A 72,089-nucleotide genomic window follows, 5' to 3' on the forward strand; every position below is an offset into this window, starting at 1 on the left:
GAGTTTAGAATATTAACGTTTTTCGTTTTTAAAAATTTATGTTATTATTCAACATTAAGAGTTCAGCATTAGAGTTAAAATTAACCATTAAAAAATTATTAAGATTATTTTTATTTCATAACTTTACCAATTGGTAACATAAATAATGAAATCTGTATAAAAAAATATCTGTTGAGAAACGCCTTTGGTATATTATCCAAGATTTGTTTTAAGTACTCATACATAACAGCACTTATTCATGGAAATTAGTATGCTCTTTGTAACTGAGAATACAATACATATATTTTGTTTACTATATGTGATAAGGCAATTTAAAATTTGATCACAGTATTTTTAAAATTTTTGATACACATATAAAACAAGTCATCAACTAAATACTATTCATTTAATATAACCCAATAAAGAGACCAATAAATCCTAACTAATAAAAACTAATTGCAAATCTGCAATTAGTTTTTATTAATTGGGATTTAATTAAAAAATTTAAATAATTGCTTGAATCAATTATAAGCACTCTTACCTAACAATAAAAGGCAGTCTATTCAACTTCAGAAACAGGCAATAATTGTATCCTGATCTTCAATCACTCCAGGATGTTTTAAAACAAGCCAACAAATTTCTGCTAGAGTGTATGGCAATTTTTTATTACACCATCACAAAAGCATAAATTACCAAGCTTGTAAGCATTTCACTTCCTAATTTCTGTAAAGTTTACATCCATAAACAGCAGTTATGTCTGTAATAAAATAAGTTCACACAGCCAATATTTTTTGGGAGGTTTTCGGATCGTAATTTATTGCCAAGTCTCGGCAATTTCTGGGCAGCGGCCCACGAGAAACAAAAACATCACAAAAAGTATAACTCGTAGCCACCCTCGGGCAAACATCTACATGTTTTTTTTCTTACAAAAATTTGCACGTTTAAAAGCTATTTGGGACCTTAGCAATTGTAGTTGGCATGACAAATCATGATACAGAAATAATCCCATATTTTTAATGAACATATAAGTTTAAAAAATCAGTAATTGTATTTCTAAAATTGTTAAACATGTTTTATGATAGGATTTCAATAAATATATCTTTATACAAAACCAACTTTTCTACAAAAATAAATAGTTTAAAAAAAACAATGAAAAAAGTTATTCTTAGTTTAAAAGGTAAAAATTTAGTGCATTTTGTAGTATTAAATGTTAGCAACAGTTAAATCTAAAAAGATAAAGAGTTAAAAGTTATTAACAATTAAAATGAATAATAATTATTATAAACCAAGAATCATTGAGGGGTTTAAAGTTTTATAAACCTAAGAACTCAAATAGATTATCCGTAAGCATATCAATAAAAAATAAGCATAATTTATAACTGTACAATAATAAAGATAACAAAATGTGTATCGATACAATTTTAACTAAATTTCGTAAGATTACTCGCTTTGTAACCAAATAAATTACTTACGTATGAAACGTGTACTTTAAAGAAAAATTTATATTCGATAATAGCTTTAGTTCAAAACATACAGCAAACAACTTTGATGAAGATATAAAAAATAGTCAAATAAAATTTATTACAAAAGAGTTTAATATGCACACATTAAACAATAGAACTCTTACGTTTTACTTCAGTTCAGGAAAAATAAAATTAAACATACTTTTTTGTTTACAGGAATAAGAGTAAAAATAAGGTGTCAGGTTCGTATTTATTTATCTTTTTAAAACAAATATTCTAGACATTATTACTAATAACAAGTGCAGACTGATAAATGAGAAGGATTAAATCAATAATATTTAAGAATTAACAAGTAAGTTTTGTTTCATGATCACCAACGGATCATCATAACAAAACAACACAAACGCCATATTGGATTAGAGCGTCTTAAGTCAGTCGAACCACCCGTCTTAAGACCGATTTGTCATTTTCAACGTAAGTGTTTCAGTTGAATTGAAACTTACGAGATTTCCCATCATGCATTGCGAAAGTTACGATTTCACCCGTCTTAAGACAGTCGATGTTGCAGTTGAATTCCACCCTAAACTTAAAACTAACTTCAAAGTAGCAAGTGCAGCAACTGATATATCATATAATATTTCTAAGACGAATAAGTTTTGGCTTAATCATTGGAGTTTTGCATAATAAGATAGTATGACAGGTCACCATATAATGTGTTAATTATTTAGGAATAAATTATTTTTAAAACGCATAAAAATTAATTTTCTGAATACATTTTCTGACCATCTGTGCCTTCTTAACCTTAAAATCTAATTTAAATTCAGAACTAGTCTATCTTTAAACCTAAGAACTGGAATTATTTCTTAGAAAGCATACCAAGCGTTATTGCGTTATTATATAACATTAAATAATTAATTTACCTATTTACAGCAATGTAGCATGCAATATTGTTGCGTTGATGTAACAACTGATAAGAGAATTTAGTTATACAAATATGTAACTAAGCGCTTTATTTGAAAGCATATTTCCCCGAAAGATAAGTTCTGTATATAACTGGATTTAAAATAACCAAATATACCATTACTTTTAACAGCTGCAAATCTTTCAAATGAAATAACATGCATAGTATTTTTCCTTTATGGCCTTCAGATATAGGTTTTCAGTTTATATTGAAATAATTTTTTTTTCTGAATGGCAGGCACTGAACAACATTCTTCGTCTTAGAAGATGCCGGAAACGTTACTCATTTCACGTTACCCAGTGGGCACCTGTGAACCAAAGTCAACACATAGAGAGAAACATCCATGCCCAGAGCGGGATTCGAACTTGCAGCTATCGGATTATTGCGTAATGTACCGGAAAAATTAAACTTCCTGGAGCCAATTTTGATTTTTTTAAAAAACAAGCAATGCATTGATGTTTTTAAAATTCTAAAGGTATTAATTTAAATAAATGGATAGCATTAATTTGAACAGAAGAAATGCTTATAAAGAAAATTAAAATCCTTCAAAAGAATAATGGTCCTTGCTACTTTTTATTAAGGCATGCATCAATGTAGATAAAGCCCCTGTGGCTCGGTAACATGCTGATAATGAAAAGGCATTATTAAATGGTGGTATATAAGATGTTAGTGCTGCTGTGTGTGTAAAAAAAGAATTAAAGTTTATGGTGATGAGATAGAAAATCATTAATGAACGAAAAGAAAATCATTAAATAAAACTTAATTAAATTAGCCGTATAATAGAATTAGATAAAATATTGGATACAATCATCCTAATTAACCTAGCCATTAACTGATTAAATTTACTGCCACACGTGGTGGATAACTTAACATTTTAGTGGTAGTATAAAGCTAAAAGGAGTCTCTGGAAAATAAATAAAAAAATTTTGATATAAGTAGATTAAGCTGAAATAAAAAAAGAAACATAAACCTAAGAAAACGACAAAAGATTACTTACACAGATTTATTCCATCACATCATAATGAGGTCACACTTAAATAAAAAAATGCATATTTCAAATTTTTCTAACACTCATGTAGAAATCAAAAATTAATTTTGATCATTGTTTTCCACTACAAACTTTACAGATCAACATGGATCCTGAGAGATTATCACAATTTCATTATTGAGAATCAGACGCTGCTCTCCGTTCTTGGAGAGAACAACGGCAGGCCGAAGCCTCCGCTCCTCACCAACTCATATCATAGACTGAGGTATCAAATTACTTCCAAAGGGACGCTTCATTATTGTTGCCACCATTCCAATACTTCCTTCCCAAAATCTGGATGTAGGTGTCTCTGCCCTCGAGTTGGAATTTGGCTCTGTCTGCTCCTAGAATCCTGAACCATAGTCATAGGAAACTGGAGACTTGTCAAAAAAATATTATTAGAATAAACCGTCGAGTGTGAAAAGTTCCGTGGAGTGTGAAAAGTTCTCATCAATGAAGAGTGTGAAGAATTCAAAGTAGAATAAACCTTGGAGTGTGAAAAGTTCTTATCAATAAAGAGTGTGAAGCATTCAAAGTCTATTTAGTGCCTCAAAAATTATTGTTACAATGTGTAACATTATCCTTCCTTAAAAGGAAAAAAAAATGAATAAAAAAAAATTTTATATGTACCAAAATTTTTTTTTTTGTGATGTGACCTCTGAAGAACATGTAAAAGAAAAAAAAATATCACAAATAAACACATATCAAAAAATTCCTGAATATATAATACATAAATCACAACCATTATTGTCGTTTCCTTTGGGAAATTAATGTATCTCACTCTCTCTCTCAAAACACAAACAGATTCTCTACAAGCGTAGAGTAAGAAATTATCATACTATATACAATTCAAACTTACATACCTTAACACTACTGTCTTTAGTATAAATGATAAGTTTGAATACATAAATATATACTACATATGTTTATAACCAGAGTTTGCATATTTTTTTTTAACATCTATGTAGCTACATCTTTTTTATAATCCTACTCTGGTACTAAATTTTACAAAAAAAAAACAAATTTTATTTTCTCAATTCTCTTTCAAATCATTTTATTCTTATGTTACTTTATTTTATTTTATAACTTTTATTTACCAATGTGATTTAGCTTAATTTATATATATTCTCCTCTTCTCACATTATGTGATTTCTAAATCGAATTCATGTATTTGTCTGACAACATGATGAGTTCAACATCAAAAAGTAAAAATTTTAAATAAATGGTCAAAAAATATATATATGGTAATACAAATAATTTGCTAACTTTGAACAGGATTTTTCTTATTCAATGAAATCTGGACCAGCCATAACACATTGAATCAAATTTTGGCCTAAATTTGGAAAAATGCAATTCAAAAAATAGAAATGTAAAAACAAAATAATATTCATCAACTTAAACCATTTGTATTTTCACCAGAAAATTAAACTCATTATCATTATTTTCAAACACAACAATTCAAATCTTTAATTAGATTTAGTATAATCTTACTCATTAGTATTCTATACTCAAATCATGTTCCTTGACCATCTCATTCTCTAATTCCTTTCTTAAAATTCTTTTCTTAAAAAGTTTACTAACATGAAATTTTTTGTATAGGTCTCTTTGCTTATCTTTAATGTGTATTAGGTAATTATTATTCCTAAATTTTTTTGTTATTTCAAATGGACCTTCATATTTGGGATTTAGAGAATTTACATCAGTATTTATCTTTAAGTAAACAAGATCTTTACAATCATAATTAGGAGTTGGTCTACCTTTTATATATTTTCTATGCATTTCAAAATATTTGTTTTCATTTCGACTTACTATTTCTCTAGTCTCTGCAATTTGTTGTCTTAATTTTTTGATATAGTCTGATGGGTTTTCTTCACTGTTGGTATTAACACTTGTATTTAAAGGGAGATTTAAATTACGACCAAAAAATAGTTCAGCAGGAGTATAACCTGTTACCACGTTGATAGAAGAATTATAGTGTAATTTGAAAAATAAAAGCTTTTTAGTCCATTCCCAACTATTGTTACACATTGAAGCTATAGATTCTTTTAGAATTCTGTGAGATCTCTCAATTAAACCATTAGATAAAGGATAGTAAAATGAAGTTTTACGATGTTCAATGTTTAAAGCCTTAATAAAATCTTGAAACTCCTCAGAGGTAAAGTTGGTACCATTGTCAGAAATAATGGATTGAGGCAAACCAAATTTTGAAAAATGTTCATTTAAATTATTTATAATTGTTGAAGATTTAATGTTAGTTAAAGGTATCGCCTCTAAATACCTTGAATAATTGTCAATAATAGTTAAAATAAAAAATTTATTATCAATTGATCTGGGTAGTTTCCCAACAATATCTATAGATAAAATTTGTCCTACACTTAAATCACCTTTTTCAATGAATTTAGTCTCAGTTACTTTAGATTTTGGCTTATTTGCCAAACATGCATCACAAGATTCAACAAAATTTTGGGTGTCTGCCAACATCCCATACCATGCATAATTTCTTTTTAATAAATTATAGGTCTTAAAAATGCCAAAATGTGCAGCATGTGCTGCCTTTAAAATTTCACCTCTTAATGAGATGGGTATAAAAATTCTATTTAAAGTCTTATATGGATGTTTAGGTGGTCTCACCTTCATCATCAAAATACCATCATTATTGACAAAAAATTTTTTAGAAATTAGTTTATCATTATCATTTAGTTTTTTAAAGATTTCCTTAGTTTGTGTACAATTTTGTTGAGAATTTTTTATATTCTCTATTTTAAGCTTATCATTAACTTCAAAAATATTTGCATTATTTACAACAGCATTATCATTAGTTACTCTAGATAGGTAATCGGCTGGATTCTTAAAACCAGGAATATGTTGAATTGTATAATTAAATTCCTGCATATACATTAACCATCTGCCTACTATCTCAGGTTGTTTTTGTAAGTTGATGTGAAAAGTTAAAGCCTTAGCATCCGTAAAAATAACAAAATTTTTTCCATAAAGATGTTGATGGAAATGTTTAATTGAATCTACAATTGCTAAAAGTTCCCTACGGATAGATGGGTATTTAGATTCAGAATGGGTTAACTGCCTAGAATAAAATTCTATAGGGTCAAAATTGTCCTTATTCTTTTGCATTAATATTCCACAAAGAGCACTGCTAGAAGCATCAGTTACCAAATAAAATTTTTGTTCCTCATTTATATTCTTTAAAGTTGGTTTAAGTAGTAGTTGTTCAGATATATTTTCAAAAGCATCCTGACAATCTTTATTCCAATTAAAAATAACATTTTTTTTTTGTTAAGTTTACAATGGGTTTGATGATCTCTGCAAAGTTGTAGATTAAATGTCTAAAATAACCAATCATACCTAAAAAAGTTTGAATTTGTTTAACATCTTTTGGAACAGGAAATTTTAAAATTTTGTCTATATTATCAGAAGCGGGTGAAAAACCATTAGAATTTACATCAAAACCTAAGTATTTAATGTTAGATTTACAGATTTGTATCTTAGCTGGATCTAGAGTTAAATTAAATTTCTTTAATCTATCAAAAACCTTAACAAGTAATTGTGACATTTCCTCAATGGAATCTGCAGCAACAACAATGTCATCAAGAAAATACTGCACGTTAGGACCTTTAATGTCATCTAAACATTTAGAAATTAAGTTATGGAAAAAAGCAGTACTGTTGCGAGAACCAAAAGGAAGACGAGTAGGTTGGAAATTTCCTATCTCACAACAAAATGCTAATTTGGATTTGTCCTTTTCTTTTAATTTTATTTGGAAAAATGCACTTTTGAGATCTAAAACACTATAATATGACTTTCCAGAAATGTTATGCAAGATATCATTAATTTTTAGAAGACAAATTTTGAAAGTTTCAGTAACTGAGTTAAGTAACCTATAATCTATAACCATTCTGAATTTTTGCAATTCAGGATCATCAACATAAGGCTTTTTTTTGACAAAAATTACAGGAAAACAATAATTGGAAGAAGATGGTTCAATTATTCCTGCATTTAATAGATCTTTAATCTCTTTTTTGGCAAAATTTTTTGCAATATTAGGAATCGGATATGGTTTGATTTGGATAGAAAAGTTATGCAATAAATTAAATTCAGGTACTACTGCATCCGTAGATCCTAAAGTTGTATAAGATTGAGAGAAAACTTGATAATTGTTTAACAAAACTTGAAGTATCTTATCCGCATCTACCTTATTTAAATGACTCAAATCAAAATCAGAGGCATTAAGCTCTTTTTTTCTCAGTTGATGAATTTCATTTAGATTTAAATTGTTAATTTGGTAATTAGTATTTTCTTTAGGTTTAATTATATCATCATCTTTAATACTAATGACATTTCCTAATTTTGTACCTTTATTAATCACAATCTTATTATCTGTGTTATTTTCGATTAAAGTACAGAATTTTTTATCCTTAAATTCATTAACAGATTCATAGATATTATAATTTAGTTTGTTTTTGTTTGGAGAAAAAAGCATTTGTTTACTATCTTTTATATCCTCAGATATACCTAATTGAATTAATATTTGAGAATGGGGTTCTAACACAATCTTTTTTTTTGCAAAAGCAAAATTATTTACAATCTTTACATCACTTAAAACATTATTTACAATACGAGGAGTATCCTCGAGAAAATCAAAAGAATCATGGTTCACTATAAGTTTTTTGTTGGGTATATCTAAAACAATTTTATTCTGTTGAATGAAATCATACCCTAAAATTATTTTATATTTATAAGCCCAAGAATTCTTAGTTACAAAAAATATCCCTTGAAACCATTTAGTGTCAATTTTGAATTTAGAAGAAATTGCAGACATATAAGGAACAGTATTGTTGTCGATAGTATGAATTCTTACAGATCTAGATAAATAACTTATTTTAGTGTTTTCTTTAATTTCATTAAGAGTGATAGGATCAATTAAACTAAGATTTGCACCAGTATCTAGTAAAGCCGGAATGGTTAAGTTACCAAATCTTAACAAAATAATAGGTAGAGATTCTGAATCGTTACTGTTATTACAGGTCATTACATGTTTATTTACTTTTTCTACTCCTTCATTTGTATCTTTTATTTTACTATTTTTTTTTGTTATATCCTCTTCAGTTACCCAATTACTATTCTTATTGTTATTAGAAATTTTTGAATTATATTCCTTAACCTTATCATAATCTGAATTAAAATTTTTATCTTTAAAATTACTATTGACATAAATTTTAGTTTTATATATTTTGTTCTTATCATTCGGAAATCTATCTTTTTTGCCAATATTTCTCTTTTTTAACCCTAAGTTACCAGTTAATTTTTGATCATTTGAATTTCTACTGGTTCTTGTAAGCTTTGTATTTTTCCACTTGTCACAAGAACCATTAACTAGTTTAAATTATTTTGTCTTCTGTCCGTACTGTTGTTACCCCTCTTTCTAAAATTTCTATTGAATCCTCTTCTGAAAGAGCTGCGGCTTCTTTCATAAGGCTTAAATTTGTTGTTTACATTGTAGTTTTTAGGATAATACCAACATTCTGTGGTGATATGATTTCTACTACATATATGACAAGTTATCTTTGGTTGATTCAATTTGTTCGATTGTGAGATGTTGTTGACCGATTTAGTTTTAGTTAAATCATTTATTTTTTGAGTCAATTCCTCAATTTTTTTGTTGCTTTCTATCTGGCTTCTTAATAAGATTTCAATTTCTGATGATTTTGTTACATTATTCAGATGGGCTTCATTCATTGAAATCGCATTTTCAATATCTATAGCAATTTTGCCTATTTCATTGAAATTTGATGCTCCCCTTTTCATAACCTCGATTCTAATATCCGGACGCATGCTGTCAAGCAGCTTTTGTGATTTCATTTTCCTAGCTAGACTTAAAGTTTGCTCATTACTATCTCCATTGATTTCTAGATACTCATCAGTAGCCTTTTCTACCTCTTCAATTAAATTTCTTATGCTTTGATTTGGTTTTTGAATCAATGAGTTAAACTTACTCTGTAATTCTGCGTAACTTAATTTCCTGGAAAATTTATCTTTTAATAATTTAACTATGCATTCGTATTCCATGTCAACATTTGTTTTGGCCTCACTAACTACTTTCAATGCTTCTCCTGCAAGATTTAACTTTAATATCAGACTTTTTTTTTTGTTGTCCCATTTTTCTAACTGAGCGATTTGCTCTAAATTATTCAGAAAAAAATTTAAATTTTCCTCTTTGCTACCCTTAAAAGTTTGCAGCGAATTCGCTAAGGAATATGCAGATTTAGCCATAGTGTAATATTAATTCATAGAAAAATTTACCTAATTAATATCTACCTTAAATTATCACTAAAATGTATATTAACAATCAATAAATAGCATTCAAACCCCAAAAACAATATTCATACAATACATACAATACTCCATATCAAAATAATATATAAAATGTAGTTTAAAAAATATTATCAAAAAATGTTGTCAAATATATTTTTATATTAATAAAATCAATAATCTTATTGAAATACTATAGAAATTAGTATCATCACTGAAATCTTGCCCTATTAAAACAACATAAACACTGAAATCAATCAATGTATTTACCACAATTACCAAATAAATTCTCTATGTACTTATTTAAATTTAATATCATACACATAGAAATAATTAATATATTCAAAAAATATATCATGATCTGAATTAAAATGCTAATTAACAATCATTCCAACTCAATTAAAATATCAACCAAATTTTTTAAAATTTAAAAAAAAACCTATTTTCAATTATATATTGAATTATATATAAAATTTTAATGTTCAAAATGTAATATTTATATTCAAATACTTCATATTCAAAAGTATATTATGATATAGCGATTCACATATAAATCAAAAGTATATTTCTTGTGACAACATATATATCAATATTAAAATCCAATTTGATACATTATTACTTATTGTTTAAATGTCAACAATAAAAAATTTTTATTTGTGAGAGAGAGCGAGATAAATATTTAAAACAAATCAATTATTTGATCATATTTTTTGTGCACAAGGCACTTAGTATTTAAAATTTAATAATATTTCAGCCATAAATTAATTTAAAAGCCAAAGTTTCCAGAGATTCTCCTAAAAAAATTATTTATTCTTAACACCAGATTCGAAACCACGCGACGGCACCATATATTAAATGGTGGTATATAAGATGTTAGTGCTGCTGTGTGTGTAAAAAAAGAATTAAAGTTTATGGTGATGAGATAGAAAATCATTAATGAACGAAAAGAAAATCATTAAATAAAACTTAATTAAATTAGCCGTATAATAGAATTAGATAAAATATTGGATACAATCATCCTAATTAACCTAGCCATTAACTGATTAAATTTACTGCCACACGTGGTGGATAACTTAACATTTTAGTGGTAGTATAAAGCTAAAAGGAGTCTCTGGAAAATAAATAAAAAAATTTTGATATAAGTAGATTAAGCTGAAATAAAAAAAGAAACATAAACCTAAGAAAACGACAAAAGATTACTTACACAGATTTATTCCATCACATCATAATGAGGTCACACTTAAATAAAAAAATGCATATTTCAAATTTTTCTAACACTCATGTAGAAATCAAAAATTAATTTTGATCATTGTTTTCCACTACAAACTTTACAGATCAACATGGATCCTGAGAGATTATCACAATTTCATTATTGAGAATCAGACGCTGCTCTCCGTTCTTGGAGAGAACAACGGCAGGCCGAAGCCTCCGCTCCTCACCAACTCATATCATAGACTGAGGTATCAAATTACTTCCAAAGGGACGCTTCATTATTGTTGCCACCATTCCAATACTTCCTTCCCAAAATCTGGATGTAGGTGTCTCTGCCCTCGAGTTGGAATTTGGCTCTGTCTGCTCCTAGAATCCTGAACCATAGTCATAGGAAACTGGAGACTTGTCAAAAAAATATTATTAGAATAAACCGTCGAGTGTGAAAAGTTCCGTGGAGTGTGAAAAGTTCTCATCAATGAAGAGTGTGAAGAATTCAAAGTAGAATAAACCTTGGAGTGTGAAAAGTTCTTATCAATAAAGAGTGTGAAGCATTCAAAGTCTATTTAGTGCCTCAAAAATTATTGTTACAATGTGTAACATTATCCTTCCTTAAAAGGAAAAAAAAATGAATAAAAAAAAATTTTATATGTACCAAAATTTTTTTTTTTGTGATGTGACCTCTGAAGAACATGTAAAAGAAAAAAAAATATCACAAATAAACACATATCAAAAAATTCCTGAATATATAATACATAAATCACAACCATTATTGTCGTTTCCTTTGGGAAATTAATGTATCTCACTCTCTCTCTCAAAACACAAACAGATTCTCTACAAGCGTAGAGTAAGAAATTATCATACTATATACAATTCAAACTTACATACCTTAACACTACTGTCTTTAGTATAAATGATAAGTTTGAATACATAAATATATACTACATATGTTTATAACCAGAGTTTGCATATTTTTTTTTAACATCTATGTAGCTACATCTTTTTTATAATCCTACTCTGGTACTAAATTTTACAAAAAAAAAACAAATTTTATTTTCTCAATTCTCTTTCAAATCATTTTATTCTTATGTTACTTTATTTTATTTTATAACTTTTATTTACCAATGTGATTTAGCTTAATTTATATATATTCTCCTCTTCTCACATTATGTGATTTCTAAATCGAATTCATGTATTTGTCTGACAACATGATGAGTTCAACATCAAAAAGTAAAAATTTTAAATAAATGGTCAAAAAATATATATATGGTAATACAAATAATTTGCTAACTTTGAACAGGATTTTTCTTATTCAATGAAATCTGGACCAGCCATAACACATTGAATCAAATTTTGGCCTAAATTTGGAAAAATGCAATTCAAAAAATAGAAATGTAAAAACAAAATAATATTCATCAACTTAAACCATTTGTATTTTCACCAGAAAATTAAACTCATTATCATTATTTTCAAACACAACAATTCAAATCTTTAATTAGATTTAGTATAATCTTACTCATTAGTATTCTATACTCAAATCATGTTCCTTGACCATCTCATTCTCTAATTCCTTTCTTAAAATTCTTTTCTTAAAAAGTTTACTAACATGAAATTTTTTGTATAGGTCTCTTTGCTTATCTTTAATGTGTATTAGGTAATTATTATTCCTAAATTTTTTTGTTATTTCAAATGGACCTTCATATTTGGGATTTAGAGAATTTACATCAGTATTTATCTTTAAGTAAACAAGATCTTTACAATCATAATTAGGAGTTGGTCTACCTTTTATATATTTTCTATGCATTTCAAAATATTTGTTTTCATTTCGACTTACTATTTCTCTAGTCTCTGCAATTTGTTGTCTTAATTTTTTGATATAGTCTGATGGGTTTTCTTCACTGTTGGTATTAACACTTGTATTTAAAGGGAGATTTAAATTACGACCAAAAAATAGTTCAGCAGGAGTATAACCTGTTACCACGTTGATAGAAGAATTATAGTGTAATTTGAAAAATAAAAGCTTTTTAGTCCATTCCCAACTATTGTTACACATTGAAGCTATAGATTCTTTTAGAATTCTGTGAGATCTCTCAATTAAACCATTAGATAAAGGATAGTAAAATGAAGTTTTACGATGTTCAATGTTTAAAGCCTTAATAAAATCTTGAAACTCCTCAGAGGTAAAGTTGGTACCATTGTCAGAAATAATGGATTGAGGCAAACCAAATTTTGAAAAATGTTCATTTAAATTATTTATAATTGTTGAAGATTTAATGTTAGTTAAAGGTATCGCCTCTAAATACCTTGAATAATTGTCAATAATAGTTAAAATAAAAAATTTATTATCAATTGATCTGGGTAGTTTCCCAACAATATCTATAGATAAAATTTGTCCTACACTTAAATCACCTTTTTCAATGAATTTAGTCTCAGTTACTTTAGATTTTGGCTTATTTGCCAAACATGCATCACAAGATTCAACAAAATTTTGGGTGTCTGCCAACATCCCATACCATGCATAATTTCTTTTTAATAAATTATAGGTCTTAAAAATGCCAAAATGTGCAGCATGTGCTGCCTTTAAAATTTCACCTCTTAATGAGATGGGTATAAAAATTCTATTTAAAGTCTTATATGGATGTTTAGGTGGTCTCACCTTCATCATCAAAATACCATCATTATTGACAAAAAATTTTTTAGAAATTAGTTTATCATTATCATTTAGTTTTTTAAAGATTTCCTTAGTTTGTGTACAATTTTGTTGAGAATTTTTTATATTCTCTATTTTAAGCTTATCATTAACTTCAAAAATATTTGCATTATTTACAACAGCATTATCATTAGTTACTCTAGATAGGTAATCGGCTGGATTCTTAAAACCAGGAATATGTTGAATTGTATAATTAAATTCCTGCATATACATTAACCATCTGCCTACTATCTCAGGTTGTTTTTGTAAGTTGATGTGAAAAGTTAAAGCCTTAGCATCCGTAAAAATAACAAAATTTTTTCCATAAAGATGTTGATGGAAATGTTTAATTGAATCTACAATTGCTAAAAGTTCCCTACGGATAGATGGGTATTTAGATTCAGAATGGGTTAACTGCCTAGAATAAAATTCTATAGGGTCAAAATTGTCCTTATTCTTTTGCATTAATATTCCACAAAGAGCACTGCTAGAAGCATCAGTTACCAAATAAAATTTTTGTTCCTCATTTATATTCTTTAAAGTTGGTTTAAGTAGTAGTTGTTCAGATATATTTTCAAAAGCATCCTGACAATCTTTATTCCAATTAAAAATAACATTTTTTTTTTGTTAAGTTTACAATGGGTTTGATGATCTCTGCAAAGTTGTAGATTAAATGTCTAAAATAACCAATCATACCTAAAAAAGTTTGAATTTGTTTAACATCTTTTGGAACAGGAAATTTTAAAATTTTGTCTATATTATCAGAAGCGGGTGAAAAACCATTAGAATTTACATCAAAACCTAAGTATTTAATGTTAGATTTACAGATTTGTATCTTAGCTGGATCTAGAGTTAAATTAAATTTCTTTAATCTATCAAAAACCTTAACAAGTAATTGTGACATTTCCTCAATGGAATCTGCAGCAACAACAATGTCATCAAGAAAATACTGCACGTTAGGACCTTTAATGTCATCTAAACATTTAGAAATTAAGTTATGGAAAAAAGCAGTACTGTTGCGAGAACCAAAAGGAAGACGAGTAGGTTGGAAATTTCCTATCTCACAACAAAATGCTAATTTGGATTTGTCCTTTTCTTTTAATTTTATTTGGAAAAATGCACTTTTGAGATCTAAAACACTATAATATGACTTTCCAGAAATGTTATGCAAGATATCATTAATTTTTAGAAGACAAATTTTGAAAGTTTCAGTAACTGAGTTAAGTAACCTATAATCTATAACCATTCTGAATTTTTGCAATTCAGGATCATCAACATAAGGCTTTTTTTTGACAAAAATTACAGGAAAACAATAATTGGAAGAAGATGGTTCAATTATTCCTGCATTTAATAGATCTTTAATCTCTTTTTTGGCAAAATTTTTTGCAATATTAGGAATCGGATATGGTTTGATTTGGATAGAAAAGTTATGCAATAAATTAAATTCAGGTACTACTGCATCCGTAGATCCTAAAGTTGTATAAGATTGAGAGAAAACTTGATAATTGTTTAACAAAACTTGAAGTATCTTATCCGCATCTACCTTATTTAAATGACTCAAATCAAAATCAGAGGCATTAAGCTCTTTTTTTCTCAGTTGATGAATTTCATTTAGATTTAAATTGTTAATTTGGTAATTAGTATTTTCTTTAGGTTTAATTATATCATCATCTTTAATACTAATGACATTTCCTAATTTTGTACCTTTATTAATCACAATCTTATTATCTGTGTTATTTTCGATTAAAGTACAGAATTTTTTATCCTTAAATTCATTAACAGATTCATAGATATTATAATTTAGTTTGTTTTTGTTTGGAGAAAAAAGCATTTGTTTACTATCTTTTATATCCTCAGATATACCTAATTGAATTAATATTTGAGAATGGGGTTCTAACACAATCTTTTTTTTTGCAAAAGCAAAATTATTTACAATCTTTACATCACTTAAAACATTATTTACAATACGAGGAGTATCCTCGAGAAAATCAAAAGAATCATGGTTCACTATAAGTTTTTTGTTGGGTATATCTAAAACAATTTTATTCTGTTGAATGAAATCATACCCTAAAATTATTTTATATTTATAAGCCCAAGAATTCTTAGTTACAAAAAATATCCCTTGAAACCATTTAGTGTCAATTTTGAATTTAGAAGAAATTGCAGACATATAAGGAACAGTATTGTTGTCGATAGTATGAATTCTTACAGATCTAGATAAATAACTTATTTTAGTGTTTTCTTTAATTTCATTAAGAGTGATAGGATCAATTAAACTAAGATTTGCACCAGTATCTAGTAAAGCCGGAATGGTTAAGTTACCAAATCTTAACAAAATAATAGGTAGAGATTCTGAATCGTTACTGTTATTACAGGTCATTACATGTTTATTTACTTTTTCTACTCCTTCATTTGTATCTTTTATTTTACTATTTTTTTTTGTTATATCCTCTTCAGTTACCCAATTACTATTCTTATTGTTATTAGAAATTTTTGAATTATATTCCTTAACCTTATCATAATCTGAATTAAAATTTTTATCTTTAAAATTACTATTGACATAAATTTTAGTTTTATATATTTTGTTCTTATCATTCGGAAATCTATCTTTTTTGCCAATATTTCTCTTTTTTAACCCTAAGTTACCAGTTAATTTTTGATCATTTGAATTTCTACTGGTTCTTGTAAGCTTTGTATTTTTCCACTTGTCACAAGAACCATTAACTAGTTTAAATTATTTTGTCTTCTGTCCGTACTGTTGTTACCCCTCTTTCTAAAATTTCTATTGAATCCTCTTCTGAAAGAGCTGCGGCTTCTTTCATAAGGCTTAAATTTGTTGTTTACATTGTAGTTTTTAGGATAATACCAACATTCTGTGGTGATATGATTTCTACTACATATATGACAAGTTATCTTTGGTTGATTCAATTTGTTCGATTGTGAGATGTTGTTGACCGATTTAGTTTTAGTTAAATCATTTATTTTTTGAGTCAATTCCTCAATTTTTTTGTTGCTTTCTATCTGGCTTCTTAATAAGATTTCAATTTCTGATGATTTTGTTACATTATTCAGATGGGCTTCATTCATTGAAATCGCATTTTCAATATCTATAGCAATTTTGCCTATTTCATTGAAATTTGATGCTCCCCTTTTCATAACCTCGATTCTAATATCCGGACGCATGCTGTCAAGCAGCTTTTGTGATTTCATTTTCCTAGCTAGACTTAAAGTTTGCTCATTACTATCTCCATTGATTTCTAGATACTCATCAGTAGCCTTTTCTACCTCTTCAATTAAATTTCTTATGCTTTGATTTGGTTTTTGAATCAATGAGTTAAACTTACTCTGTAATTCTGCGTAACTTAATTTCCTGGAAAATTTATCTTTTAATAATTTAACTATGCATTCGTATTCCATGTCAACATTTGTTTTGGCCTCACTAACTACTTTCAATGCTTCTCCTGCAAGATTTAACTTTAATATCAGACTTTTTTTTTTGTTGTCCCATTTTTCTAACTGAGCGATTTGCTCTAAATTATTCAGAAAAAAATTTAAATTTTCCTCTTTGCTACCCTTAAAAGTTTGCAGCGAATTCGCTAAGGAATATGCAGATTTAGCCATAGTGTAATATTAATTCATAGAAAAATTTACCTAATTAATATCTACCTTAAATTATCACTAAAATGTATATTAACAATCAATAAATAGCATTCAAACCCCAAAAACAATATTCATACAATACATACAATACTCCATATCAAAATAATATATAAAATGTAGTTTAAAAAATATTATCAAAAAATGTTGTCAAATATATTTTTATATTAATAAAATCAATAATCTTATTGAAATACTATAGAAATTAGTATCATCACTGAAATCTTGCCCTATTAAAACAACATAAACACTGAAATCAATCAATGTATTTACCACAATTACCAAATAAATTCTCTATGTACTTATTTAAATTTAATATCATACACATAGAAATAATTAATATATTCAAAAAATATATCATGATCTGAATTAAAATGCTAATTAACAATCATTCCAACTCAATTAAAATATCAACCAAATTTTTTAAAATTTAAAAAAAAACCTATTTTCAATTATATATTGAATTATATATAAAATTTTAATGTTCAAAATGTAATATTTATATTCAAATACTTCATATTCAAAAGTATATTATGATATAGCGATTCACATATAAATCAAAAGTATATTTCTTGTGACAACATATATATCAATATTAAAATCCAATTTGATACATTATTACTTATTGTTTAAATGTCAACAATAAAAAATTTTTATTTGTGAGAGAGAGCGAGATAAATATTTAAAACAAATCAATTATTTGATCATATTTTTTGTGCACAAGGCACTTAGTATTTAAAATTTAATAATATTTCAGCCATAAATTAATTTAAAAGCCAAAGTTTCCAGAGATTCTCCTAAAAAAATTATTTATTCTTAACACCAGATTCGAAACCACGCGACGGCACCATATATTAAATGGTGGTATATAAGATGTTAGTGCTGCTGTGTGTGTAAAAAAAGAATTAAAGTTTATGGTGATGAGATAGAAAATCATTAATGAACGAAAAGAAAATCATTAAATAAAACTTAATTAAATTAGCCGTATAATAGAATTAGATAAAATATTGGATACAATCATCCTAATTAACCTAGCCATTAACTGATTAAATTTACTGCCACACGTGGTGGATAACTTAACATTTTAGTGGTAGTATAAAGCTAAAAGGAGTCTCTGGAAAATAAATAAAAAAATTTTGATATAAGTAGATTAAGCTGAAATAAAAAAAGAAACATAAACCTAAGAAAACGACAAAAGATTACTTACACAGATTTATTCCATCACATCATAATGAGGTCACACTTAAATAAAAAAATGCATATTTCAAATTTTTCTAACACTCATGTAGAAATCAAAAATTAATTTTGATCATTGTTTTCCACTACAAACTTTACAGATCAACATGGATCCTGAGAGATTATCACAATTTCATTATTGAGAATCAGACGCTGCTCTCCGTTCTTGGAGAGAACAACGGCAGGCCGAAGCCTCCGCTCCTCACCAACTCATATCATAGACTGAGGTATCAAATTACTTCCAAAGGGACGCTTCATTATTGTTGCCACCATTCCAATACTTCCTTCCCAAAATCTGGATGTAGGTGTCTCTGCCCTCGAGTTGGAATTTGGCTCTGTCTGCTCCTAGAATCCTGAACCATAGTCATAGGAAACTGGAGACTTGTCAAAAAAATATTATTAGAATAAACCGTCGAGTGTGAAAAGTTCCGTGGAGTGTGAAAAGTTCTCATCAATGAAGAGTGTGAAGAATTCAAAGTAGAATAAACCTTGGAGTGTGAAAAGTTCTTATCAATAAAGAGTGTGAAGCATTCAAAGTCTATTTAGTGCCTCAAAAATTATTGTTACAATGTGTAACAGGCATCTGTCTTCTTCGTCTCGGGGTTCCGATTAGGCAAACAATCGTGGTAGAAATAATTAACTACACTAACAGACAAGCTTTCACTATTTCTATTTCTCCTAAATACTTGGAACTAGGACCAAATGGGAAAAAAATTACTCTTGCGTAACTATTATTGTCTCTAGTCTTCGAAAAAGAAAATTAATTAAAAAGATTTTTTTTCCGAAGATTTAACTAAATTAGTGAAAAATATTTTAACGAAAAAAATGTTTTTTTAAGTTTAAGGAAGAGATTATTAAGATAAAAAGGCTTAATAATTGAAACTATGCCCTTACCCCCTAAATAGAACAAGAATAATAAATAATGAACAATCACCGAGATTAACTATTTTTATGTTATTTTTCTAAATTATGATGAAATCTCTTAACATTTTTTATGCTCGATTGTAGAAAAACTACAGTAGCTTTAAAAAGTATGAAATTAGGAAATCCACATGCTTTAATCGTTTGAAATAGATTACACATTATCAAGAATGAAAAAGGCACGAATTATGAAAACAAAACAGAAGTGAAAAATAACTCTTAAAAGAAGGAAATAATAATAGTTTCGATGTTATCGAAGCTAAATTAATGCTTAAAGTTTTAAGAAAGTGCAGTAATAAAGAATTTATAATTCTAGATGCCTTTACTTAATCAAAATTTTAAAGCACGCCTGGCTAACCCTATGAATCTAAGATTCCAAGATATATAGTAAATGCACCAGCGATTACCAATAAAGGTAGAATATTTACGGGACATAAATTTAATGTTGTTAACATATCTGAAAATAACATTAACATGAAGCAGAATTTTAGCCATTATTCTGCAAAAGTAGGAGAAAAACTGTATAGTAATAAGTTCACTGTAAGGATTAGAAGGTGGTCTAGTAAAATCTAGAAAACTTACCAGAGCTGAATCAGCAATGAAAAGTTTAAGTATGGAGCGAAAGAATGAAATCCCCGATTTAATGATTAAGAGTCAAAACAGATCAGAACAGTTATCCAAAATCTAACTTCGACAAAATTTAACTTCGATAACACCGATTTGTCATATCAAGTCATCTTGATGATCTGGAAAGTTGTTTCATTCCTCTGTATGCCAGTTTTCTTGTTGTTGCCAGTTATCAGTTCGTCAAAGCTCTCTTTCCCCGTCTGGAAATGTAACCCATCTTAATTTTCTTCTCTCGGTTACCGTTTAACCCCTCAGCAACTGGTGTCTTTATTATTATTATTATTATTTTCATAACTTTTTCATTGGAAATGTTGCTTTTTTCATTTCTGTTTTGTTTACATTAATTCTGTGTTGGTTGGTCGTGATAAACGTCCATTTTGAGCACACGAAACATGTCAACTTTCATAGCCTTCTTGGATTTTTGAAGCTGATGAAGTTGTTCCATTCCATATATATATATATATATATATAATATTATTCATAATTTCCTCCGGAGTATCGAAGCGTTATAGTAAAAAACGAAGACGAATATGGCGAAAAAGAACATATGAAATTATTCCGAAAGTATTCAAGTTTTAATTTAAGCAGTTGCAGGTAGATGGCAGTAACATATACCACTGAAGCCAGTTATAGTAAAGAAAAATGGCGCTTACAGGTGGAGGGAATTATGAATAACCCTGTATATATAAACGAGGATAACTTACATTCGAAAGATTTAAGCACCGGAAAAGATATTACGTTTCTGCAAAATCGTGTGTGTATTTTTTTAATTCCTATAAGGTCTTAATATGAAGTTTGATTGCTGTTTACTTTATGCCGTAATTTTCACATTAGTCTCTATTTTCTATTTTAAACCTTTAATGGTAATGAAATTGGAGGATTAATTTTGCTATTCGCTTTAATAAAAAGTTCGATAGTAAATTCATTACAAAAGTATTTATTAAATTTACTATTTACACTATTGAAGAGCTAGATTTAAACAATCAAATTCAATACGTAAGATATATTTTATACATTAATAACTATCATAATTAATAGGATACATAATTAATAAAGTATTTTAAAATGAGATCGGTTTATTACTTAAACTCCGTATGCACGAAATGGTTAAAGGCGAAAATGACAGATGATGCTTCACTGTTTATTGATTTTAAACATGGAATAGGTGGAGTAAGAATGCTTATAAGCAATGTAAATTCGTTTCAAAATGAATTTAGCACAGATATTATTCAGGCATTAAATGAAATTAAATTATTATCTAACATTGGATAGAGAAAATTGCAAAAATTCTAGTATTTTATCTATTATGAGAATTTGTCTTAGTATATACTATTCCAGCATTATTTTTAAGCAATAATATAATAAATAAATATAACTTGCCTCTCATATCAAGCGTAAAAGTACATTTTATCACAGTGTCATAACACATGCTATTATAAAACAGTTATTATGTCACTTGAGAGACGATTGAAAAGGGATCTTTCTTATTGGATCAAACCTCACCATTGATATAAATTAAACTACAGACGATTTTGATTTTCCAAATATTTTATTGATTACATCAGTGATTGTAATTGGCTTATAGCTCTAATTACTTAAAAAAACGAAGTCTTTTGCAAGGTCTTTAATATTTATTTATTTTTATTCGTTTTATCAGATACACTCAAGGATCAGAGTGGAAGTGATAGTATAAGCGGACTACGTCAGCAAATTATCATTCTGAAGCTATCTGAAATCACGTATTTCTTTTATTTATAGATAGGTTTTTAAAGATTTGCTTCTGACGTAACTTGCAGATAGCCAATTAAAGCTTGTTTTATAACGACAATATATTGTGGATACACAAATGCATGATTTCAAAATGTTAATATTTATTTTTTAAAACAGAAATCACGTGCATGATTATTTGCAATCAATCTGTGAAATTTGTATTTAGAAAAATGAATGAAACTGTTCAAGCATAATTTTTGAAAGTTTGTTCAGTGTATGTCACCAAAAGCCAATTGATTAGATGCATCTTCTTCTAGAGACATCAGCTGATCAGGGTCCGAAATGAGCAATTAATCCAGAAATAAATTTGATTGCAAATAATCTTGGCTACCGTATTTCATTCTTTTCAAATCTATTCTCGTCTTCACAAATTCAGTCTTCTAGATCTAGGGAGTTGCTTGCAGGGGAGATAAGGCATGAAATATGGATTTTTAACTGGTAAATTATCTATCCTTAGCCGCTTTCAGTAGCTCATTTGCTCGCTGACATTTTTTGAGGGAAAAAAAATTATGGTTCATGTCGCAAACAAAGGCACAAAGTGTGCCAAATAAGAAACGCTGTAGACGTACTTTCTGTTTGGTGAATTTTTAATTTATGAAAACATAAATTTAGAACTCTTAAAATTATTTTATATTTTAGTTTAAAATAGTTATCTCCTTAAAAAAAACCATTAAATCCTATACACTCAGCAGAAAGAGCACAAAAAGGAAGCTTAAATTAGGCTTAACATAAATACGAACGTCTTCGTCAAAAAGTATTCAGAAAGTGAGTGGTAAACTGCACACGTATCCCAGGTTGGAAAAGGATAATCGATAAGTTAAAAAGACTTAAAAAGCCATCATGATTGAAATGCAATAAACTAATTAATCTCAATTAATAAAATGCAAAAAGTTAAAGTTAGGACCATATACCAAAAAAACTCAACTAAATTACTAAATTTGGAATTGCTGGCTTACAAATGATGTAGTAACATCACAAAAGACGTCCTTCTTTTTTGTTGAAAGTACGACTATATCAATCAATTCTTTGAACCTATATATATTTTCGGAACTTGTCTATTTTTTGAAGTAGTATCTGAAAGAAGAAGTAATATCTGAAAGAATAAGGAAATGGTCGGCCGTCCGTGGATGATACTATCCTCTAACAAAACGTGAATCCGGATGCAACTCAGTAATGGAAGAGAGCTTTCATTCCGTATATATATTCCTTTTTGCACAAAAAAGAAAACTATATATAAGAAAAATATATTTCTTGCATGAGCAAAGAAATTGCTCAATATTACCTTTGTATATAATCTTTTCTTGAAGATAAATTGTTATGGATGCAGCTCAATGATTTAGATCAAGTAATATGTTCTTTACAAATTGTTCAATTCTTTTCTAACATATTTTGCTTCATAAACAAAGAAGTTGATTGATAAATTATTTAGCTTCAATTATCTATTGCATGAAAAAATTATTATTACTGAAGCTTTTTGTTAAGTAAACTTGTGAACAAGTTGCTTATTTATAATGATGTCATTAGAAATGAAAATGTTAAACGATTAAGCGTAACACAGAAACAAAAGTCCATTTAATTACCGTTTTCGTTGTTGTACTACACGAACATCACACTAAGTTTAGCAATATATTTAAAAGAATCTTTATCTGCTACATTTTTATTTAAATTCCACAGACACAGTATTTAAATATAATTTAAATTAGCAATAACTAATCAGCAAGGTCAGTCCTTCATATATTACCCTTTGAAAAATTCTTCTGTAAGTGTTAAACTAGGTTAAGAAGTTTCAATGAAATTAAAAATCAGTTTCAACTGTCAGAGAATAGAACACTCGCTTCGCAATGAGGTGATTCAGATTAGAACTCTAAGTTGGTTGATAGAAGCGAATTATGTTACTGGCTTACCTGAGCACAGTGTTAACAAAACTTTTCCTCAATGGTAGAAGGAAATGGTAGGTTGAAGTCCCATTGTCGTCGGACTTTCCTTGGCTGAACATGTAAGGTTTTCCTGGTTTTCCTCTCCGCGTAATGCAAATGCTGGTTAGTTCCCTCAAAAAGTCCTCTACGAAAGCTAGTTTGTCATAATGCATTATCCAGGAATTCCTTTTTCGTTTAAGATCAAAACATGTTGATTACTAAACGATAGAAAAGTATTTAGTATTAATTTGATTGAAAGATTAAAAAATAATGGAATTATATTACTCTTTGCAATTTTCAGGATAGGCTCTACTGGTACTGCTGAAGAAATTATTTTATACCTCCAGAACGATTGTTTTCCAACTAATTGATTTGTGGATTAAAAGTTGTTTTCTTATTTATAGTATAACGAGTGATATCGTTATTGTAGCGATATCGTATATTTATCGTATTACATATAGCAAACTTCAGGCAATATAGTGATAAGTCACATTTTTTCCAAAAGTGACATTATTTGTTTGAAACTATTCCTTAGTATTATTCTTTGATCAAAATTTAGAATACCTGAAATATCCGTCAGATAACAGCAAACACACCCAAAACTACACTGTTCCTTATATAAAAGTTTGAGGTGATTTCTCCCCTAAACGCTCCCTTAAATAATTTGAAAATGATCCCTTAAATAATTTAACCTTTCATACATTATGGCTTATATTGTGACTAAAATCTTTCATAATAAATTATCCCAAATATATTGAAATTTCATCGAAAATATAAATGTCGTGAATGATTTAATGCCCAGGAAAAATATTAAATAGCCTACACATTCTAAGAAAATACCAGTAAGTATAACCAAGTATTCATTAGAATGCCTATATTTCACAATTAGCTGGTAGCATAAATTCAGTTTAAACTGTAACAAAGAAAATATTAAAAACTAAATTCATATATATAGTTACAGTTCATGCAAGTTTAGTTATAAAAACATATATCGTAAGAAGTAAGCTTTAAAATGCTCGTTTCCAAAATAGGTGTTTTAAAATATTTTATATAAAATATTTCTTTTCAGATGATCTCTGCTTACTAAATATCTTATTTTGCTTCTTTAACAAAAGAAAACTAAGACTTACATGTTTTCCAAAATTCCATATTCATCGACCAAGCAAATACTACTTCATTTGATATGAAAAGATAAACTTTAAAATCATTTCTATAGAATCTCTTTATTGCTATATATTTATAAGCATACAGATAAGAAGCATAAAAATATTATTTCAATTGTTATCTGAAAACTCCTTATATTTCCACAGTTGACGCAACTTCCAAAAAAATAAGAATTGCCATGATTGAATTTTATGCTAAAACGTATTCCCTCTCTCCATTGAAATTTCAAAAAACCGTTCTTCAACAGGATTTTTTTTTTGCTCTTTTAAGAAGAAAAATGAATTTTGAAATAGAATTGAGAAAAATTTTAGTGCATGTCGTATATAATTCGTAGTTTAGAAATGCCAAAGTATTTCGTTGAACACTTCTGAAAAACTTGGTTTAAGCATTGAAAAGAAGGAAGCGCAAAGAAAAATGATTCATTTTAAGCTGGGTTTTTTAAATGTAAAATTCATGAATTTTTTTTTTCTTAACTTAGTACATTCTAAGAAAACGTACAATCAATTGCAATTAGTAAATAATAATCATTATAAGATAATTTGCCTTATTTTTAATATTTATACTTCATGTATCACAATTGAAATTAAATCTTCTTTCACTTGCTTTCTATAGCTTATTCTATTAAATTTAAAATTATTGGCACACCACATCTAAATATCATTAATTTTTTCCAATTAAAAATTGAAACAATAATGGTACTTATTTAAATATTTTAAGCGTCAACATATTTTTCTGTTGAGTATTTTTGCATACTTTTTTGCATTAAACTCTAAGAAAAGTTGGTTCAACATTGAGCCATATTATCATGCGAAGTCACTGCAATCTCAATGAAATGTCACATTGAACCATGGATGAACCATATTACACACCACTATGAAATTCAATGTGGTATCTGATTATTTTCAGAATTTCGAATGAGTATATTGCTTCCACGCTTCAAACTACTAACAGTATACTGTTTACTAAAATTTTTGCAAAGTAAATTGCACACAGTGCAAGTTACATACATGTTCCCCAAAATTGAATTCGTGTAGTCAGCATTAGACTCTTACTTTAAATCCGTCATTTATCACTCAAAAAACCTATGTAAATTATGACCAGATTACCAAAACTGTGTTACCCTTTCATGCATTATTTCAAGACAAAACACTTAATAGTGAAGTAGCAAATAAGTAAATAACATTTTTGTGGTGGAAAAGTAATTTCTTAAATTTTACTTTAATTGATTCGTAATTTTTAAAGAGAGAAAAATTAAGCGTTATTTTGAATGAATATACTTATTATATATTTTTAGAGTCATTTTTGATTTACCTTTCCTTAATTAATAGGTAATAAGCATGAAAAAACTAATGACTTCACAGGATCAGTGAGGATACGCAGTGAATGAATGGTAGCATAATTTTCTTTAATAACTTTCTTTAATAAACCAGCAGAACTTTCTTTTTTAAAGATACAACTTTAATGTCTAGTAGTCCTCAGTTCTCATGCAGTTGTATTTTCTTTGCAAAATAACGAATAGTGTTGATCACAAATTTGTTAAATTATTGATATTTGCCTTATTTTAGTTACCACTATTACAAGATTTCAAGGAACTGTTTGAAATCCTAATTTAATATAGAATGCGAGGATCCTCGTCCCTCTCCGAAGTGTATTCGAGGGTATACTAACGAACTTGAACTGTGAGTACGTGACTACAAACAGGGGAGGGAGAAGAGTGGAATCATCCGAGTCTAGTCAAACAAGACGTTTAAACATGTCACCCCAGAGAATGTTGCAGCCTAATATAATATTTACACATTTCCAAGGTTGCAAATTGTAGATTCCTGCAATATTTATAATACTGATATGATAACAATAAATGTTAGCAATTTTCTTAATTTGGCCAACTTAACTTAAGAACTTCCTCCTAGTATGATTTCAAATCTGGCCATCTTGAAGTATGAAAGCAATGAGGTTAACAATCAGTGAGACTGCTAAGTGTGAAGAAGAGTACCTTGTTCGGTAAACAATAAATAAGGAAAAAAGAAAGCAGCAGTCTTGCTTTATAAGGTCTAGGAAGATGAGCGATGAAATAATTTGAAATGATCAGCGAGAAAGTGAGGTATAGGCGTGTGGTAAAGACAACTTTGATGACTTTATATTTAATTTTGAGCTTTTGTTGCAGAAGAAGTTGATATTAATGGTTTTGGTAGTTATGGTATGAGGCATCAAGTGTGGCAAAAATTTGGAGCAATCGATCTGAGATGGATATCTGTAGTGAGATTTTCGATTCTGAAGTTTTTATCTAAATTTGCTGTGGTACATTTAATTGCTTTGTCTAAGAAATCCGCATTTAATCTGTAAATAAATTCTGTTAGTGTGGGGATATTCAAATCTTTGTGTATATTGGAAGTTTCTATTGAACCATCTGACGCCAGTGATATTATGCAATATTTTATTTTGGCAAATGTTAAGTAGTCGTCATCAAATAGTAGAACATGCAAACGACGCGTATGTGAGTATTGAATGGATTATTGCAGTACATATAAGCTTTTTCAGTAAGTGGCTAATATGGTAGTTGTAGAAAAGTGGATGTATAGAAACTTCCTCACATGATCAATAGGTCTTATTTATTTTAATTCTTAATATATCTCTATGGCCATATTAATGTAAATTAGTTTTATTACACAAAAAATGAAACACTAACACTAGAAAGACGACTGGGATCATTTTAGGCGATGTTTATTTTTTTAAAAACACGTTTCAAGCTATGTCTAATTTTTAAACGAGCATTTAAAGCAATTTTTTTAAGAATCTGACCGAAATCTACTTAACATTATCGGTATTGACATGCATTTTTTACGACAAAGAGATCATTTATACAAGCAACATTAAGACAAATATAAACAATTGGAAGCAATTTCGACATGTGCTCTTTTGTTGCATTGTTGTAATACGTATTTAGTCAAAATTGATATTGTGCAACAAGATAAAACCAAGAAAACACACATTTATTCATCGAAAGTATATTTTCTCACTACATTACAAAATCGAAAAGGTCACCACAGACGAAGACATCGCATCTTTGGGTGTTAAACATAGAGTTACATTTTGATTTGTTGCACAAAAATTATAAGATTTAGAAAATTTAAATTATAGTATTTCCTTCAAAAACACTGAAAATTTTCAACTGTACAGTTGCATCTCATTGGACAGTGGAGTGACCAACATATAATTTTCTTACTTCAAATATAACAATTAATAATTCTTCAGATATTTCTTGAATTTGAAAGTATAGAGAAAAGTGACTGGGATAACGATAGAGTAAAAAAACTTTAACATTAAATAGTTTGTTCGAAAATTATTAGCCGTTAAATTTGGTGAGAAAAAAATACCATGAGGGTCACTATACAGGCCGCAATAATGCAAGTACAAAGTTGAAATTTGGCAAGCTGAAAGAGTTACATTTGTTTATAGAATTAATATTTTTTTTCAAAATTCTAATTCATTTGAAAGTTATTGCAAATTTTCTGAGACTTTTTTCTCTTACTTTTGATTTACTTTATATTTTGCTTTTGCTTAAAACCTATAAAACTTAGAAACTTGAAATTGCGATGGAGTGTAGAAAAAAGTGCAGAGAGTGCGACGAAATAAAGCAATTTCAAATTTTAGAAATAGTTGAAGAATTATTAATTGTTACACTTGAAGTAATAAAATTATACGTTGGTCACTCCACTGTCCAATGAAATGCAACTGTAGAGTTGAAAATAAACATTGATGAAGGAGAAGCAATTACAGTGGTGGTGAAATCCTCTAGTTAGCATAAAAAAATTCTTAAATAAATACCTAAAGCATGGGATTATCCAAAATACACTTGTATTAATATGCAATGAACATAAACCAGAACAATATTAATATTTGTGCACTCAACTTGTTAAGGCGATTATATATCTATTGGAACGTCTCAGTGTATATTTACTGACTGTGCATCTTTTACGTCAAGTAGCAGTAATTTCATAAAACAGCTAAAATTTCACTCCCAGTTTTGTATAATATGTGAAATGAAAGATTTTTTTGTGGCCTAAACATTTAGATTTTAGGGAAGATTTACTTACTTTCTGGAAAAGGCTGATATTCTAATAGGCTTCTAAACCTCAAAAATTATGCTAAAGTATGCGATAAATGGCAATGTTCAGAATTATATAACTCACGAAGCTACTGCTTATAAAGATCATAAAATTTAATTTATTTATGCAATTCTAACTCATTAAATAATTATTATAAAAATACCTAGTATATAAAGTAGTAATTATTATAAAAATATCTATTAGTAATACCTAGTTAATTAGTTTCTTTTTTTCTCGAATGACTCACATTAATAAATGAAATTCAAATTTCTGAGAAAAATAAGGGAAAAATAATAAACGATGATTTTTGCAATGCTGAACATGCAGATTAATATTACAAACAACTTAATGAAAAGCTCTTAACGAGAAACTAATTTCACTTCTAACTGGATATTCTTCTTTAAGATTACCATTTGCGAATCGCAAATAATGCTTTACAATTAAGAAAATAAAAAAATAGCAACTTTTAAAACGAAAAGAATCATTAAGATTTTTTTTAATTCTTTTGCATATTTTTAAGAGATGTTATGGAAATAGTTTTTGAAAATAATTTAAATAGAAAATAATTTAAATAGAAAATATTTAAAATCATTACATTTTATCCACACTTGCAATAGAGATTTAAAAAGTTTTTTTTTTCCTCTTTCCATTCATGAAAAATATGCCATAATTGGTTGAATGGACCACTAAATAAATATTCATAGTCCGCGACATTTTAATTGAGTCACCAACTCAGAAAACTATTCAAACGAAAATGACTCTTTGAATCTTTTAAATTAGAATAAATTTAAATATTTTAATAAGAATCAGAAATAAAGATTACTAGTTTTAAACTAAAAGCAAAATGTTTATTCAGCTCAAAAGAAATTCGAATTAAAATAAGTATTTCTTGATCTAATAAATCAGATTTCAAACTCTTAGTGTAATTACATATTTACATAAAATTATTTTTAATAGAGTAAAAAAAAAACCTTTTTTTCCGAAATGGTATTCAATGTTTAAAATAATAATAATGATAATAATAATAATAATTATATATATATATATATATATATATATATATATATATATATATATATATATTATAAGAGAAAACCTGCTTGACCAAAAGTTATCGAACATCGTAATGGCTCTTAACTGCGGCCATGGATAAAAAAAATTCTGCCAAAAAAAGTTCAAAAACTCATCACCAGAGGAAAAATGGTTCTTTATTCAATATTGTTAAATGGTAATTTTTAACGCAGATAAGTAGAAAGATTAAAGTACTTAAATTGAATTTTTTTATTACACCAAAAAATATATTTTCTATTTGTAATTAGAAAACATAACGAAACGCATTTAAATTCATTAATATTATATTCTTAAATCAATATTTTTTTTAAATTACAATATTATACACCGAAGAGCCATTACATTATGACCATCCTGCTAATAACATGTAGGACCATCTTTAGTCCTCAAAACTGCTAGCACCCGCCGAGGCATTGATTCCACAAGGTGCTGATAGTCTGAGGTATCTGGTACCAAGCGCTCACCAACTGGTCCTGCAATTCCCTCACATTGCGAGGGGGTAGCGTGGCAGCACGAATTTGGTTTTCCAAGTAGGACCACAAATGCTCTATTGGATTAAGGTCAGGTGAATTTGGGGGCCGAGACATGACTTGAAAGTCACTGGAATGTTCCTCGAATCAATCCATGACGATTCGACCCTTATGACATGGCGCATTATCCTGTTGGTAAACACCTTCCCCCGCAGGAAAAACTGTTGCCATGAATGGGTGATCCTGGTCTGCAAGTATGTCCAAGTAGCTTACAGACGTCAGGGATTGTTTTTTGAAGATTATGGGTCCTAATGTGCCCCATTAAAGCATTGTTCCTGGGCGAGAAACCATGAAAACCTGGTCGAGCCAATTGTTATAGATGGAGGGTGGTCATAATATAATGGCTCTTCAGTGTATATTATAACATTATGTATCATTTATTTATTGATTTTATATTTTATCTATTTATTTCTAAATTTTAACTATAAAAATGTAAAGAATATCAATCTAAAAACCACTACAACTACTTTTTTATACTTTTGTTCATTGTATAACATTTTATTATCTTCAAGATAACCAAATTCTCCGTGCTTTTCAAATTAACTTGAATTAATATTATATAAATTAACATAATATTATGTAAAATAATTAATTAATATTATATAAATTAACATAATATTATGTAAAATAATTAATTAATATTATATTAATTAATATACATTTGAAATAATTAGTTTAATTAATTGTTTTTTTTAATTTCAAGTTATTAATTATAGTTACTTCATATTTAGAAAATATTTAATCAAATAATGTATTTGTTTCTTTAAAAAACGTAATATTTTAAATGTCATAAAAATTACCTTAATAATATTTTTAGTTACTTTCTCTTTTTAGTTAATCCGGTTTTAAGAGGGGAAAAACAAAAGTTAGCTAAGTAATAACAATTTTTCTTTAAAAAAACTGCCTTCCTCACAGGAATATCTTTGCATGTAATTGTTATAGCGTGTGTTGTCATTTTAATAGCACTTAATTTGTATAATTAGTAACTCTTACAAACCATGAGAAAGAAAATTAAATTGTCAGACGTTACTTAGCAGAACACTTTTTATCAACAGCACGAACGACTCCGTTTGCGTGAAATATTCATGAATATGTGTCAGCCAAAAACTTTTCCTTACTATCTTATTACGCAAAGTTTAATTACCTTTACAAAAAAAAGTACTCGCGGAAGAAAACAGGGTAATTATAATTAACTGGTACACAAGATGTGAAAACTTTTTTTTTCTTCGTTTCCTTACATATTTCTCTCTAAATATAAACACTGCAAAGCAAACTAAATTGTTGAAGTAATACATGTAAATGTAATTTTTGGTATATTAAAAATCTTCTTCCAAAAAAGTTTACATATAACACAACAAAAGAGATGGGGGTTTCTTAAATAAAATGCTTTAAATTTTAATGAAAAGAAAAATTATTGTTTAAGCATAGTATTTAGAGGCAGTTCTGACCTAATTAACAATTTGTTTTGTCTGAAACATGAATTATTTATTTTTAAACATGTTTTTAAAGATTTGTTTTTGTTATATGTCCATTTAAGATTTCAGTCAAACCTGTTGCTGGGATTTAATTTTTGATTCGATGCAACATTATTTCAGATTTTTTTTATCTGCTCTCTATTTAATATTCATACAGAGAGTATAAAAATTTTGATACAAATTCTCAATTATAAATTTTTTTCACTTTCGAGATTAGAACTATTGTCAGCATACCATATTTAGTAGATTACGGATGCAAATAGTCATCAAGATCTCCTATTAGACAAATTTGTTATAAAATCGTAATAGAACTGTTCTGTTACTTGATTGAGTACTTAATTTATTTCAAAATATGCAAATTGGAAATAAGAGTCGACATATTTAAAATGCTTGAAAATAGGTTCCCATTTCCAAGACTTGCCACACGTGAATAAAAAGAAACAAAGGTGATTTGAAGCATAAAACCTATAGTTGTCAACGAAAAATGTGAAAATAAAGGCGAAAAAATAAAAGTAGAAAAACTTCAGCAACCGAGAGAGAAAGAAAAGACAAAAAACAGAACAAAAAAACTCCAGTGGCCAAAAGGGGCGAAATAATGGTCAAATGCATTTCCACTCTCTATGCAGAAGTAGTTAAGAACTTATGTCGTTAAAAAAGAAATCAGCATTCATATGTATAAAGTAAGATTCCAGGACATCAAGATGAGCTGATGTGACTCGGGTGGAAATAATTTTGGCATTGTTGAAATTGAACTCCTGCTTAAAATCCCAGTAAATAATGATTTTTCCTATTCTTGAATACAGACATATCTATGATGTTCCTTGAATTTAAATTTAAATTATTTTTGAGGGCGTTGATTTCGACTTTTATTCCTAATTTGTATATTTTTTCAGCGATTTAAGTTTTTAATCAAATAATATCTTTCCGATCCAGTTTCTTGGAATTATTTATTTAATATTCTGTTACTGTTATGAAATTACATATATTAAAACATGAAGATTTTAAAAATAATTCATGATTTCTGAACATATTATTTGCAAGAAAATTTCATTAAAAGCCAAGAAAAAAAATTATAATTGAATTGTTATGTGGAAATTAGATTATGTTCCTTCAATTAATATCTAATCGATATGTATGATCGATATATATATCTAATCGATATTTATGACGAACTACGGAACGATTTTAATCTTACAGGTCATAACTATCTCGTATCCTAAGCAGACCATGTCGCTGCATTTGTAGTTAACTTTTCTGATCGATCACCAGTTTAAACTGACGTAGTGCTTGGCGAGTTCAAATAGACAAATCAGTTCATTGAGATATTCTGGTTTTTAAAGCTGATATGACATAACAATCTCTTGTACGCTTTGGGTCTGAATGGGTTTGAAATGGGTCTAAATGCAAGAAAGTACAAAATTTCGAAATCGACTTAATAAAATCTAATTACCGAAGGTTATTTAGTTTTAAAAAGACAAAAGTCAAGTGTAAAACCAATTTTGTTACGAGATTTTGAAATCCACTTCTTTTTCTAAAAGAAAAATGCTATTTCCGTGTAAATGACTTCTCCATGCCCAATATCATTAGTGGAAAGAATTTTTATGGAAAATGCACACTTAGCTTTAGACAAAAGAAAATTTTCCAGAAATTTACATTTACCATAAATAAAGTATAAGACATAATTATGTATAATAATTATGTATATATATAATTATGTCTTATACTTCAAAATGAAGATAAAACAGAGTGAAATTACAGACATATGAAACAAGGGGGGGGGGGAAGAAAAATAATGATAAAGAAAGAAAAATAATAAATAACTGAGAAAAAAAAATTTTATTATTAAAAATAAAAATAAAATTATTATTATTTTTCTTTTCTTCCCCTTTTCTCATATGTCTGGAATTTTACTTTGTTTTATCTTCATTTTGAACTTACTTATCTAATGAGTTCTGTTCACTTGCAGCTTATGCGCAATATACATATTATATATATATATATATATATATATATATATATATATATATATATATATATATATATATATATATATATATATATATATATATATATATATATATATATATATATATATATATATTGTTAATCGAGTTGCAATTTTATTCCTCACTTTAAAAATCTATAATAATTTAAATGTGCGTTTTTATCCATATTAAAATAATCATCTTATGACTATGCATAATCCAAGAAGTTAAAATATTCCTGGTTAAACATAAAGCATATGCAATTGTGATTTATGACAAATCATACATTTTTACATAATGCCTTACAATTTTTAACAATTATCAAAACAAAAGGCAAGAGCCTTGTAATTTATCAAAGCAAAATTCTACAAAAAACTGGTGCAAGTAGAATAAAATTCTTATCATTCATTTGTGGAACTCCCATAAGCTCTTAGCAAACGAGCACTGTCCGGAATTGGAAAGCTCACATTAATTTTATTTGTTTGCTTGTAGATTTAAAAACTAAAAGAATCACGCCAGCTGAAAGATGAAAAATATAAACGTGCCTTCGTTTAGAAACAGCCATTAGCAACGCTTTGTACTGTCGAGATTTATTGCGAATGCATTAAGTGGGACGTTAAAACGGATTCTTTCAACGTCTGTATAAAGGCAATGTTTGCTTAAGAACTATTTTTTACAGAATTAAATTACCCTAGAAATATTGGAATGAAATACATTTTTAAAGTCCACGATTAACAAGTACATATCAAGTAAGGTACAACAAAATTTATCTCTGAAGATTTGATTTTTTAAAAAGAAGTATATTATCACTTTCTTAAAACGAAGCATAATCGCAAAATGGCTGGGAAAAAGGATTTTAGTTGTACGTTAACTAAAGCAAATAAAACTACGCAGTTATACTTAGAAGTATTAAAAAGTCAGTTTATTTATCTTTCCCTTGAGAATACTGTAATACAGTCTTCAAAAAATGTAGAAAATTTCAAAAACATTTCTGAAGAAAATTTAATTGTACTTATGCATCTTAAAATATTAGATATATGCTGTTTAATGTTTGTTCACACTTTATATATCTTCTGTTTTTTCGTTGTGAATTATATTAAAAATATAAGAATTAAGGAACTGATTTTTTTTGTGAACTTAACCATCATTACTTTATCAGAAAGAATCCTTTTATCAAATTATATAATAATTCAAATAAACTTAACCATAAATTCAATAAAAATAATGTAAAATTAATTTTTTAAATTTATTAAGCTCATAAAGATTGTGACTCCCTGTTAAACAAAAGAAAAAAATATTAAATTAGTTTAACAATATTTCATGAAAGGAATAAAAATCAAGATCAAATCAAGAACAAATTTCATCGTATATATTTTTCTTATATTCTTGCACGCCTTCGACTCTACGCATTTTTTTTTATTTTCCTGAAAGCAGCAGTTTTAAAATGAATCAAATATAGTAAAATTAATTAAATTTCCTATCTACACGAATGATATTTTTTTAAGAAATAAGCTAAATTTTTAAACTTACTATTTCTACGCAATTTCTTTCATCAAATTATCTATCTTATGATTTTTTGTTAAACCTTTATATCTTATAACTTTAACAGGTACAGTTTTAAAAGGGAATTCTTCTTAAAAATAATTATCAATATTTTTGTAAGTTCAGACATAACATTTCTGTTAACATTCAAAGTACTTTTTTTTTAAATTAATAAATTTAAAGCCTTACGTTGCTTTAATCGAAACACTTAGTTTAGAAATAATATATGCTGTTATATGGTAGCTAAGCTTTGACACTAATCAATATGCAACCAGTGTAAATATTATTCACAAAAAACTTTAAGCACCTATTATGCTTGGAAAAAAAATAAGAATTATTTTGAAAGTTTTATTTTTCACGTTTAGGAGACACTTTTGACTGACGCTTGTTAATATTTTCTTAATATGTTTACTTTGTAACTTTCTCTTTCTTAAGAGTACTAAAAGTGTCAAAATGCACTACTTCTTTGATTTATATGCCACAAGACATAGCTATGTTTTGCTTCATATATCATTTTAGAACTACAGTTATACCATTTGTTCTTTTATCATTTATTATGATTATCATCATTTATCGTCATTATCATCATTTATCGTCATTATCAGCTTTATATCATGTTAGAGCAACAGTTTATTTTTTTAATTTTTCTCGTAATCTTACAAACAGTAAAAAGTTTCCATTTAGTACTTATTTTTACTCTTATATTTAACTTACTCTACTCAAAGACAAAAGTTTTAAATGCTTGTGGTCATAATAGTTAATAAGAAAGGAATAATATATAAATATATATATACCGAAGATCCATTACATTATGACCACCCTGCTAGTAACATGTAGGACCACCTTTAGCCCTCAAAACTGCTAGCACACGCCGTGGCATTGATTCCACAAGGTGCTGATAGGTAGTCTGAGGTATCTGGTACCAAGCGCTCACCAAATGGTCCTGCAATTCTCTCACATTGAGAGGGGGTAGCGTGGCAGCACGAATTTGGTTTTCAAAGTAAGACCACAAATGCTCTATTAGATTAAGGTCAGGGGAATTTGGGGGCCAAGATATGACTTGAAAGTCACTGAAATGTTCCTCGACGATTCGACCCTTATGACATGGCGCATTATCCTGTTGGTAAACACCTTCCCCCGCAGGAAAAACTGTTGCCATGAATGGGTGATCCTGGTCTGCAAGTATGTCCAAGTAGCTTACAGACGTCAGGGATTGTTTTTTGAAGATTATGGGTCCTAATGTGCCCCATTAAAGCATTGTTCCTGGGCGAGAAACCATGAAAACCTGGTCGAGCCAATTGTTATAGATGGAGGGTGGTCATAATATAATGGCTCTTCAGTGTATATTATAACATTATGTATCATTTATTTATTGATTTTATATTTTATCTATTTATTTCTAAATTTTAACTATAAAAATGTAAAGAATATCAATCTAAAAACCACTACAACTACTTTTTTATACTTTTGTTCATTGTATAACATTTTATTATCTTCAAGATAACCAAATTCTCCGTGCTTTTCAAATTAACTTGAATTAATATTATATAAATTAACATAATATTATGTAAAATAATTAATTAATATTATATAAATTAACATAATATTATGTAAAATAATTAATTAATATTATATTAATTAATATACATTTGAAATAATTAGTTTAATTAATTGTTTTTTTTAATTTCAAGTTATTAATTATAGTTACTTCATATTTAGAAAATATTTAATCAAATAATGTATTTGTTTCTTTAAAAAACGTAATATTTTAAATGTCATAAAAATTACCTTAATAATATTTTTAGTTACTTTCTCTTTTTAGTTAATCCGGTTTTAAGAGGGGAAAAACAAAAGTTAGCTAAGTAATAACAATTTTTCTTTAAAAAAACTGCCTTCCTCACAGGAATATCTTTGCATGTAATTGTTATAGCGTGTGTTGTCATTTTAATAGCACTTAATTTGTATAATTAGTAACTCTTACAAACCATGAGAAAGAAAATTAAATTGTCAGACGTTACTTAGCAGAACACTTTTTATCAACAGCACGAACGACTCCGTTTGCGTGAAATATTCATGAATATGTTTCAGCCAAAAACTTTTCCTTACTATCTTATTACGCAAAGTTTAATTACCTTTACAAAAAAAAGTACTCGCGGAAGAAAACAGGGTAATTATAATTAACTGGTACACAAGATGTGAAAACTTTTTTTTTCTTCGTTTCCTTACATATTTCTCTCTAAATATAAACACTGCAAAGCAAACTAAATTGTTGAAGTAATACATGTAAATGTAATTTTTGGTATATTAAAAATCTTCTTCCAAAAAAGTTTACATATAACACAACAAAAGAGATGGGGGTTTCTTAAATAAAATGCTTTAAATTTTAATGAAAAGAAAAATTATTGTTTAAGCATAGTATTTAGAGGCAGTTCTGACCTAATTAACAATTTGTTTTGTCTGAAACATGAATTATTTATTTTTAAACATGTTTTTAAAGATTTGTTTTTGTTATATGTCCATTTAAGATTTCAGTCAAACCTGTTGCTGGGATTTAATTTTTGATTCGATGCAACATTATTTCAGATTTTTTTTATCTGCTCTCTATTTAATATTCATACAGAGAGTATAAAAATTTTGATACAAATTCTCAATTATAAATTTTTTTCACTTTCGAGATTAGAACTATTGTCAGCATACCATATTTAGTAGATTACGGATGCAAATAGTCATCAAGATCTCCTATTAGACAAATTTGTTATAAAATCGTAATAGAACTGTTCTGTTACTTGATTGAGTACTTAATTTATTTCAAAATATGCAAATTGGAAATAAGAGTCGACATATTTAAAATGCTTGAAAATAGGTTCCCATTTCCAAGACTTGCCACACGTGAATAAAAAGAAACAAAGGTGATTTGAAGCATAAAACCTATAGTTGTCAACGAAAAATGTGAAAATAAAGGCGAAAAAATAAAAGTAGAAAAACTTCAGCAACCGAGAGAGAAAGAAAAGACAAAAAACAGAACAAAAAAACTCCAGTGGCCAAAAGGGGCGAAATAATGGTCAAATGCATTTCCACTCTCTATGCAGAAGTAGTTAAGAACTTATGTCGTTAAAAAAGAAATCAGCATTCATATGTATAAAGTAAGATTCCAGGACATCAAGATGAGCTGATGTGACTCGGGTGGAAATAATTTTGGCATTGTTGAAATTGAACTCCTGCTTAAAATCCCAGTAAATAATGATTTTTCCTATTCTTGAATACAGACATATCTATGATGTTCCTTGAATTTAAATTTAAATTATTTTTGAGGGCGTTGATTTCGACTTTTATTCCTAATTTGTATATTTTTTCAGAGATTTAAGTTTTTAATCAAATAATATCTTTCCGATCCAGTTTCTTGGAATTATTTATTTAATATTCTGTTACTGTTATGAAATTACATATATTAAAACATGAAGATTTTAAAAATAATTCATGATTTCTGAACATATTATTTGCAAGAAAATTTCATTAAAAGCCAAGAAAAAAAATTATAATTGAATTGTTATGTGGAAATTAGATTATGTTCCTTCAATTAATATCTAATCGATATGTATGATCGATATATATATCTAATCGATATTTATGACGAACTACGGAACGATTTTAATCTTACAGGTCATAACTATCTCGTATCCTAAGCAGACCATGTCGCTGCATTTGTAGTTAACTTTTCTGATCAATCACCAGTTTAAACTGACGTAGTGCTTGGCGAGTTCAAATAGACAAATCAGTTCATTGAGATATTCTGGTTTTTAAAGCTGATATGACATAACAATCTCTTGTACGCTTTGGGTCTGAATGGGTTTGAAATGGGTCTAAATGCAAGAAAGTACAAAATTTCGAAATCGACTTAATAAAATCTAATTACCGAAGGTTATTTAGTTTTAAAAAGACAAAAGTCAAGTGTAAAACCAATTTTGTTACGAGATTTTGAAATCCACTTCTTTTTCTAAAAGAAAAATGCTATTTCCGTGTAAATGACTTCTCCATGCCCAATATCATTAGTGGAAAGAATTTTTATGGAAAATGCACACTTAGCTTTAGACAAAAGAAAATTTTCCAGAAATTTACATTTACCATAAATAAAGTATAAGACATAATTATGTATAATAATTATGTATATATATAATTATGTCTTATACTTCAAAATGAAGATAAAACAAAGTGAAATTACAGACATATGAAACAAGGGGGGGGGGAAGAAAAATAATGATAAAGAAAGAAAAATAATAAATAACTGAGAAAAAAAAATTTTATTATTAAAAATAAAAATAAAATTATTATTATTTTTCTTTTCTTCCCCTTTTCTCATATGTCTGGAATTTTACTTTGTTTTATCTTCATTTTGAACTTACTTATCTAATGAGTTCTGTTCACTTGCAGCTTATGCGCAATATACATATTATATATATATATATATATATATATATATATATATATATATATATATATATATATATATATATATATATATATATATATATATATATATATATATATATATATATATATATATATATATATATATATATATATATTGTTAATCGAGTTGCAATTTTATTCCTCACTTTAAAAATCTATAATAATTTAAATGTGCGTTTTTATCCATATTAAAATAATCATCTTATGACTATGCATAATCCAAGAAGTTAAAATATTCCTGGTTAAACATAAAGCATATGCAATTGTGATTTATGACAAATCATACATTTTTACATAATGCCTTACAATTTTTAACAATTATCAAAACAAAAGGCAAGAGCCTTGTAATTTATCAAAGCAAAATTCTACAAAAAACTGGTGCAAGTAGAATAAAATTCTTATCATTCATTTGAGGAACTCCCATAAGCTCTTAGCAAACGAGCACTGTCCGGAATTGGAAAGCTCACATTAATTTTATTTGTTTGCTTGTAGATTTAAAAACTAAAAGAATCACGCCAGCTGAAAGATGAAAAATATAAACGTGCCTTCGTTTAGAAACAGCCATTAGCAACGCTTTGTACTGTCGAGATTTATTGCGAATGCATTAAGTGGAACGTTAAAACGGATTCTTTCAACGGCTGTATAAAGGCAATGTTTGCTTAAGAACTATTTTTTACAGAATTAAATTACCCTAGAAATATTGGAATGAAATACATTTTTAAAGTCCACGATTAACAAGTACATATCAAGTAAGGTACAACAAAATTTATCTCTGAAGATTTGATTTTTTAAAAAGAAGTATATTATCACTTTCTTAAAACGAAGCATAATCGCAAAATGGCTGGGAAAAAGGATTTTAGTTGTACGTTAACTAAAGCAAATAAAACTACGCAGTTATACTTAGAAGTATTAAAAAGTCAGTTTATTTATCTTTCCCTTGAGAATACTGTAATACAGTCTTCAAAAAATGTAGAAAATTTCAAAAACATTTCTGAAGAAAATTTAATTGTACTTATGCATCTTAAAATATTAGATATATGCTGTTTAATGTTTGTTCACACTTTATATATCTTCTGTTTTTTCGTTGTGAATTATATTAAAAATATAAGAATTAAGGAACTGATTTTTTTTGTGAACTTAACCATCATTACTTTATCAGAAAGAATCCTTTTATCAAATTATATAATAATTCAAATAAACTTAACCATAAATTCAATAAAAATAATGTAAAATTAATTTTTTAAATTTATTAAGCTCATAAAGATTGTGACTCCCTGTTAAACAAAAGAAAAAAATATTAAATTAGTTTAACAATATTTCATGAAAGGAATAAAAATCAAGATCAAATCAAGAACAAATTTCATCGTATATATTTTTCTTATATTCTTGCACGCCTTCGACTCTACGCATTTTTTTTTATTTTCCTGAAAGCAGCAGTTTTAAAATGAATCAAATATAGTAAAATTAATTAAATTTCCTTTCTACACGAATGATATTTTTTTAAGAAATAAGCTAAATTTTTAAACTTACTATTTCTACGCAATTTCTTTCATCAAATTATCTATCTTATGATTTTTTGTTAAACCTTTATATCTTATAACTTTAACAGGTACAGTTTTAAAAGGGAATTCTTCTTAAAAATAATTATCAATATTTTTGTAAGTTCAGACATAACATTTCTGTTAACATTCAAAGTACTTTTTTTTTAAATTAATAAATTTAAAGCCTTACGTTGCTTTAATCGAAACACTTAGTTTAGAAATAATATATGCTGTTATATGGTAGCTAAGCTTTGACACTAATCAATATGCAACCAGTGTAAATATTATTCACAAAAAACTTTAAGCACCTATTATGCTTGGAAAAAAAATAAGAATTATTTTGAAAGTTTTATTTTTCACGTTTAGGAGACACTTTTGACTGACGCTTGTTAATATTTTCTTAATATGTTTACTTTGTAACTTTCTCTTTCTTAAGAGTACTAAAAGTGTCAAAATGCACTACTTCTTTGATTTATATGCCACAAGACATAGCTATGTTTTGCTTCATATATCATTTTAGAACTACAGTTATACCATTTGTTCTTTTATCATTTATTATGATTATCATCATTTATCGTCATTATCATCATTTATCGTCATTATCAGCTTTATATCATGTTAGAGCAACAGTTTATTTTTTTAATTTTTCTCGTAATCTTACAAACAGTAAAAAGTTTCCATTTAGTACTTATTTTTACTCTTATATTTAACTTACTCTACTCAAAGACAAAAGTTTTAAATGCTTGTGGTCATAATAGTTAATAAGAAAGGAATAATATATAAATATATATATACCGAAGATCCATTACATTATGACCACCCTGCTAGTAACATGTAGGACCACCTTTAGCCCTCAAAACTGCTAGCACACGCCGTGGCATTGATTCCACAAGGTGCTGATAGGTAGTCTGAGGTATCTGGTACCAAGCGCTCACCAAATGGTCCTGCAATTCTCTCACATTGAGAGGGGGTAGCGTGGCAGCACGAATTTGGTTTTCAAAGTAAGACCACAAATGCTCTATTAGATTAAGGTCAGGGGAATTTGGGGGCCAAGATATGACTTGAAAGTCACTGAAATGTTCCTCGACGATTCGACCCTTATGACAGGGTGCATTATCCTGTTGGTAAACACCGTTCCCCGTAGGAAAAACTGTTGCCATGAATGGGTGAACCTGGTCTGCAACTATGTTCAACTAGCTTACAGACGTCAGAGATTGTTCTATGAGGATTGTGGGTCCTAATGGGTCCATGAAGACATTGTTCCTGGGCGAGAAACCATAAATATATATATATACTAGCTGACCCGGCAAACGATGTTTTGCCATATGAATTATTTCTAGAGTATGAAAATATATCTTATTTATTGTAAATGTGTGCCTATGTTGTATATGAGTGGAAGAGGCATGGAGCGCTGTGAAGGATGACGGAATGTGAAAGTAACAACACACCAAATAATATTTTTTTTTAATTTATTGCAACTTTTTCTTATAAATTATATATACAACGAATTCTGAAAATATTAGTCAACAATATTAATCTCTTAGTGCAATGGAGTGTACAATATTTTTTGTCATTCCATCTTTAGCTAACACGAATAAACTGGATGGTTTGCCCACTCGAGAGTATGCCACGTATCTGTGCGAAAAACATGGTGTGTTCAAATCTAAGACGCAAACAGACATTGTTTGGCCTTATCATTGCGAATGCCAATCTAATGTGGAACTGAATGCGTTTAAATTGAATTGGCACATCTGTGGGGGCATAATAGGCATAATAGGGGGCATAATAGGGATTCGTGGAAGCAATATACTTTCATCCCGGAATTTGTCATTTAAAATAATGACTTCGATGACGTTGTTCATCAGTTTTTTAATAACTAATCGCGTGCCGTTGCACAGCCAAGGTGGGTTCAAATTACGAAGCAAAATAACCGGAGATCCAACTTTGAGTACTAAATTATGCGGTGATATGCCATGTAAATCCAATGAGTTTAAAAACTCTGTTGGAAAATTTGCAGCTTCAATATGATCGCAAACTGCATCAATGGATTTGCATGTCACCAAGTTACCTGGCAATAACTGTTGCAACTACAGATTCAATTCGTTGACGTCCACATTTTTTGCTGCTAAAATCACCCTTTCTGCCAGCCACTCATGATGAATGCATTGCGTGTGTACATCGGGAAATATTAGGCTAATGAGAGCATCTTGGGAATTAATGATTGTGCAGAAATCGTCCGGTAATTTAAGCATCCAGTCTCATCCTTAGTAACCTTTCCATTACCGATATCTAACAATTGTTTTGAGAATGTTTCAGCAGATGGATCTTGAAGCATTTGGACCCGCATATTTACTTTTAGTAGAACTTTTTCAACATTACGCCAAAGTGGAGATGATCTCAAGAAAGCATTGATCTCATCAGCGTACATTAAACGTGGAATGGCGTGAAGTGTTTGTCTGAAATCACCTGAAAGGAGTAACAGAGTGCCGCCAAATAATTTGTCATTATTTTTTTATATCTTTCAATGTCCTGTTCAACGCCTCAAGCGATTTTTGTGTTCCATAGTGCAATCATTCCAGATGATAATTTTACTGTGTTTTAACACTGTGGCCAAAGAAGAAATATTTTTTATGTTGCACACTGCATCTGGGTTGTTTTGAATATTTAGTGGCAGCTTAAAAACTGAATGGGCTGTTCTGCCTCCGTCCAATAAAATTGCCTCAATGCCAGATGATGCAACGGCCAACGCGATGCCATTATTTGATCGTATTTCACCGAGAATTAGCGAAGTAATTAATGTTTTGCCAGTTCCACCTGGTGCATTAGGAAAAAAATCCACACTGTCCTGCTGAAACTGCGAGCATAATGCGGTCATAAATGCTCCTTTGTTTCTCATTCATTAGTGGAACATTGCTCCTTTGTTGGTGGAACATTAGTGGAACAATCGCTGCCATTTTTATGGTATTGTATTGAAGTTCACGATTCATGTCAGTGTTTAATAAATCAGATGCACTTCGATTTGGCGAAAGCATACCGAAATGACTGAGTGGCAATTTGGCAATAATAATGCAAAGATCCTCAATAACAATCAGTGCTTCATTGTACATAGCATCGCTGAAAACTATCGTTAGATCGTTGCAACGTGTGCGATATTGATACCGTATATCATCAGTCATCGAATCTTTGTGATATTCTCATAACGTTTCTATACGGGTCGGGAAACATGTAGCTAATGCTATAGCAAATAGTAGACGATTTTGCTTTGCAGTACAGTTCAATGCTGCTTTAGCAAGCATACATTCCCACTGGTTGTCGTCTTCCAGCAAGCCGAGTGCAAAGCATGCATCTTTATACGTTGGATGCTGATTTCCATCGACTTTACATTTATCTTGAAATGACAATGAGCCGGTGTAATTAACCAACAACAGTCGAAAATAAAAGCACTCAGTCTGCCTTATATTGACTGTAAATATTCTCCCCAAGGCGTTTGATTTGAATAAACCGGGACATGCATCAACCGGTGTGCCTTGCTTGTGGGGTGTCCATTTTTTTGAACCCATGTGAAATAGGGTGGTACTTCTGAGTAGAGCAATGTCCGTGCAAAGACGCCAAAAGCACCCGTACGATTACCCAATTCAAAATTTGGCGAGTGTAGTTTTTGGTGGATTTATAGCTCGGTCAATCGCTGTCTTGTTCGTGAAATATACGCTCTGACCGTTTTTAAGATGGGTGGCTAAATGAATAACGGTTGGATCCCGTTCATTAATTGGGAAACCAAAGATACGCTAAACAGCTTGATTGGAGCTGATGTACCGGCCTATTTGGTACAGCATTATTTCGTCGTTGTTATTCACTGGAAGAGCAGTCACATTGGTATTTTCAACTCGAAATACTGCTATATCATTGCCTTTATTCACATACTTGCAAATATATTTGATGCTCTTCTTTTAAGGTCATGCATAAGTATTAGAGTTTAATATGACTTGTTGCAACGTGCGTGAATATTATTTTTGATTTATTATGTTTCTATGTCTAGTTTGGATCCGAATACGATTAAATAAAGATATATTTAAAATATACGTTAAATCTGACCAAAAAATGAAAAAAAATTAGATACAAACCATTCTCGAATCCTTCTGAAGGTACACAGAAAATTTCATTTAAATCGGTCCAGCCGTTTAGGAGGAGTTCAGTGACATACACACGAACAGACGAAATATATATATAAAGATATATATACACCGAATATATATATATATATATATATATATATATATATATATATATATATATAGTACCAATGAAAAAAATTATTTTTAATTATAAATTAAATGAGATGTGTACCAATAAGGAATATCTCAAAAAAGTTATTAGGTGATGTTACCATTAAAATATGTTATAAAGGAATGGGTTGTAAAATTTGATAGATGTATTCAGTCGATAAAGTTTAAGACAATCAAGGAAAAAATGAAAGATTAATTAAATAACAAATTTTGATGATAAATTTGGAGCATCCTAAATTGATGTAAAGAAAAGGCCGAAAGTGATCGAAAGTAGTGGGAGGACAATTGCTTAAGTGCCACGTGAATTTAACCCAACAGCAAGGGCTCGTGGTCAAGATAAAGTTAAGGGACGACTGAATAACAACTATAAATTTTATACGTTTGTGCAAATAAACACTGGTCAAAAAAGGGAATATGAGAATGTTACTCACCCCAATGAACATCAAATTGACATCTTTATTTACATCATGGAGACAGGTCTAGCATCGGACATTCTGAAGTGATGATAATTAAAAAAGAAATACAACGCTTAACTCGCTCACATGTTTTATGTTTAACAGTCCATTGTCTTACAACAGTATCAGTTTTCCACGTGAATGGGATGGGTGGTCCGTCATATATATGAAATATACATTTAGGCATCGCAAAAAAAAGTATAACTAAATGAATAGCGAAAATGGCAAAAAAAAGTAGCTTTGGGGTGGTTTGGCGTGGCTCGCTGACCAAGAGGGCCAGCTTACCAGCCGCACCGCAATCCCCGAGAGAAGTGTGTACTTTTCAGTACCAAAAACGATAATAATAAAAAAATGGTGTCCGCTTAAGCGCGGGAAAATCCGAGTTGAACAGCAGGAGAGAGAACGACTGTGATTGGATGGGGGATTACCACACGATTAGGTCACCACCAATCAGTGCAAAAAGTACTCCCACACATACAAAAAAAGGCGTGAACACGCTAAAAATTCTGGAAAAATCTAGAAAACCCAACCGGAAGAAACACGTGCAAAAATTTGAAGGTTACTTGAAAGTGATGGGAAAAGAATTTAAGTGGTGACGTAAAATAGAATGTGAGGGAAAAGAATTCGTCCTTGAAGGACAGTGGGGTCAGACGACCTTGAATTGTAAAAGGTGAAAAAGAGAAAGACACAAAAATGTGTTGCTAACTTAAGAGGAAAAGAAACATTTCCAATTCTCTTCACAGAAAAAAAATGAAGAGAAATAAAAAAGGAAAAGTACAAATATTATAAACTATGAACGATTAAATTAAATTAAATTCCTGACATAAAAAAAATCGTAATACGACACTGTGACATCAAACAACCAACATTAAACTAAAAAGGGATTAAATTAAACAATTAGAAAAAAAAACGTCACACATCACTGTGACATCACCCCAACTGACCCAAAAAATTTTGGGACCAGTCGCAAAATTTTGAACAGACTAGGCAAATGTCTGAAGAAAAAAAATTGAAAAAAAAAATTAAATAAATAAATTTCAAACGGCAAGTCAAAAAAAATTGAAAGGGGTTAGGTAGAAGGCTACCACCCATCTCCACTCAGGTGTTACATACATCTATGACATACAAGGCAGTAATTCATACATGATATTTATGACAATGATACCCACCGTAATTTATACTAAAAGTAAACAAGAGGAGATTTCACAATGACAACATTCACAATGACAAAAACTGATTTGGAGGTTAATACAATTATGTTGAAAAAAACTAAATTGTTGCAGCGATGAAATTTGCTGTGGAAGAAAAAAAAGGTACCGTTTGTTCGAATGCACAAGAGTTATCATCACGGAGCACGAGATGGCACATTTGGAGTGCAATGGTTGTCACCACACAGTTCCTGGCGATGGTTCACTAATGGACACTGGATAACATCTCAGTCAGTACTGATGATGGCAAGCACTTGATTTAACACAAGTTGTCATTTGAAGGAACCAGCAAATCATCTCATGGCATCTGAAAGTACAAGCTTCGGACAGATTATGCTCGACAAGAAAAGGTACACCATCGGTGCCTCTGGGTGAGTAACTCTCATTTGACCAGAGTTTAGTTACACACACAGAAACACACAAAAAATAACAATGTGAACGAGAAAAATTTTGTAAAACACCTAACAAACATATGACGCAAGTGTGATGCTAGTTTGATTATCAGAAAATGTGCATAAAAAAAATTATTAGTTAAACTTAAACTGAAATTAGTTAACTTAGAGATAGGAAAAAAATGTTACTTAAAAAAAAAAAAACATGTGGACAAAGTGGTAGAAATAGGCAATGCCTTAAGTATTAGCAAAAAAATTATTAGTAAAAAAATCATTATTCAGAACATACTTGTGTGGGAACATTCACCAAAAGGTGGCTTAAACAAGGTAAGGAGAGTAGAATTTAGACAAACAAATTATTGTTATCAAAAGTATTAGGCAGGAATGCACAATTCCAAAAGGAACAAGGATGAAGAGTCATCATCCAGACCTAGCAGTAATAGGATAGAACCAGACTAAAGACAGTGTTGAAAACCTGACCAGGATTTGCCATCACGACCAGCATGATAACATCAACTAGTCAACAGTAAGGATTCTTCCCTTAGTGGCAAGTCCAGAAAACAATTACATAGTCCAAAAAAAAAGATTAGATAAGCGAGGAAGTAAATAATTTAAATTACATACTAAAGAATCACTAAAAAAATTGTTTAAATTAGTTCACAAAAATTTACAACAAAACTTGCAGTAGAAAAGCAAAAGACAGGCTTGTGTGTAAACCAAGCTTATTTAATAAAAAAAAAACAAACACGAGCAATCAGTTAAATTAGGGTTAAAGTCCACTTACTAAGAAAAAAATGATAAAAACACATTATCATGATAAATTCAAACAACACTGCAAGCATCACAAACACACAAAAACAAATAAAATTTCTTTGGTCAAAAATTTGCTCACTGTAGAATTAAAAAAATATATCAAACAGATATAATTAAATGTGCATAACCATAAAGGTAAAAAAATAATAAGAATTCACTGTTTACAGTGATGAACACTAAAAATTATGGCATTTTGTCTTTTGTTTACATTAAAAGAAAAGCTCAATTTCATTAGTATTAATTCTTCATGTGTTAGAATAAAATACTGTCTGTCCACCTGATATACAACAAATTATGGGGTTATTGGGGAAAAAACATTTGCATTTCATATGCATAAATCCACAATCTCATAAATTCTGGCATCTCCGTGCCAGGAGTAAATTTTTTTCTAAAAAAATCAATCAAAATTTTCCACGAAAAATCAATTCTTATCATATACATCATACTAATATCACATCTAAAAACAAGACATGATCCCTTCCAGGAACTTTTCCCAGAACATAACTCCAAATTGCCAGGTACTTTTGCCCTAGGCTATCATAATTCATAATTACCAGGACTACTCTCCCAGTATAAATAACTCATATAATATGCATACCACCCATACAAAAACTGACCAGGACGAACCAGGGGCATGATTAAAAATCTCCCATACTCGGTCGCATGTATTAGGGCTGGCATTCACAACTTTAGCCTTCACTTTCTGAAGTGAATCACACATTATTTATATCCCGACTCTCTCGGAATAAACTTATCAAAATCAAAATAATATCTCATCTGAATACAAAATTTGTGGAAATAAAAAAATCAACTCAAACATTCTAGATAACCCCTCAACTACAGTGTGTGGAACAGTGAAGAAAACACAAAAAAAATTTAATTTACAATATTTACTTATTTTTAAATTGTGTAAACAAAATTGTAAATGTGTGCTTGAAACAGAAGTTCAAATTGAGCAAATAATATTCATTTAAACCAAAGAAAAAAATTCAAAATATAAAAAAATACTTGGTTAAATATAAAATAAAGTAATACGATTCACATTACCCTTTTGTTAACATTGACACAGGAAACAATATCAAATGAACAACACCAAAACACTAATTGTATGTCATTACCAAAAACGGATTTTTTTATATATATATATATAAATGTTGGTTTATTTACTTAAATTATGAAATAATTTTCAGCATGATTGCTAAAAGTGTATGATTAGGAGTGATTGCATCACTTTGCAACAAAGAACAATTGTACTAATAAACATAAAAATAATTAATTTAATTACATCATCTAATGTTTTGAAAAGAATCAATTAATTGACCAGTAACATAAATTTCAACTCAAGAATTATGTAAGTGTTATTAATAGCATTAAAGAACATAAAAACAAAAAAAACAAAACCATTAACTTGTCAAAACAAAACCAATGAATATACACATATCAAGAGTGTAACATTAAAGGTTCGAAATATAATAAGTAGTTAATTTTTAAGAAATAAAACACCTTATAATTGAAAAAAAAAAAACTACAAAGAGATGGCATACCCATCCTATAGCATGTTGAAAAATAAATCTTAGTTTAAATAACAAAACATTAATTTTTGATGAATTTGTTATGTCAACAAACTACAGGCAACAATCGGAAAACAAAAGTAAAAGTTACCTAAATCACTCAATCATTAATCAGTGTTATACTAATAAATAGCTGCATGTATGGTTGTCATACATAAAATTAACTCAATTGAATTAAATCAAAACATAAATTTGTGAATAATTAAAGGTAGGTTAAATTATGTAACTTAATTAATCCATTACTAATCAATTTCAAAAAAATTAAGTTCACACCTGACTTTGCAGATGGAAAAAAATGAAAAAAAAAATTTAGTTCGGAATCCAAAAAGATGCACAAAGTATAAAAAAAAAATTTCTATGAATTTACTGAAGACGTCTCCTCAGGTTGTGTGTGATCAGTACACAACAAAAAAATCAAAAAAAAAATTCACTAAATTCATCTACTTGGTAAACTCGTACTAAATAACAGTTTAAAAGCAACTTAATAAAAGTTAATAATCACTACAGCATGAAAGATTAAATGGGAATTCAAAATCTAACAAAATTAATTGTATATATTAAATTATTATACAGTTTACTGCTTGAATTAGATCATTGTTTACACATATACAACAGTTACAGAACAACAGTTACAGTTAGATAAGTGAAATGATCACAATACACCTAAGATTGATTGATTGCTTACGCGAAAGTCAATTTCACAAGTGCGTGGAAAGACCCAATTGTTAATCGTATTAAGAAAACACAATATTATTGAGTGATAATGTAACTTATTAATTCAACAGGTAATTAAAAATATTAAAAAAATCACTAATTGGTACATTTAGCATCAGTAATACAAGAAAAACATTTAAAATGAAGAATTCATTGTATCGAAAACCAGTTACAACAAAAAGAAAAATTCTTAATCACAAAAATTTATTCATAATATTATTAGTTAACAGAAAAAAAATTATAGCCGAAATTGGCTAAACAGCGCAAAGCGGTACAATAAGACGGCACCATATGTACCAATGAAAAAAATTATTTTTAATTATAAATTAAATGAGATGTGTACCAATAAGGAATATCTCAAAAAAGTTATTAGGTGATGTTACCATTAAAATATGTTATAAAGGAATGGGTTGTAAAATTTGATAGATGTATTCAGTCGATAAAGTTTAAGACAATCAAGGAAAAAATGAAAGATTAATTAAATAACAAATTTTGATGATAAATTTGGAGCATCCTAAATTGATGTAAAGAAAAGGCCGAAAGTGATCGAAAGTAGTGGGAGGACAATTGCTTAAGTGCCACGTGAATTTAACCCAACAGCAAGGGCTCGTGGTCAAGATAAAGTTAAGGGACGACTGAATAACAACTATAAATTTTATACGTTTGTGCAAATAAACACTGGTCAAAAAAGGGAATATGAGAATGTTACTCACCCCAATGAACATCAAATTGACATCTTTATTTACATCATGGAGACAGGTCTAGCATCGGACATTCTGAAGTGATGATAATTAAAAAAGAAATACAACGCTTAACTCGCTCACATGTTTTATGTTTAACAGTCCATTGTCTTACAACAGTATCAGTTTTCCACGTGAATGGGATGGGTGGTCCGTCATATATATGAAATATACATTTAGGCATCGCAAAAAAAAGTATAACTAAATGAATAGCGAAAATGGCAAAAAAAAGTAGCTTTGGGGTGGTTTGGCGTGGCTCGCTGACCAAGAGGGCCAGCTTACCAGCCGCACCGCAATCCCCGAGAGAAGTGTGTACTTTTCAGTACCAAAAACGATAATAATAAAAAAATGGCGTCCGCTTAAGCGCGGGAAAATCCGAGTTGAACAGCAGGAGAGAGAACGACTGTGATTGGATGGGGGATTACCACACGATTAGGTCACCACCAATCAGTGCAAAAAGTACTCCCACACATACAAAAAAAGGCGTGAACACGCTAAAAATTCTGGAAAAATCTAGAAAACCCAACCGGAAGAAACACGTGCAAAAATTTGAAGGTTACTTGAAAGTGATGGGAAAAGAATTTAAGTGGTGACGTAAAATAGAATGTGAGGGAAAAGAATTCGTCCTTGAAGGACAGTGGGGTCAGACGACCTTGAATTGTAAAAGGTGAAAAAGAGAAAGACACAAAAATGTGTTGCTAACTTAAGAGGAAAAGAAACATTTCCAATTCTCTTCACAGAAAAAAAATGAAGAGAAATAAAAAAGGAAAAGTACAAATATTATAAACTATGAACGATTAAATTAAATTAAATTCCTGACATAAAAAAAATCGTAATACGACACTGTGACATCAAACAACCAACATTAAACTAAAAAGGGATTAAATTAAACAATTAGAAAAAAAAAAACGTCACACATCACTGTGACTTATATATATATATATATATATATATATATATATATATATATATATATATATATATATATATATATATATATATATATATACATACACCGAAAATTAAACTAAATAAACTTATCAATTTGCCAGTAAAGAATTATTCCTGGAATCTTATCTTCTTAGAGTTTACGTTGTGACATCCAGAATGAAACAATGCACCATTTCAACTGTGCAAATGTACAATTATGTTAAAAAATAATTCTTACAATTATAGTGGCGAAAAAGTTTTTGAAACTAATCTTGGATCGTACAATATGGCTGTCGTCGTGATGAAATGGCTTCATTTTTCAAGCGTTATATCTACTCATCTTTACTTATGGCTTCTGCCAATGATTCTCTAAATATATTTTTAACGTGAGGAAAATATAGTCAGCATGATTTTAGAAAAATACCTGTAATCAGGTTTAGTGAGTTAATGCCCTTTTTACTTATATGCGTCTCATAGGATCTAATTTTCACGAAGTAAAAAATATATCCGTTAAAGTATAAAATGTTTTCCATCTTGGCAAACAACGGAATTTTAATTTTCAAAATACAAAATTTAAATACCATTGGATAAATATTTCAGCACAAGATAAAATTCAAAATATTTGTTTTACTATTCTTGTTTAGCAGTGCGGAATACTTTTGAATTTCATATTCATGCACTTTAGTGCTAATAATTCAATGATTAGTTTTCTTTAAATAGTGAACGATCATTTAATTTTCCTTCAGAAATATTTTGTTAGTTGTTACTTGAGCAAAAGTATTACGACATAATGATTTGTCAGGAACTAATTTAATTGACGCTGAATTATTGTTTCTTTTGATAATAATGCTTTTGTGGCGAATAATTAAGAATAAATTATTGAAATTAAGTGAGTAACAAAGTTTCCACGAAATTACAAAGCTGCTTATAAATTTACAATCATCTCAATTATTTCTAAATAAATAATAGTAAACAAAAGAACCTTGAATATTTTGAAATCTGCATTGTTTAAAGCTTAATTGTTTCGATGGAAAACTTTTAAATTAATCACTTAATTATTTTTGTTTGTTTTAATCTATTTTGAATGCTTAAAAGTGTTGAAACATTTAATTTATTACATATTTCATACCATAAGACATAAAAAATGCTCACATTTTTTTAAAAAATTATTAAACGAGTAATTTTTCAAGAAACGTGCAATTTTAGTAATATTTTGTTTAAAAATATAATTTTCATTTAAAAAAAAACATGTAAATAATTTACTCTTTAAAATAATTAAAATGGAGTTTAACAACAAACAAACAAAAGCACTAGAGCTGTACAATGGGCTATTGGCGATGGTCTGGGAAACATCCCTGAGGATGATCAGAAGACATGCCATCACAATTCTGATCCTCTTTTGAGGGTATGGCTCCCCTGTTTTAGTAGCCCCCGACGTCCTACACGTGAAGTCATGCACTTTACTGTAGAACAGTTTAATGAGGTCCGACACCGCGCATCCTTACGCTGGCTGATCAAATTGGCCATCCACCCACTTTATTAACATCAGTCAATGATGCTTAACTTCGGTGTTTTATTGGGAACCGTGTCTTCACGATAAGTTCACTGTTGGACCAAACAATTTGTAATAATTCAATGAACAAATAAATTATGAACTCGAAAACAAAATAGCAAAATTTAATATAATTTATTAATTCTATTTAAAAATAAAATAGTGAATCTTCATTTTTTATTTTTGTTACATATTTTTTCTTAAATGATAGGTTTTAAATATAGAAGATTATTAACAGATTTTTATAATAAATTATTACAAAAATATAAAATAGTAATATGCAATTAGTATGAGGCGTCAGCTAAAATTTTAGCATTTATTCGCTTAACTGAAACTCAAAAATATAAAAATAGTTGATAGCTATTTAAATTATCAATTATTATTATCTACTACTATAATTAGATATCAATTACTGTTATATACATTTTTTTTTAAACTAACAATAACTGATATCTTTATCTTCATGAAAAAAACATACAATTCTTAAAAACAAAAAGGAATAACATGCAAATAAATAATAATTATCGTAAAACAAAAGAATTTAATAATTACTGCGCATTTTCTTTGATCATAACGAAAAATATAAAAACAAAAAATTTTATCATTAATAGTCAGACGATAAGAAGCAAAATTCATTTTCGTTTCTTCAGATTTTTTTCACCGTTCTTTTCTCCTTGTTAAGAATAAAGAAGCAATCTCTTACTCAAAAAATAACAATATAGTAATGTGGCTTATGGAAAATGTTCCTTATTACTATATGGCAGGGAAGAAAATTATACGTTTTTTTTTTTTTTTTTTTGCTTCTGATATCTTTTAAATCACTACGATGCATTTAAGATTATGTTTTAACTGTAGCATATTTCATATATTAAAAATCTTAATTATTTACTTTTTATCAAGACAAACAGGAAAAGTTCTTGTAATTTTTTTAATGTTTTGTCTCCTTTATATAAACACTAAGAAGTTTACTGCAATGATATATTTTCATTGCTAAAAAACTATCAACATCTTAAGCATTGCAAATTTTTTCTCCAATTATTTCAATTTTTTAAGTTTTTTTCATTAGTTTTGAATTTTTTAATATTAGTTTTCTAAGAAAATATGAAAATTGCTTGGTATTCTAAAGAAGTAATATAAGAGTAAAGCTAAAGTACTAAAGAAGTAATACAAGAAATAAAGCTTAAATATAGCACGGAACCGAATTGGGTTCACGGAAGGATATGCAAAAAGATCACAATGAAGGTATATTTTATAAAAGAGCATAATAGGCTGAATTGAATTCTATTAATGAATTTAATAATTTAAAATAGCATGAAATCAGTTTAATAAAACCACTGGTAATGATCTGGGAAATTTTTTTTTCGAGTTCAAGCCGCATTTATAGAAACATATTGATTTAATTTGATGATTAAATTAATCTGATCAGACTGTTTTGTGTTAATTTTTTTTCTGCTATCGTTTTAATCAATTTTTCTTAAGTCTTTGGGATTAATTTTTCATCCAGACATATAAGTTTAAAACTAATTAGTAATGTAGGGAATACAAAGTAAAAGTATATCGTCAATGGCTATTATAGTTAATAAAAACACTGATTCAATAAATGCCAGGCAAGTGTATACAGAAGAATGGCACTTTAGCTGTTAAAATATTGCTTATATGAATAAGATGCATTTTATACCTTTCCTAATCAGCAAAAGAAAGACAACAATCCACTATCATAAGAAGGCTACTTGGAATTGAAGAAAGGAAGCTGCATGCTAGTTGCATTGAAATCTAGTGTCCAGTAAGTAAGTGGAAAGAAAGATGCCCGAAGAACAAACATCTAACCAAATCTTTTGTTCACCTTTTCTGAAACTGATGACGTAAGAACTTTACTGTTGACTACTGTTGGCCGCTTCCAACGCAATTGCTGCAAACTTTTACAACTAAGACAGATACGTGGATACACCTTGGCTGTAATGCTTTTTGAAACTCTCTACAAATGACGTAGTAATGCTTGCTGTTTGAAACTCTCTACAAATGAAATTTTTCTTACTAAATTTTTCTCGCGAAAAGCTCACTTGCGCGAATTATTTCAGATATCAGACGATAAACATAAATTAATGGATACAAACAACTGTGTAAAGAATAAGTTATTTAAACGAATGCATTAAACCAAGTACATATGGTACAACGAAAATAGTTCTCTTTGCAATCTTACTTATTTGTCTTCCTTAAAGACGTGGCAGCTCATTCTGAATAAGACTTTTACTATAATTGTAGACTCGCGATCAACACCACAAGAAATTTATAATGGGGTAGAAAATTTTACCGAAAGAATCAACAAGCTTTTGAATCAAATAAAAAAAAATACTGCACCCTCCAGGGGATTCCTGCCCATGAGGGCATTAAAGGAAATGAGTGAACAGACGTTCTTGCAAGGAAGCAGGAGACGTTGATCAATCCGCTAACGTCATCTCTCTGCAGACGAATACTCTATTGTCAAGCGCACACTTTTCAAGGAATCTTATAAAACACCTTCCATTCCAGACCTTAACTGCAATAGAAACTTCTCATCAATAATAGCAAAACAACGGACATGGTCAACCACATGAAAATATCTTCCGATAAGACAACCAGATGTTACCTCATATTCACACATTGCCCCCAAACCAAATTAACTGCCGGAACACCTCTTCAACCGCCGATCCATTCAAGCTGTACCACCAGAAGACATCCTATACAGTCCTCAGATGCCAGTACTCGCAAATCTCATCCTCCAAACTTTAGGAAATATTAATATTGATATAGACAAGACAACAACTTTAATTATGATATGTAATGATGATTATTTCACAGTAATTATGATACTAAATTGAAAAAATTGAAGATCAAGATAATATTTTAGATCTACAGATATGACATTGAAGGCAATATGATGGGTACTAATGAATAGAAATAAAAGAAAATTTTAAAAAAAAGAAAATGTGAAAGATTTGAATATAAGTGACTCTTTTGCATTTTAAAATCAATTCTTTGTCATTATAATTTAATACACAAATTGAATGGAAATAATAAAGTGGAATTCATATATCTCTTTCTGTATCGTTTTCCAACTCCAATGAGAGTTTTTGTATCGGAATCAGGGAAATGAACGTTTAAAAACATTATAAGTGCTCAAAAAATAACTAAGTTAGGTGAACGGTGAGAAGTAAAAATTGTTTCAAAAACAATCTACATGTGTACTACTCATAAATGTCGATTGATACATTGTACTCAGTTTCTAAAATCTATAAACATTCTGCTCATTGTTAATTCTTGGATCAAATTTTACTTTTTATTTAATGACTAAAACTTTTACTAAATTTTCAATAATTTGTGTTTTAAAAGTTGATGAAAGTTACCAAACATTATTTTTAAATACAAAATTTCTTTATAACCAGTTAGTTAAAACTATTTTAAGCACAATCTACATGTATACTACGATTGAATGTCAATTTTGATTGATACATTGTACTTATTTTCTGAAAACTCTAAACATTCTGCTCTATTCGACTGTAAATCGAAAAGAATATGTTTTTCAGAGGATGGATTACTACCACGATAAAAGTTTTATATTTTGATCAATAAAAAAAGAAACTCATAGTTCAGACATAATGGATTGATTAATGCCCCCCCCCCCTCCTTTACTTCAAACTACTTTCCTTTTATGTCAATAATTCATATCAGATTCTAGTATAAAAAAATAGTCTCAATAAAAAAATTCAGTCAACAAAAGGATTCAAAAGCCGCAAGATGATCTTTTTTTTAAGTTCTTCCAGTGATAAAACAATGGTTAACCTTTGAGGTTATGGGGATTTACTTTTTTAGATTGTTATTTTATGAGATTTTTGTTATTTTATATTCGTTAGGTTATAATATTATGATATTACAACAAAATGTAAAGAATAAAAAATTACTTGTGATATAAACAATAAAAAATTACTTTCTAACAATGGTGAAAAGAAAATTATTATAGGAAAATAATTAAAATTTCATTCTTTCACTATATTATGGAATTTTTTATTGCAAGTTTTTCATTAAGCAAATTTTAAGAATACAATTTTTTTTCGTTTTATACAATATTTAGTTTCAAATTCATTTTGATTTTACTTTTTCAATTAACTTTCTATTCATAATAATCTTAAAATTCAACATCATCCATTAAATTCCATCATTAAATTTAGATTCTAAATAGATCATCAGCTCGAAGGCTAAGTGAATTAGTCAAATGTGGAATATTTTTAAGGATAAATTTAGATTTTAAAAAAACATTGTCAGAAAAATGCTCTTACATAGGTTGAAAATTAAATATGTTATATCTAACTCCGTTTTTTTAATTTGGTAAAATTCCTTAGCACCTCAACAAAATTCCAATCACGTCTAAGAAAATCATGAAACGCATCGTTTAAAAGAGTTGATCCTTATATGCAATGTCAGAAATTCCTCTGAAAAAAATGGTTAAATAACTATTTATTTAATTGTTATTTTACCACTTTCAAGCAAAACAGTCAAATAAATGTAAAAAAGATGTTATAGAAACTGTTACCTGTGAAAAAAAAAACAGTTCATTAACTGCTTTCACCTAATACGCTGCCGATGGATGCCTATTATAACCGAAAGGACTAATCTGTCAATCTCATGAACGACAGAATGAGGGGTACGAGTCTTAGAGTTGATACAGCAATATTTCCTCCATTCCCTTCAACAAATGAAGAATTTCCAGCGTCCTGAACTCCCAAATTTATAATCCTGGGATGCTAGAATACAATGTTCTCATTCATTCACAGATGAAAACACTATAAAGCTGCTTAACTATGTTCTATTAAATTTCCTTTTTACGGTTTTAAAACCATGCTAGTTGTAAACGGTTTCAAAACCATAAAGGTAAAAAATGTTTTTTACCCTAAATTTTACGGTTAATTTGTGAGGCACACTGCTATCGGTTATTTTACTATAATTTTACAGTGAAAATTCAAACAGTTGACTTCGGAAGTGTTTTCTCAATATGAATTAATTCAGTTCACTTAGTCCAGAATGACCAAGTGCTGCCTTTCAGTTAACATCTCCATCCTGAATATACTGTTAATAACCCTATTTTTCAATATGCCCTATTTTTCGTTTTGAAAGTTGCTCAGAAAGTAACTTTTTCTTAATGAAAATGAATGAAGTTTTTGCTAAAGTGTATAAAGATTTTATTGAATCATATGTTGTCCATACTGCCCCAATATCTTTTTTCCTCTTTCAGGCAGCAGCATAATTCTACGCTCATGACATTTTTGTTCTCTGCTGCCAAAACACTGATACAGATTATTTTTGATTTCCTCATTTTACGTGAAGGCTTCGCTATCTAAAAAAACTTTTAGTGACCGAAACATTGTGAAAAGATAGCCATTTCTCGTCCCCAGTGATTAAACGTTTCAAAAATTGGTAATTTCTTTTACGCTTGAACAGCAAATCAATGTCAACGCAATGTCACATAGAATATCCTCCTTAAGGACATGAAAAACCCACATGTCTGGCTTTGAGATTAAACATCAGGTGTTTCAAATGATTATTATTATTCGATAAATATAATCTTTTAGCAATCTCACGAGTTGTTATTTGCCGGTTTTCATCAATTAATGCTTTTATTGCGTCTTCATCAGCTTCAACTGGAATGGGAGATCTTAGTTGCCGGATCGAAATTTTGCAATCCAGTTTTGGCACTGGCGTGCTGTCAATGCATCTTCTCCATTCAAATCGGATTATTTATTTTCTTTGCTTAAATAGCAATTTTTCCTTTTTGAAAGTAAAAAATGCATAATGTGCCTAAAATGCCGATTTTTCCATTCCATATTTGAAAGGGCACCTGCCAAAAATTGCAGCAACGAATCAATCGAACTTTTTCATAAGCAAACCTTGCTATATTAGCTGTAAAAATACTCAATGATTATGCAGCTTAAATGAGAATTTAGCTGTCATAAAATAAAATGAGTCTTCTGCTGGGAAAAAAACGAAATTACTTTCCGAGCAATGCTTTTCAATCGTGACGTCACGATTGAAAAGCAAAACCACCAAACTCTAAACCTATAGAATTTTTGTTGGAAGTCATGAAATAGCCGGTATAACATCGACACGAGTAACGTCTCAATATAGAAAATCTGAGGGATATTAAAGAATTACGGATGAAAGTCGATAACAAAATCCCTGATGAGAACAATGTGTTGCGATTGGTCTACAGTGGAACGAAAAGCAAGTGGTGTAGTAAAAAATATATCCGTTCAAGACACAAAACTTATTATCAAAAAATAATAACTTAGCATCTATGAATTAAATCAGTGAACTCTAATAAAAGCAAGTTTATTGACATCGAAATAAACATTTGTGGGCTATTTATAAAATAAACACCATGCTACCGAATTTTAACTGGAAGGAATATATTGTAATTTTAGTCTTAATATCTTAACATTCCTATTTTTTTTAAAAAACATCTTATATAATTAGTTTATCAACATAGTTGTAAAATGCTTATCCATTTTTTCAACAAATCAAACATTTTTGTAGATATGTTACCGGCAAAGTAAGAAATTCGTCATTATGTAGAATGCCTAGGCAATGTATATAATGCCTAAAACTAGCTGCCAAAGTATGATTGTCTTTCTTTTGCTGGTTAGGAAATGATTTATATTTCACACATTGCCTAGGCATTCTGTAGAATGCCAAATGCCATTTAGGCAAAGTATAAAATAAACGTCCTGATGAGGTTATTATGTAAATGATGTGCATGTTGCTGTGAATGACCGAAATCGGTGGTTGTTGACTTTCAAAGGCGAATGCTTAGAATCACATAGTCGCTTTGGTGAATGTTCGAAATATTTATTACATCCGATTTCATATTAATTTATTCGTGGATATAATTACATTTATTCCATATTTTAATACATACTGGCGATAGATTAGGAGAAACTTCAGTGTTTGGAGTATCAAGCAAATATGTACCGAGCAATGGCACTTGACCTTAAAAAAATATCAGTGCAGGGTATACTGGGCAAATGTATATCGGGAAATGGCACTTGACCTTAAAAAAACATCAGTGTAGGATATACCGGGCTAATGTATACCGGGCAGTGGCACTTCACTAGACCTTGTATATATTTCGGACATTTATCAAAAGTCTAGTCATACTAGGTCTAGTGAAGTGCTACTGCGTGGTATACATTACTACTGCCCGATATATCCTACACTGATGTTTTTTTAAGGTTCAGTGCCACTGCCCGGTATACATTTGCCCGATACTCCAAACACTGATGTTTATTCCAATCTATTGGCTGAAAGTATTAAAATATCGAATAAATGTTATTATATCCACGAATAAATTAATATAGAATCGGATGTAATAAATATTTCGGGCATTCACCAAAGCGACTATGTGATTGTCAACATTCACCGGTGAAAGTCCACAACCACCGATACTGCTCAGATTTCATACTTTGCATAAAAACGTCCGGCATTCTATATAATGCCGGTGTTTCATACTTTGCCGGTAACAGATATAAAAAGAATATTAAGACGAAATTGAAATATCCTTAACAGAAGAGAAGCTAATAGAAATTAAATAATATAAAATTATTTAGTACATTTAGCTGATATTAAAACAGTCGAAGTACAATTATTCTTAATTCATAACTGAAAACATGCATGTACATTTTGTAAAGGGGAACTTAAGTTTCTTTAGATGCATCGGGCAAAACGACAAAAAAGTATCGTACTTGATTGTAAACAACTTATTAACGGTATTCAAAATTGATGTTTTCGGAAACGACAATAATACGCTAATGGTGTTAATGTGAGGGAGCTTGGTATAAACTTTCTCCTTTATCCGTGTTTATATTTAATTGCTCCATTTGAAGTATATAAGAACAATCGTCTTGGTGACCTAACTTGAAATTAAGTGTTCGCAAATTTATTTAGGCTGTTCAAGAACAAATTTGTGGAGCTTCTACAATACACATTTTACAGTTTAGTATAAAACAATGACAACTAAGTGTACCTTTATCTTCATTTCCTATTTACAAAATAGTTCATAATATATTTGCTATATTATTTTACATGTGTTTTAAAAATTACGAATTTAGATAGGTTATTGTTTTTATTATATAATGGAAATAAAAAAGTAGTAATATTATTATCATTATGTCACGGATTTGTGCTGTGATAAATATCATAAAGAATATTTTCACTTTAATTAATTTTGAAAAAGATTGTAACTCCCTAGTTATATTTTTTGAAAAGTCTTAAATAAAGAATTAGGTTCACTCAAAAGGAAATAATAAACATGTCATATACATAGTTCCTAAATTATAATTCCAAAATTAATTGCGTTAACATGAAATATTAATGAATAAATTAATTTGAAATTCAATCTTAATAAGTAAATAAATGAAAAGAAATGGACGCATGAAATGTCAAACGGCAAAATACACAAAAAAACACATATACGTTATTTAAAATATCATTTAGTTTTGTTTAGAATTCTGTTTCCGTTCGATTTTAAATATTAAAGTTAATTGTTAAATTATAAAAAAATAAATATATTTTGTTCGACAATTTGAAATTAGGCACCGTTTTCTTTTCATAATATAGAAATTATTTCATATTGTAAAGCTTGTAAAGCTCTTAGAAATCCTTTTTAAAATTGATATTACCAAATGTGGATTTAAAAATTACAATGACTTTTATAACAATAAATTCATTCTGAAAAAATGGCATTATAGTAATATGAAACGAAAATTTATTATTCCGCTGATAAAATGAATTTTATTTTGATTAGTAACAAAACTTATTGGTCTATTAATATTGCATCCTTAATTGAAGCAATAGAATCTTTTCAACAAAAAAATTTTTTTTTAATGAATTTCGATTAATTACAAGTATTTTTCTAAATGATAAATGCATCGCAAACTGTTTAGAAAACGAATTTATAATTTTTAACTTTATTTTTCTTACTTAAGGTTTTTATTATACTTTTAGTCTGGTTTTAAATTTCATGTAGTTTTGAATACTCGACAAAAAATGAAATTTTTTGCCCATTTTATAATAAATGTTTCTACTGATTACTTTATATTTTAAGTAAACAAAATTGCGCAATGCAAAGGTTTTTGGTTTCAGTTTCGAAAAAAGCGATAATGTTTAGAAAAGTGTTACGTATTTTTTTATATAAATGAAGTTATTATATAAATACTGGTGATAAAGAAGTTAACATGTCCTTTCATTTCTTAGTATACATATATTTTGTTATATAAAAGACAGTTTAACTCTTGTTTTATTATATAATTTGTATTATTTGAAATGGCTGTCAACGAGTTAAAATAACTTATTTTTATATTGTTATTTACAAATTCCTTATTTGAGCAGAAAAGTAATCAAACTGTTTTTTTTTTAATAATTCAACAATTATTATTTTTTAGTGTAATAATTTTTTTCAAATATCTTAAAACACTGAAAAATATAAAAGAGAAAAAAAGCTGTTATATTAAGTTATGGAGATTTGGGTTCAAATTTTGAAATTCGATTGAAGCGGGAAAAGGGATGGTAATTATGAAATTAAATATGCAAGAGTTGCCCCTGATAAATAGATTTCACCTCATACATTGGAACTTGGAACGGTTTTGTAATACTTGATGGAACATTATAGAAAAGTTAATTAAAGGTTTCAATAGTTGTTTTAGATAGGATGATACTTCTTCGTTTATTAAAATATATTATAATATTATTAAAAACTATTTTTTTTTGCATGCAGCATTGTTTGCATTTCAGCAAAATTTTATTCGACAAAAAAATATCAATTTTATTTTGAAATATGTTAGTATTAAAATTTTTGCAACAGTTGAACAGTATTCATTATTATTAAATAATGCACAGTCTGCACTGTTTACTAACAATGAATACTGCTATTGAATACTGCTAAAGTTTTATGTAAAAATTCAGAGCGAAAAAATTGGAATCTTTGTTAAATTGTTCAAAATTCTTTGTTGAATTGTTCAAAAGCATTTTACCGAGTTACTTGTGAACCAAGTTACGGAAAATATTTGTTTGTTCTGCGCATTTCTCATAAAGAACATACTTTCCGATATTCTATCGTTAATTATTTTTATTTGTTTTATAGCGCTAAGCCCATTTAATGGGATATAATCATCGCCCCCCCCCCCATGTGTTTGACTGTGGTCCAAGTCTCCGCACTGAGCGTTGGGTGCCTGATCGAGTTTCATTTTCTCCAATCATTTCTTAGTGGCAAAATTTCCAATTTAATGGCAATATAGTGGTAACAGCTTCGGTAAAAGCAAAATGTCTTAAAACCGGAAATTGAATTCTATTTATTAATATCGATAAAAAAAACTAAATCTCAGTTGTCTTCCAGAAACCTTTTGTTTTTAATTATTTGTCATTTTGCATGAAACTTTTAATAAATAATTTTCAGTAGATCACCAAGTAAGTATTTTTACAGCATCGAAATTTGGTGTACCTGGAATATTTTGAAATTAAAAAACTATAATTAGCTTAAAATAGTAGCTGATTAGCCGTTGGAAAAGTGTTACACAATGTAAATAAAGGGGCGTAGTGTATTAACTCCTTTCAGGATCTTAGGATGAAGAAAGAGCTTTTCCAACCAGCAAACTATGAGTTTGTACTTGCTAAAACTTACTAAAGATTTTATGATTATTATTTACTAAAACTTACGAAAGATTTTTTAAAGATTTTGCGCACTTACTAAGAATTTTATGATCGAGAACTAACAGGATACGGTTGAATGTTTCGTGTCTTGTTTCTATGGAACTCCAAAAAACTTGGTTTGGTAATTTTTGTTGTTGTTGTTGTTGTTACTAATCCTTCTTGACCTAGCAACAGCTAGATCTGATCCATGAGTCCATGTATTCTAGCAATGGCAATAACAAGAAGTGGAGATGTCTTTAGGTCTTCCAAACCCAGACCCAGGAAGACCAGGATATGTTCCGGAGAGGCTGGCTCTGAAGATAATTTTTACCGAAGCACTTTGGTAATCATCTCGATAAAATTTCTCTTTATTTTGACATTTTTTTGCAATCAATTTGGCAATGTGTGCACCTATTACTAAAATCTAATTTATTAATATTCGAAGTCACTAAAAAAATTCAGTTATATCTTTTAGCGTAAAACCGTCATTTTTGTGTACTAATTTCATACATTTTCGAGCGTAGAAGGTAGTTATAGAAGTATTAGCAATTAATTAGAAGTAGTAATTTAGTAGAATTAGCATTTTAGTAGAAGCATTAGCATAAAGAGGTCAAACTATAATTATAACGATTGATTCTACTTAAATCGATCAGAAAATTAATATTGTATTGTCAACCGTCGCAGATAGGTATTTGAAGAATCAGTTATCTAGCTGATTTCAAAATTATCAAAATTTTAATCTACCATTTGACGGTCAAATGACGATGAATTCTGATTGAGATCAGGATACCAATTCCCAGGTTTAAAAGTGCTAAAAAATTTTAGTCTAGTTCGTTCCAGGACGAAATTCCAATTTTAAGGTTTCATATTAAGGTTCCGGTTATATGTTACCATATGAATGGACAAATTTTCAATTAGATAATTTTAGTTTCGTCCATATTGGTTTTTAATATCAGAATAGTGGTTTTTGTGTTTTTTTTATTAGAAATGTCATAACCTTATACTACGATAATTTCACTAGATTTTTCTTTCTTTTACTACTTATACTAAATGTGTTAAGAAATTACCGTGTTAATACTATTATCCGTGTGATCTTGGGCCACTAGAGTCTGAAAGGCTTTTTAAATGTATAATAACGTAGACCGTGAAGGAAAAAAGTACGTATATGTGATGCAGGTCCTGAAGGGGTTAAGGAAAATTTATAACTTAATAAAAAATCATCAGATTTAAAATTTCCTTTTGCAAAAAGTAAACTAATTTAATGAAGTAACTTAAAGCAAAATATTTTTATAAGCTTAATTATTTATCGTTGAGATGCTTATCCTTAATTATTTATCCTCCACTAACCATTGAGGTGTGAAATGTAATATAAATGTAATGAACATTATTTATTTCATACATGAAACATAATGTAATATTTTCTGTATTAAACTTTCATTTTTAGAACAAGTAAATATCAGTAAAAATTAGCATACTTTGTAGCTATTTAATATGCAAAGCATAAATTTCTAAGAAAGTCTGAAAATAAATTTGAATCTATGATTAAAATAGATCATGATAGAACATTTATTAAAAAGCAGAATTTGTTTGTATTCAATTATTTAATCATTATTTTCTATTAATATTAAAGTTAAATTTTTAATTATATATAAGAGCTGTAATCCTGAGTTTGCGTGTATCTAAAAAGTATTTTAATTATAAAATATTTTTGAAAAAACTAACTCTTAATTTCCTTAGAGTTTAAGGTATAAGAAAATGTTTAATTCAAACACTGCCTCAGCCTTTTCTCTCAGCAATCTTTACTTGCTTTTAATATGCAAGCATACGTAAAAGAATTGTTTCCCCTAACAATTAAGAAAATGTTTCATACTCTGAAAGAAAAATTACAATTTTCTTATAGCTTTAAATTTAAGACAGTGTTTAATTTTGAATCTGCATGCGTTATTTTTCCAATTTAACAGCTCTCACTTGCTTTTAAAATGCAGTCTTAAGTTAAAGAGCAATGCTTCTAACGATAATGAAATATTTCATAATTTCCTTTAGATTTTATATTTAAGAAAAAGTTTAATTCAAATATCAGCATACAGGATTTTTTTCTTCTAAACAATTTACAGTTACTTTTAAGAAGCAAACAGAAATTAAAAAGCAATATTTCTTTTTTCGATTAATTCTTTAACACAGAATATTTATTTCGTCTTTTTTTAATTATTTTGTATAAATTTAGTTCGAAATATTATATCTAGTATTTTTAGAATTGACGATTATGAAATAAAACATTAAACACCGGTGACTTTTTCTGCGTTGAAAGTAAAATTTCCCCAACACGCACTCTCTCAAACAATTTTTTCAATCAATTTTTCACTTATTTGCAGCTATTTAGATTTATGGAAATTATTTATTCATTAGTTGAATTTTTTTTAATTTACAAAATAAATTATTGATACTTTTTTGAACATAAATGAAAAAACAATCCAAACTACTTGCTATTATGGATTATATATTTTAGTACAAATAAAATTTCGATAATCTGTCAGATTACTTTTGGCAACTATTCTACTGTTTTCTATTTTTAATTATAACTTACTAAAATATATTTTTGCTTGTAATTAAAGCACCCGAGAAGCAAAGTACACCGATGTACCATCTACGCCAATTGGTTGTTAATGGCCGAATGGTGTTCAAATTTCATTACAGTTTTAGAGAGTATAGTTCCTCATAGTTTAGAAAGTGTTCAATTTAAAATCTGAGGACATCAGTTTTTCTCAATTATATCTAACGTTTAATGAAAGATTCCATCAGAAAATATTTTTGATAATTTCCTTAGAGTTTAAGGGAAAATGCCAACATCAAAATATGCCAACACATTTTTTTTCTTAACAACCTTCACTTATTTTTAAAATGTAAGCTTAAGTTAAGGAAAGATGTTTCTTCCAACGATTTAAATTTCAGAAACCGAAATCTTTTTTTCCAGTTTTAATCCTAATGTATTCTTTCCAAAACTATTAAAGTAACTAAAAATTAAAGTAAGGCACTCTCTTTAAAAATTTTCTTTGATTTCAACTACCTGTTATGAAGTAGAACTTTCGTTAATTTATGCTTCATGGACAAAGTTCTTGTGAGAAATATTTCTTTTAAAGTAATTGTATGACGTTAAAAAGCAAATTTTTAAAATAAAAATACACAGTTTAAATAATAAAGCATATTTTTTTCGAGGTTTAGGTTTTACTAGGTTTTACACATTATTTTTTCACATTAGGTTTTTTTTATATAGCTATTTAAATATTGCTTTGATGTTTTAATAATAAATTCAGTGTAAGAGGAAATGAAACGTTATATTAAATTTTAATTTAAACTATGTTAATCTAGGGGAATAAATATACAGTAAATTTTCTTCGTAACATTACATTATATTATAACAAGAAAAAAATTTCTATAGCAGTCATAAATTCTTTTGAGCTAATATATAAATATATATATATATATATATATATATATATATATATATATATATATATATATATATATATATATATATATATATATATATATATATATATTTATATATTATATATATATATATATTATATATATATATATATTATATATATATATATATATATATATATATATATATATATATATATATATATATATATATATATATATATATATATATATATATATATATTTATATATTAGCTCAAAAGAATTTAAGACTGCTATAGAAATTATTTTCTTGTTATAATTCTTGTATTGTTATTTTCTTGTTATAACTAAAGAATAAAACTGGAACAGCGTGGCAGCGTCAGTAGGAGGGCATTTACCATGAACATGTGCAATCCAACATCAGTTTCTGCGGTTGGTGGCATTATTGAATACTTGAATATTAATAGATACAGTATCAAATACAAAAACCTGCTGCATTTCACTTATATCCAAAACATCGAGTTTCCCTAAAGTCGAATATATTTCCTTCTAAGACAGTGTTCCCAGTAGATCAACAAAGTCAAACTGGCTGCAAACAGTATTCGAAGAGAAGACAAATTTGATCAGCCACCATTTCCAATTATATTATGAATTTATGTCAAGCAATTTGTATATAAACTAAAAATTTTACTTCTTTCCCAAAAATAATAAATTAATGATAGACTATTGAAATGGACCGCTAAAAAACGAAATTTTTCTTCATTATAAAAAAAATTTAAAATGAAGTGAAATGTTTTATGAAAATGAAGATACCCTTCAAAAACACCAATCATAAATTTATTAGAATTTTCTCGAAACGAATGTTTTAACGTTATTTAAGATACGGAGAGAGCCATTATCCCAAAATAGGAAGCACTAGAGCTATGTTGTTTTTTACAAATCTCGCATCAGCATACTAAATGTTAGGACAGGTATTCCGAACTTCGATTAAACCTTTAACTGGCACGTCTCTAGCACACATTTTGCGATATCTGGAACCTCTTTAAAAATTAAGACAAAAAAAAACTCTTCAATGCTACCAAATGGGGAAGGCGTTCACTTAATATAATTTAATAGAAATTCAAACACATTTAAAGCAAATACTAAACTTTTAAGAGAAAAAAATTAGCAAGCAAATAAGTGTTAAATCAGGGAAAACACCTTAGTTATCTTCAGCATGCGACTTTTTGTTTTGAAAATATTCTTCTAGAATGACGATCAGTTTAAAGCAAAAAGTTTAATTTAAATTTAGGAATTTAAGGAAACTTAGCTTTTTTTCAGTAGCCTATAGTTCTTTAAACACCCACATTCTTCATCATCATTCCAAAATACTATTTTCGACTTCCACTACTTTTTTCTGATTTCAGAATGTCGCTTGCCAGGTGTTGCTTTAAAGGGTCTATTGCTACATTAAAAATAAAATATTTAATGCATTAAGTTTTTTAATTAAATCAACAAATTAAGCAAATTATTATTCACCTCCTAACTAAAAAATTAAGTAGAAAAATATACGAATAAATATGTTAATACATTCTTTAAAATTTTAATTTAGTAAACTTTTAAATCTTTTCTCAAAACTATTATCTTTATTTCATTAGGGTACGGAGATAACAAAAATCCCAAAATAGTCTGCACTAGAACCATGTTGTTTTTTACAAATCAAAGATCAGAGTACTAGCTGTTAGGCCATGTATCCCGAACTCCAATTAAACTTTTACCTGGCACGTCTCTAATACAAATTTTGCGATATCTTGTATCTCTCTTAAATAACAATATAAACTAAAGATTTTACTTCTTTTCAAAAAATAATAATTTAATAGGGAGCTATTGAAAAGAACCGATAAAAAATGGAATTTTTCTTAATTACTAAGAAAATTTAAAGCGCAAGTGAAATGTTATATGAAAATAAAGATACCCTTCGCAAACACTGATCTTAATTTTTTTAGACTTTTCTCGAAACGATTGTTTTAACGTTAATTAAGATACGGAGAGGGCCAGTATCCCAAAATAGGAAGCACTAGAACCATGTTGTTTTTTACAAATCTCGGATCAGCATACTAGCTGTTAGGCCATGTATTCCGAACTTCGATTAAACCTTTACCTGGCACGTCTCTAGCACTCATTTTGCGATGCCTGGAACCTCTTTAAATATTAAGACAAAAAGAAAACTCTTTAATGCAACAAGATGGGGAAGGCGTTAGCTTAATATAATTTAATAGAAATTCAAACTACATTGAAAGCAAATACTAAACTTTTAAGGGAAAAAACTAAGCAAGCCAATAAGTGCAAGATCAGGAAAAACACCTTAGTTATCTTCAGCATGTGAACTTTTGCTTTGAAAATATTCTTCTAGAATGACGATCAGTTTAAAAAAAAATTTAATTTAAAATTAGGAATTTAGGGAAACTTAGCTTTTTTTCAGTAGCCTATAGTTCTTTAAACACCCACATTCTACATCATCATTCCAAAATACTATTTTCGACTTCCACTACTTTTTTCTAATTTCAGAAATTCGCTTGCCAGGTGTTGCTTTAAAGGGTCTATTGCTACATTAAAAATAAAATATTTAATGCATTAAGTTTTTTAATTGAATCAACAAATTAAGCAAATTATTATTCACCTCCTAACTAAAAAATTAAGTAGAAAAATGTACGAATAAATATGTTATTACATTCTTTAAAATTTTAATTTAGTAAACTTTTTTAGTTATCTTTATTTCATTAGGGTACGGAGATAACATGAATCCCAAAAATAGTATGCACTAGAACCATGCTGTATTTTACAAATCAAAGATCAGAGTACTAGCTGTTAGGCCATGTATCCCGAACTCCAATTAAACCTTTACCTGGCACGTCTCTAATACAAATTTTGCGATATCTTGTATCTCTCTTTAATAACAATATATTTAAACTAAAGATTTTACTTCTTTTCAAAAAATAATAATTTAATAGGGAGCTATTGAAAAGAACCGATAAAAAATGGAATTTTTCTTAATTACTAAGAAAATTTAAAGTGCAAGTGAAATGTTATATGAAAATAAAGATACCCTTCGCAAACACTGATCTTAATTTTTTTAGACTTTTCTCGAAACGATTGTTTTAACGTTAATTAAGATACGGAGAGGGCCAGTATCCCAAAATAGGAAGCACTAGAACCATGTTGTTTTTTACAAATCTCGGATCAGCATACTAGCTGTTAGGCCATGTATTCCGAACTTCGATTAAACCTTTACCTGGCACGTCTCTAGCTCACATTTTGCGATGCCTGGAACCTCTTTTAATATTAAGACAAAAAGAAAACTCTTTAATGCTACAAGATGGGGAAGGCGTTAGCTTAATATAATTTTATAGGAATTCAAACTACATTGAAAGCAAATACTAAACTTTTAAGGGAAAAAACTAAGCAAGCAAATAAGTGCAAGATCAGGAAAAACACCTTAGTTATTACAAAGCATGTGAACTTTTGCTTTGAAAATATTCTTTTAGAATGACGATCAGTTCAAAAAAAATTTAATTTTAAATTTGGAATTTAGGGAAACTTAGCTTTTTTTCAGTAGCCTATAGTTCTTTAAACACCCACATTCTACATCATCATTC

The sequence above is a fragment of the Parasteatoda tepidariorum genome, chromosome 3 (genome assembly GCF_982258835.1).
Source record: "Parasteatoda tepidariorum strain Cologne lab strain chromosome 3, Ptep-v5.0, whole genome shotgun sequence".
Classification (NCBI taxonomy): Eukaryota; Metazoa; Arthropoda; class Arachnida; order Araneae; family Theridiidae; genus Parasteatoda; species Parasteatoda tepidariorum.